Genomic DNA, 60948 nt, shown 5'->3' on the forward strand with positions numbered 1-60948 from the left:
AAACTGGACCTTGAAAGACAAATGGGGTTAACTAGATGGGGAGGAGAGGGGCTAATGTTAGCTGTCACCCCAAAGGGCGAAGCCTTGGGCTGGGCGTTTTCAGCCCTTCTCTTGGGGAATAGAGGTTCCCCAACAGGCTTATGGTGACTGTGAGCACTGTTCCCATTTTACAAAGAGGAACTGAGGCTCAGAGAGGTTGAAAACTTGCCAAAGGCCACACAGTTTAAAGGGGTAGAGCCAGCGTTTGAACCAGAGCTGTCCCAACACCAAACCTTTCTCCATGGCCTGCAGAGGACTGCCCTGGGGGCAGCTTCTTTGGCAAGGGGATGGTGATTGTGCAAAGTTTCTGCAATCTGGTGACCTGTTACACTTTTCCTTTAGTTCTCTTTCCTTTTTAAAAAATTTGATCGTGTACAAGAAAGACAAGCAATTCTTGTTCTAGGGTGGTCCAGCTCCCTCCATCCCTGGGCTTCAAGGGGCCTCAGTTTCAAGCTGGAAGCAAAATAGCTGACTTAGAAAAGCCCGCCTCCCACCTGCTCCCTGTGCCTCTCCTGCCCCTCCTCAGCACGGGGCAGAGACTGAGGGCTGCAGCGCTCTCCAAGGCCCCTTCTTCTCACCCGAACTCCACGTTCTGCACAGGAGGAAACTGAGGCCCAGATGGGCTCTCCCTTCTCTGAACTTCAGTTTCCTCTTCTGATAGAGATAACAGAAGTGTCTGTGGAAGAAAAACAAGTTTCCTCTACCCTCAAGATTCTCCTGGCTGGTCTAATAATCAAATAGACATGAGAAAGATTAGCAAGAGAAATACCAAAGCTAAGAGGGGCGGAGATAGAACAGGAACTCAAGTGTATGACACCCTGAGCTAGGGGTGAGGTAAGGTGCCCGCAGCTTCAAAGGGCTATTGCAGGGTGGTGAAAAGAGCAGATGCTTAGTAAGTACGAGTTTGTCCTGTCCTATAGATGTGTGAAGGGAGGTTATCAATCATTTATTATGGGCAAGTTCTTCTAGGTAGTCAAGGGGGGAGCAGAAGTTTCTCTTGAATCTGTGGCTAAAGTTGCCTTTAGCTCAGAACAATTTGTACAACGAGGTATAACTTGGGGTGACTTATTCAAACTCCCACAGACTGATGGGAGCTGATGGCAAATCTTCAGCTTCCCAACCCTCTGGGTTGGGACAACCTGAAATAAGTTGAACACAGTCCCCAGAGGTCCCCAGCAGGACTGAACCATACCTGCTCACAGAAGTAACCTGCTCATCCATACACCCCATAATTGGACTCCTACTTTTAAGACATAGGATCTAGTATTACAGTAACAGCTAGCCTTTAACTGAATGCCCACGATGACCCAGGCTCTCACATGAAATGAGAAGTCTTCAGTCCTCATTATTTGTTTTCATCATTGAATCACTCAAGATAATTATTTTATGGTGCAGTAATAACAACATCAAAAACCCCAAACAGCAATGGGTCTCTCTCTGCAGATTTCAGAGACACACACTGAGCGATGCTCTGCTGTCTTATGAAACCACCGTCACAAAGCGAGGCCTTGAGGTGCGCCAGGCAGAGGTGAGAACATGGAGAACCGGAGGTTGGCTCTCCAGGAAGTGGCATCTATCACTTCTGCTCTCATTCCACTGCCCACGAAGTCATGTGGCCACACCGGGCTGCAGGGAGTGGAGGGGTGGGGCGCACACCTCGCGCCCAGGAGGTGAGCTCTGGTGCAGCTGATCACAGCCCCATCCTTCATCACTGCGCTTAGCAGAAGAGGCAGCAAGGCCCAGAGAGGCAGCCCTGCAAAGGGTCCGCAGCCACCCACGCCAGAGCCACCGCTCAGCTCTAGGCCGTGGTGCTTCCCAAGATTCCTGAAGGAGAGCTGCTCCGCACCCGGCACCCGCCACCTCTGCACCACAGCAACGCACCCAAAACGTGACCGCTGAGACAGCCCACTCCACTGCTCCTCACCACTCCTGTGCATCGGGAATTCTGGGAGGGCTCGGGGGCCGTCTTCATGCAGTTGGTCCCGAGCCACTGGGTGCAGCGGCTTCTCTTTCTCTTGGTGTGACCTCCAAGTTCATCCACCTGGACGTAACCGGGCTCTCTCACAGCAGGCAGCTGGGGCAGCCCCGGCCCCTTCTGTCTGGCCTCACGTCGCTTTGCACACATTCTGTTGCTCCACAGTGAGCTATATACATCCATCCAGATTTGAGGGCAGAGGTAAGGGCACGTTGCAGAGAACGCAGGACAGAGAGATTAGTGTGGCCTGCATTCTCTGCAATGTGGCCTTACCTCTCCCCTCAAATCCTGCAAAGGAGGAGGTCATGGGGTGACCCCTTGCTGCATCCTGGGAGACTGCCCCCCACAGGAGACCTGAGAGGCACCGAAGGTCCTCACCAGGACTCACTCAGAAATCACCTCGCCCAGGTGCTGGCCCCACCCCATGCGCCAACACTTGTGTGTTTTCTGGCACCCTAACTGCTCAGCTAATATCTGGACTGGAGGGCATAAAAATGGTGGCACTGGAGACACTGAAGGGGCCCCAAGGATCATCAACCACATATGTCCACCCTGACTGTGAGCCCAGCAGGGTGGCCAGCATCACCCCTGACAGATGTGGAAACAGAAGTCACCGGTTGCCCAATGTCATGCAGCGCGCATGTGAGTTAGAGAGTTGACGACTCCCACCCTACAACCCCCAGCCCACTGCAGGGGGCCTGCCAGGACCTGTCCTCGGGCTGAGCAGTAGGGCTTCTTCAGAGGGACTGGTCAGAGCGGAGGAGGGGGAGGCGAAAGGAGGAAGCTGCCTCCCCGCCATACCCAACCCTGCTGAGGAAAAGCTCTTGAATCACCCAAAGCCAAATGAGAATCTTGTCCAAACGCCTCTTTTCCACATCGTGGAAACAGGTGCAGGTGGGGAAGGGGCTTGGCCAAGTTCACACAGGTGGGAGTGCAAAGCTGGGGCCTGAACTGGGCTTCCTGAAGCCCTGCACGCCTCCCACCCCCCCCACCCCCACCCCCCCGGCTCAGCTCATCGGGAAAGAACACAGAAGTCATCCTGCTTTCCAAACAAAACAGCTGGCACCCAGCTTTCAATTTTTTTTTAAATTTTGTGTCTTTTTAAATGTTTTCTTCAGCCACCCAGGGCTGTAAACATGGAGCTGCGGAGACAGGCTGGGCCAAGCCAGAGCCGGCCTGAGTATGCAGCGGAAGGGTACAGAGCTGGGGAAAGTGGCAGACCTGATGGATTACCCAGTGTCCCCGAGCAGAGTTGGCTGCCTTGTCCCCATGTGGCTCGCTCCCAGGCCCTCCCAGGGAGGAGAGCCCCTGCTGCAAGGGGAATGGGCTGGGTCTCTGGGTTCCAGGAGGAATGGATCAGAAGTCCCCTGTGGGTTGAGACAAGCCAGCTACCTTGGGTTTGCCTCTTCCAGGAAGCCCTTCAAATTTCCAAGAGGGTGTTTCACCTCCCAGGAGGGTGACAGACATCTGCTTTCTCTTCCTTCCTCTCTGGCCTTTTTAATTAATTAATTAATTACTTTTAATATGTTTTTTATTGATTACAGAGAAAGGGAGAGAGAGAGACAGAAACATCAATGAAGAGTCAATGATCTGCAGCCTCCTGCATACCCCTGCTGGGGATTGAGCCTGGAGCCTGGGCATGTGCCCTGCCCGGGATGGAACCAGCGACATTTTGGTGCACAGGACGATGCTTGACCACTGAGCCCCAGCTCTGTACCCTTCTGCTGCATACTCAGGGCTATTTTTATTATTATTTATGTTTTTATTGATTTTTAGAGCGAGGACGGGGGAGAGAGAAATATCGACACAAGAGACATGATCGGCTGCCTCCCACATGCGCCCCGGACAGGATCAAACCCACAACTCAAGGTATGTGGCCTGACCAGGAATCAAACCTGCAACCTCTTTGCTTATGGGACAGCACTCCAACCAACGGGGCCACCAGGCCAGGGCCAGTATGGCCCCTTTAAATACACCTTTTGCCCTCTGGAAGCCCCACCTACCCAGGGGCCTGCCCTACTCCTGATGGGAGTTTAGGGCTAAACGGGGACGCAGGTCCCTAGATGTCACTTAACCCTGGTGTTGTCACTCGGTGAGGTTGGCTGGCTGATCTGCATGTATTTACGCATCCTGCAGACACTCGCCAGGCACCACCCAGTCCCTGTGCCAGGCGCGGATGAGGCTGGCCGTGGCCTTGCCGACACTGGCAGTGCCCCGGGGGAATGGGGTGTGCACAGGTCCCGTGGCAGCAGGCTGGTGGCGGAGGTGTCTCCTCTCCTGCCCTCCAAGACGAGAGCACATTTTTTGTGCACTTTTACTCTCCCCTGTTCCACAAGCTCCTGAACTCCTTTGTTGATAATATATGAGATTTTAGTTCCAGATTTAATGTTGAGATTTACTTGGAATGTTTCATTAGTCCTTTGCTCACCACTGTTTCTTGTATTCTATTTCTTGAATTAAATTTTCTTCTTCTGGAGCGCATCAGTTAATATTTTCAAAATGAAACATTTTTCATGCTAAACATTTGGAGACGTCGCGCGTCCTCCGGATGCTGGACCCGCGCAGGCTGGGCGTGGGCTCCTGCGCTGGGGCTGCTCTTTCGCACGCAGCCTGCGGTCTGGTTCTCGTCTGTGACATTTGGAGCCTTTATCCCTGGCGTTCTGCCCGCAGTGGATGTCTTTTCAGCCGTCCTGCCTGGCACTGGCCGTCTCCCTCACTCAGAGCCCTGGACGTTTCAGTCTCAGTTCTAGGAACCCGCCCTGCGTGCTGCCCTTTTGGGTCAGTGAGCATTTAAAACGCCCTCGGCATCTTCTTTGTCCTTTCGTCCTTTTGTGCTGCATCTGATGGGCCACCAGCCTCGTCCGGCACCTCCTTTGTCTGCTCTTCAGCCACGTCCGTTTCTGCTCTTCAGCCCGTTCAGTGCTTTCCCCCAATGACCAGGTTTTAATTTTCCAAATTCTCTAGTCACTCTTTCTGAGGATACAGTATTCTAGCACATTTGTTCTAAATTCTTTCCTGACCACATTAACTCCTTTCCTCGGCTGTCAGTTCTCTTGTTTAGGAGTTAGGTGCCCATTGTTCACGGGGCTCATCTTGGTATCTGAGGTTCATTTAGCTGCAAATATCAAATCTGTTTCCCACAACCTGCCCCACTCGTTACGAGGGAGTCAACAAGCCCAAATGTTCTGTGCTGGGGCTCTCCGTTCTCCCCGAGGGTCACCAGCCTTCTAGGACACTGCCTCACCCTAGCACCCACACTTACCCCTCCCCAGCCCCCCAAAATGCAGGTGCCTGCGTTCTCTGCTTGGTCCAGGGGTGTGTGTGTTCGCGCATGCACATGCACATACGCTTCAGAAAAGGGTTCAACTTGCCCAGTGACTCCTACTGAAGTTCCCTAAACAATTATTCTTCCAGGGACTCAGGGCACTCTCTTCAGTCCCCAGACCCACCCCTCCAGGGTCTCTGTTCCCTGTCACATTTTGCAAGAGTCACCCCCTCCCATAGCTCTCCATCCATCAGTCCCAGCTGCCTTCCACCTTTAAGGCATTAGGCACTGTCCTTGTCAATGTGGTTGGGACTGGGGACAATGGTGAGGCTTCAGTGAAAGTCAGCCTCCTCCCCGACCCGATTTTGGGGTGCCTCTAGGCTTCTTTGCTTCTGCAGCCTTAGGCAGCTTTGAATGACAAAAGGGTGCTAGAGTCAAACAGAACCTGGGCTCCACACTCAGCTTCAACTTTCACAAAATTAAAATGAGCTTATCTTTACCTCGCCTCATGGTAATGCAGGAAGATTGGTGACGTGATCGTGTCTGGCGCGTGTTCCATAAACGTGGGATCCTTGCCCCCTTTTCCCCTTCTCTCTCCATTCACTGAGCCGGAAACGCCTGTCCTGGAGTCTGCGTGGGGACGTGGTGGCTCTGGCGGCCAGTGCTTGGGGAGGGGGAGAGGGAGGGTCCTGGCGCCGGGGAAATCTGGGCAGCAGGGTGAGCTATGTGGAGTGGAAAGGAGGAGTTGTGGCTGAGGGTGAGGTGGGGGGAGAACAGAGTTTGAGTGTAAGGAATGCTGGAGCAGATGACAGTATGCCTCGCTTAGGGTCGGAGGTCAGGGGCGGAAATGCCACCAGGCCAGGAGATAATAGGAATGTGAGCACTGCCTGGGTCACAGAGGGGTGGGGCCAGTGTTCCAGCAGCTGGGACAGGACATTGATTCAAAGCTCTGCTTAGTACTGCTGAGCCCAACAACCACCAGCTGTCCCCAGCAAACTCCTGTGCTTGCAGTGGGAGGGTTATAAAAGTTCCCTGAACAAGCTCTGTCAGCCAGTAGAGTAGGTCCCAGGGCTGCAGTTTGCCCCTCTGGTTTGCACGGGGTGCCTTGTGGAGGGAGACAAGAAGCATGACTGGGCCCCCCAACAATGAGGTCTCCAGGGGAACAGGGACCACGAGGCCTTCAGTCCTGCATTCTCCCCTACCCAGGTCCAGCCGGACCGCGCCTGCAGGTCTGCCCCTGGAGGCCCCGCCCGTTGTGCTCTTCCAGGTGGGAGTTAAGGCTGATGTGACTCATCCATTAACCCAAACATCATTAACTCTGGTGCCCTCTGCACACAGCCCAGGCCCTGCCCACAGAAGTTTCCAGAACGCACAGGGGGTCACAGAGATGCTGGTGTTGGGAACACCAGCATGGGACCAGAACACAGGCGGGTCTGGTCCAGGAGCCCCAGGGTGGCGGTGATCAGCCAGAACTGGCCACCTGGCGCCATCCTGTGGCCATACTTGTGGACTGCAGCCCCCACAGGGCAGCCGGCATCACCTGAGGCCGTCTTTTCACAAAAGACGACTGTTGTGGCCAGGGCGGGAGCTGCAGAATGGGGAAACACTGCCGGTGTCGCAGGCTGCATCCCTGCAGCCCACTTCTCTCCCTGCTTCTAAATTGTAAAAGCATGGTTATTTCTGGCTTCCTTTTGGCTCCAGCCTGTGGATCCTAGCCAGTTTTGCTGAATCTAATCAAGGATTAAAAAAAAAATTCATCCAAATTGCTAAAAGACCGAGATGTTTGTGGGACAGGTGATTTGGTTTCTAATTCCTATGCATTTCTGTCCTTCAGAGTTATTAAATAACAGCCCCAGCCTAGTCGTTTGAGGGCTGCAGCTTTGTAACTCAGGTGGGCCTCTCCCTCTGCGAGGCCCAGCTCCCTCGCCTGGGCAGCTCTGGATAAAACCCACAAGTGCAGCTGCAGACACAAACCCACCCTTACTGCAGCAATGGTGCTTGGGGGGACAGCAGCCTGCTCCCCACCAGGAAGTCAGAGGTCGGGGTTGGTACAGAAAGCCTTCCAGAAATGGAAGCAAATGGCATGTGCCAAGACAAGACACGTTCAGAAACTGCAAGTTCAGGGAGGGGAGGCGGGGGCAGCTGTGGAGCATCTGCCTCCGGTGCCGAGCAGCCTTCCTTTTATCTTCCAGGTGACAGGAAACGGTGGTGGTTTGGGCACAGGCCAAGGCCAGCCTGGGACCTGCACCAACTCCCAGTGCAGAAGCAGGATGACTTTTGTCTTTAGGCCGCCTTAAGGTCTTGAGGGTGGTGGGTGTTTAAGGTTTGTGCTGGAGACAAGGTCTTCTGCTGACCAGGCGGGCTGGACACTGGTCCTAGCCTGGCTGACACCCACTCCCAGGGCCCAACCTGCCACAGCAGTCTGGGAGGAGGGGCAGGAGAAGCTGGTCCAGGAGGGCCAGAGAGTCTGGTCTTCCCTTTTTTCCTGCCATTGCCTGTGCACTCGCTCATCACACACACACACTGGTCGCAGTGCGTTTCCAGTGAGCTGTGCTGCCACTTGGTGTCCAAACCTGGACAGGCGCCCTGGTTCCATCAGAGCCCACCCCTCCAGCCCCATGTGGTGATCACTGAGCCTACCACCTTGTTTCACAGAGCAAGTCAGTTTCCTCCCCACAGCAGCAAGGTTCTGGAATAAATAAATGTCCCTGTTTCCTGCAACCCTTTCTCATGGAAGCTGGCCAACTCTGGACAAGGGCTCAGAGAGAAGTGGCTTTGCTGAGGTCAAGGAGCAAGGGGGTGGCAAAGAGGCCCCTCTCCAGGCTCCCTGCTCAGAGTCCGTCTCACTGTCCAGCTGCCTTCTGGATCTTCCCTGCTGGCTCTGAGAGCTGAGTTCCAATCCCAGCTCTGCTCGCTGGGTGGCCTGGGGCTTGTCCATGAGTCTCTGTGAGCCCTGGCTTTCTGGGCAGGTTGTAGGAAGGAAGAAACTTATATGTTAAAACTCAGATGTGCAGATATGAGTTTGTTATTAACTACAACTGGTCACTCATAACTTATCACTACAGTATTTTTTTAAATTGCCAATTAGAACTAACTCAGTCTCACCCTAGCTGGTTTGGCTCGGTGGTTAGAGCTTCGGCCCATGGATTGAAGGGCTGCAGACGATCCCCGGCCCTGGTCGGGAGCCTGGGGGAGGCAACCAATCACTGTGTCTTTCACATCAATGTTTCTCTCTCTCTCCTCCCTCCCACACTCTCTAAAAAAAAAATCAATGGAGAAAATATCCTTGGATGAGGGTTAGCAAAAAAAAACAACCCAAAACAAAAAAAACACAAAAAACACAAAACCTAACTCAGTATCTTTCCACCTGAAATGGTCCTCTCTGGTCTGTAACGCAGACTCTTCCCAGAAGCACTTAGTTCAAATCCCTCATTCCTGGGGGCGCTGATATCCCCTCATTCTTTGGAGGGCCTCTCATTTTGTCCCTGCCAGGGGGCATGTGGGCCCAGGAGCTGCCTTCTGCTTGTGTGCTGGTCGAAAGGCCCAGGCTTGGGCGGGGGCCCTGCCTCCCTGCTTTCACGGGGCCCCGCAGCAGAGGTAACAGTCTACTCCGGGCCCAGGCAGTGCCCTGCGCCCTCAGCCCCGCTCACTTTGCCTCCACTGCTCCTGGCCAGTGTCCTTGTCCATCTCCACAAGCTGCAGGGACTCTGAATCCCTTCCTTTGGGTGCCAAGCGGGGAGGGGTCTTGGGACATGCCCCATCCTCTGCTCATGGCCCCTGCTGTGTGGGATGGCCTCAGCCAGCTGGGGTTTCTGCTGTAATTTCTATCCCTTCTCACACCCTGCTGCACGCACTGTGGTGAGGGGCGGACGGTGGGGGGTGAGGCACCTCCCTCGGACCTGGCTCATTCCTACTCCAGCTGAGGCTTCTCGTCCCAACACCAGAAGGCCACAAAGCCCCTTCTCTCCAGGGAGGACTTCCCCAGGCGACTCCGCCCTCCTTCCTCAGCCCACAGGCTTTCTGCTCTAGACAATACCTGTGCTCAGGGCTTTGCAGGGCTTTGGCAGGAGTGCAGGGAAGGACACTGGCAACAGGGGGCAACAGGGTGTTTACAAACCATCGTTGTCTCCATCACATTTGTCCTTCCCTCACCTGACCCACAGGGAATCAGCGAGCTCCCCTCCTTCCCCTCCCCCTACCTTGGGCTTGTCACTGAGGGCCACGCCAGCCAGACCTGTGGCCTCTAGGAATCACCCAACTCTGGTCTGACCCTTTCCCACCTGTCTCCCAGTTTTTGCTGCAGGCTGGGTCCCAATATCCACCTTCAGATGGACACCCAGCCCACATGAGACTGCTTCACCCACAGATGTGACCCTCAGAGAATCCCGGATCAGAGGTCAGGGTTGTGTAGAGGTCACAGGCATAAGCCCCAGAGTGTGGCTGGCTGCCTGAAACCCTGGCACCAGGGCCTGGCTGCCGGTGTCAGGGCCCCTGACCCTGCCAAGCCCACAGCCCCATCAGTCAGGAGGCCACGTGAAGTGCTTATCAGAGTCCAGAACACAGGAGGTGGTAAGAAAATGGTGGTTGTGATATTGGAATGAGTCCCGAGTGGGATACTGTGACCCAGAAAAGTGAAGAAATTATACTAAGCCTTTGTGCCTAAAACCCCAGCTACCCTGGAGACCATCTCCCCTTCCAGGGATTCGGTCCTGCAACCCCAATAGTTCCAGTATTTCCACAGGGAGTGCTCCACTTTGGACAAGAGTGGAGGCATCGGAGGCCAGCTGGCAAAGAGGTAGGAGCATGGCCCGTCCCAAGCGGGACAGTGACCTCCTTTTCTGCATTAGAGGGTCCTGAAGCAAACGTTTGCTCTTCAAGCTTTGAAGAAACTCACCTTCATTACAATGGGTGTCCTGTGTGACAAAAAGAAAATCGTAACATTTGTGGCCTCAGCTACGTCATCGGCGACTTGGTGGGCCCTCCCTGCCCTGCACAGTGGGGAGCCCATGGCAGAGGGCTCTGCGGGCCTGTCTCCAACCTTCCTGCCCTGCCCTGGGGGCCAGTCCTGCTGCTGGCTTCCCTGCTGGCTCCTCGGCAGCCCCCCTGCCGGGGCCTCTGCGTGGCCTTCCCTTGGCCATCCACCCAGGTCTCAGTCGGTGTCACCTGCTGGGAGAGCTCTCGGAGGACATGGGCTGCCGGGGTCCCACTCCACCTGCTGCCACTGGCCCTGGACTTGGGTGCTCATCACAGTCACAGTGAGTTGTTCACGACTGCGGTCTGGGGGCCGTGTTCGGAAACATCATTGCCCCTGCAATTGTTTTTTCTCTGTTAAACTTCAGGCAGCCGAAGAGGCTGCTTCCTCAGGCTGAGCTGCTAGCCCGGCGGACCAATGTGGCAATTCATAGTGTGAGTTTCCAGCCTGGCCTTTCAAAGCCACGGCAGCCGTCCTTGGGAAAAAGAGTTTCTGAGGGGCCAGTGTCTGGGGGGTCTGAGGCAGAGCCCGGCCATCGCCCCCAGGAGCGGACCGAGTTGGGGCTGGGCAGCCAGAGTTGGCGGGTGTGAGGCGGCCTGACCCCGAGGGGCTCTGTGCCCTGGCCTCCTGCCCCACCCCTGCTCTTTCCCAAGGCCCTAGGGCCCCGCATTTCAGTGTGGGGAGGAAATGGCCGCAGGGTTGAGTAGGCAGAGGGTCTCACCGCCCCCTTTGGAGGTCCTCCACCAGAGGTGAGGCCTCAGAACTGCCCTTGGGAGAACCGGCTCTCCCACCCTTTGCCAGCACCCACTGGTCTGGAGGACAGTGGGAGACCAGATGTCCTCAGCACTGACATCCCAGCTTGAGACACCCCATCTGGGAGGAGGAAAAGACTGAGACTGACCAGGGGGATGACAGTGTCATCGGCAGAACAAGGCCCAGGATTTAAACGAGCTAAATTGTTTTTCTGCTCCCCTAGGTTATGGTCGGCAAGGTCAGTGATGCTTTGAGGGTCGGGCCCCTGCATATGGCAGGTCCTGGCAGCTCGGCTCCCCACCGGGAAGGCCAAGTCCAGGGAAGTGCTGCTCACATTAGGCCAGAGTCCACAATGCTCTGGACAGTCCAGAGCTGGGGGAGGGTCCCGGTAAGTCCAGACCTGTCAACCCTAAGCAGGGCGGCCCTTTGAAAAGAGGGCACAGGAGACCAGATGGGCAGGAACTGCTGCCGATGGAGGGGAAGAGGGCAGAGTGGACAAGCTGGGAAGGAAGGGCTGTACTGCCCTGCTCACGGGACTCATCTCCTGGCCCTTAGCAGAGCAGCCAAGGAGCCAGCACTCCCAGCTCTAGCTTCCTTCCGGACCTCAGGCCAGGATGGCCAGGGCTCTGGACACTGCGCTGCTTGGTTCAGGTGGCCTCTGGGTCACATGGGGCAATTCCAAATACACTCCACATCAGGACCAACCTGCAAAGCCCTATGTCTGGGATAAAGCCAGCCAAGGAGGGGGGAACTTCTTTTGGCCAAGCCAAGGTTGCTTCCTTCCTAATTTGGGGTGACCAAGCCCTGGTTCCTGAGGCCCTGAGAGCCAGAAAGGAAATATGTTATGCATCCCTGAGCCCCGGGCACCTGTCCTTCATCTTTTCTCTTACCTGACCTACCTGCGGGCAGCTCAAGAGGGCCTGCCACAGAGGGCTGAAAGGCCTGCCAGGACCCCAGAGATGGAACAAATTAGGGGTCCCCTGCAAGGGAAATGATGAAGAGGGTAGCAGGGGAGCAGGAAGTGGAAGAGTGAGGCCCTGAAACCTCTCAAGAAAGTGTGGGGAGGTTTTTCAAGCCGCCGCTTTACAGTAGTGAACAGGGACAGCACTGTGCTGGCCGGTGCAGCGCAGTGGCTGAGCATCTTCCCAGGCACCAAAAGGGTGCTGGTGTGATTCCTGCTCAGGGCCGTGCCCGAGTTTCAGGCTCGATCCTCAGTGGGGGGCGTGAGGGAGGCGGCGGATGGATGTTTCACTCATGTCAATGTTTCTCTCTCGCTTCCTCTGTCTCTGAAGGAAAAAAGGAAGGAAAAAAAAGGAACAAAAACTGAGGCTCTAACATCAACCTGCTCCCTCCACTCATGGCTCTTGGGGCCCTACAGGAACTTAGCCATGGAGCAGAGCAGAGGGTGAGGGACCCCGCTCTGAACTGTGGGGCCAGGAGGGGCTGGAGAACCTGGAGGCAGGTCTGGGAAGGAGGCACTTGAAACCTGACCTCAGTGTGGGGTGTGGAGTTGGGGTGGGCCCAGCCCTCTAGCCCTCCTTGGCCCCCAGGCAGCACCCAATGCTTGGGGCAGGGGAAGCTGCACCTTCCTCTGCTGCTCATCAGTGCAGGAGGGTGACCCAGGTGCTGACCGACAAGACGTGCAGCTGGTGCCAGGCAGACGCCGAAGGATCTTGGGGTGAGGGCTAGAGGAAGCCATAGTCTCAGGTGACACTCAAAAAGCATTTATTTTTCATGCTTTCAACAAACATTCAAGCCTGATGACTGCTGGGCCCTGAGCGGGACCCAGGGGGTGAGCTGCAAGGGCCCCGAGCTGACGGAAGGCAGGCTGCTGTGGTGGCCCAGCACAGAGCCTGGGCACCCCGGAACTCAGGGAGTATTTGCAAAGGCACCGTGGGCACCTGACTAGGCAGCAAGGGTGCAGGGCCGTGTGAGAATGGAGGGGCGCATCCCCCCCTGCACATCACTCTCTCAGACCTTGCTGCTGGCATCTGGGGAGGAGGGGGCCCCTGGAGAGAGACGAGGACTCTGGTCTTCTGCACAATGCCCTCGCTCCCTTGCCCCCTTGTATGGAGCCCCTGGCTCCTGGAAGCCTGGCCACACCCGAGGCCAGCCCGCACTGCCAGGCTGCTGCATGAGTCTTGACTGGCGCCCATGGGCCAGTCCTGCCCTGAGATCAGTTTAAGGCCTGCAGGGTTGGGGAGAGGGAGGAGACATGCAGTGGGCAGGGGCATCTGAGAGGGAGCCCCCCAAGCCAGAGCACTAGCCCCCCAGCCCTGAGCCAGAAGCCCTGAGGTCAGGGGTGCTGCAGAGGGGCCGGGCACAGGCCAGCTCAGCAGGGCCGCCTGCTGTACAGAATGGCCTTCCAGTCATCCAACCATGAGTGCAGCCAGCGGCGGGGGCTGCGGCTGCAGGTGCCGGTTGTGGCAGGCTGTGAAGAGGGCGTGCTCCCAGCTGCGGTCAGGCTCAACCCCTGGGGAAGCAGCACTCAGTGTACTGTCAGGAGCCAGAGAGACTGCCTGGAACCAGTTCCCAGGGTCTTCAGTCCAGCAACTCACCTGTGAGACTCGGTTTCTCATCAGTAAAGTAGTGACCGCACTAGAACCTGTCTCATGGGGCACAGGAGTAAATAAGATGTCCCCACCCAGCAATGACACAACCCACAGTGGGGCTCAGCAAACAGGGACTGTGGCCAACACCCTGCCTTTCCTCTCTCCCATGCCCAGCCATCCCTCACTGGCACTGCCCCTTGGGTTATGGCCTGGCCCCCCAGCTCCCATGGTTGGAGATGGAAGTCAAGTGGGCCTTTGGGACCCTCAAGATCACAGGCCCCGCTGGCACTGTGCACTGGCTCTCCTTAAGAAACTGCGTGGTTTGGGAGATCAGGGATGGGCAAGCTGTGATTCTGTCCTCAGGAAACAGTAGCTAGTACAGAGATGGGCATGTTTCCCAAACCAGCTCACAAAGCCATTAGGGAAGAAATGTTCTGTATTTTCCCACTGAGGGGTCTAAAAGAGAAAGATTTAACCCTGAAACTACGAATGCTTGCCAAGAGAAAAGAGCCTGCCTAAGTAGGAAGGCAAATCAGAGCAGAATCAGGAGATAAAGAAACTGAATTTTGACTGCTGTTGCTGAAATTCCTGGATTGGGCCGTGCCTGAAGGCCTCCTGCCCCACTTTTTTAGTTAGGTGTACCAGTAAATTTCCCCTCTGCTTTTAAAGCCAGTTTAAGGTTTGTTTGTTTTTTGGGAAGGGAATCCATAAGCAAAAGGGACAGATACAGATCCCAACCCGCCTTCAGCTGGAGAAATTATGCTTCACTTTTCTGTTTTATATCAGGTTCGGTTCAAACTGCTTTTAGAAAAAGGGGGTTCTGCCACTGAAAACAAACATTTAGAAGCCAGGGTTGGGCCCTCATTTAACATGAGGAGGCAAAGCTTCCAGGCCACCCAATGAGTTCTGCTGAGAGCTGGGACCCGGCCAGACGGCGAGAAGAACTTATCTTCCCAACAAGAAAGAGGCTCAGTGCTGGGCTCAAGGCTGAACGCTTGATGCATATCTGATGATTAAATCGGAGCCACTCAGGATGGGCCATGAGGCCAGCCCTGCGCTGTTTGTCTGAGGAGCCCTCTGCCATCGGTACTCACCCCTTACCTGCTGCAGGCCATTTGCCTGTGATGTCTGGCCGGTCATCTATAAGAAGATCAGCAGAGACCACAGTCTTATCTCTGGTCAGCACAATCTGCTCCAGAAAGGCGGAGCCGAAGTGCTTCTCTACCCAGGCATACTGCAACATGCACAGCAGAGGGGCGAGGAAGTGCCATCAGGCCTGGGCACAGACCGGGAGCTGGGGCACAGCCAGGCTTTCTCCAGAACCAAGGGCCGAGCATTGGTGGCAGAGGAAATGACACTCAGTAAGACCGTGTGACTGGTCCACATCACAGCAGCTAGAAAGCATCAGAGTCCTCACTCAAGCCCAGATGCCCACCCCAACTCTGATCCTGCACCCCTTGGACACACGGCAGACGGCCTCCTTCTCCAACCAGCACGATGCCATGCACCCTGAACACCTGCACGTGTGCGTGCACAGGCTCTGGAAGCACAGGACACAGGACAGGGGTCAAAGGGACACCAAACAATCCGCTACAGGACACCTGGGAAAGTGCTACAAGGCAAGGTCCGCAGGGCCCCTGACCTGCCTGGGTGAGCCGAGCGCTCTGCAGGAAGCCGCTGTAAACGGGCTGGAGAGGGAGCAGGCCGGCATCTCAGGCAAAGGGCCTGCGGTGCTGAGGCGGAAGGGCAGGTGTGGGAGCTGACAGAAAGCACTGACTGGGGGATAGCGACTGAGCCGGGTGACACTGGGGGGAGGAGGGGCCGCTGCCATCAGGCTGTGCCGCACCCTCCCCTCCCCGCGGGTGTGGTTTTGGGGGTGCGCTCCCACAACGAGGCTGAAATGGGTCCTGGCTGCTCCTTCTAGACGCGCCTGCCTCAGCACCCCTGCAGCCAGGCTGCGGGCATGCCACCCGAGCCCACCACCGGGCTCTGTGGGGCAGCTGGCATTGTGAAAGGGCCTCAGGGACGGAGGCAAGAGGCCCCGCCCTGCCAGCTCCCCTCAGCCCCGCGTGCCCCCGTGTCCTTCCGACGTCTTTCTTAATTTCTGCCTCCTGCCATTTGCAAACAAGCACCTTAAGCAATAGGCCCTGTTAGGTTAATGAATTTTACCCAGCAAAGTTTTAAGTAGTGGGGAGACCGGATGTACTTTTTTCTGGCCTGGAGAATTCAGAAGCTGCAGCCCAGCTGGGGCCACGTGGCACAGACCAGGCCTCCCCAAGACCCCATCTCCCCGTGTGAAATGAGGGTAAGGCCACAACTGTGGGGGATTGCGTCTTTCTGGTTGAAAGGGCACCGGCTAAGCCCACGACAGCCCTATTAACTCCCCTCAGCCTGAGAGTGGAGGGCTCACTAGTGAGGCAGAGCGGAGATGCAGGAGAGCCCCTGCCGCCAGCCGCAGCGGGAGCCCAGAGCGGCCCTGCCTGCGACTCCAGCTCCGAGCTTCTCCGTCCCCTTTCTGTGTCCCCTTCTTTTGATTTCTTGTCTGTGTTATGCTTTTCCCTCCTTCAGCAGCTTCACACAGGACATACCCTCCGATGGGCACACTTCCTGCCCCTGGTTCTTTCCCCACGTGCACGTGCACACACCTTTCTTCCAGCCCAGCAAGCTCCTATCCTTCCGCTGTCACCACACTAACTGTCCTTCCCAGCGGTGCTTACAGTAGTAGCTCTGCATCTGCATAACTACTTGTTTCCCATCTTTCTGCCCCACCTGACTGTAAATTCCTTGGGGCCAGGGGCCAAGTCTCAGTGAATACTTGTTGAGTGACAAAACAAGCCAAAAGCAAACATATGATAAGAAGGAATGGTTCGGTTTGGCCAGGCCTGCCCAAGGAGAGGATGCTCTGATTCTGAAGACCCCATGGCCAAGGTCACGGGTGGCCCCACAATGATCTGTTGGCCATCAGTCACACCCTTTGCCCCTCTGTGGCAAAGTTCTGGGTTCCCCAAACATCTCTGAGTCCACGAGTCTGTGAGAGCAGGTTTCACACACTATCTATGGAGAAGGACCAGCTGTTTTCTTGTCCTAGTTTCCCGCGGAGCCTGGACCGATACTTCTGTGGGATCTGAAGTCCAGTCATGTTTAGATGCTGCATCCATGCCGGGCTCCAAAGCTCCAATCGCACATACCCAGTTTCCGCATTTCTCTGCTCTGGGCAGCACCTGTCTGTAGACCAGTGGAGTAGCTCTAAACAACGGGCTTTTTTTAGGAAAATGGCACAACTAGATTTATATCTTTCAAGGGCCACAGTGGTAAACAGATTCTGTACAGATGATGATGTTCAGAGAGGTTCCGTGAGGGGCAGAGCCCCAGTGAGCACTGGGTCTGCACCCCCAGCCCCCCCACGCCCTGCTGTGCAGCCCCTATGCCCTGGAGCCCCAACCTGTGCCCCCCCGGCCACGTGTCCTCCCCTGTCCCCCAGGTGCAGGCCACACCTAGTGTGGCCACTTCTAAATGGGCACTGCTGGCTTTTCATCATTGAGTCTCTTCAGCAAGTGGCTCAGGCCAGGGCATGGTACAATGGGTGGTAAGAGGGCTCCTCCGAGGGACTCCTTTGGGGATTAAATGGGAAAGTGTCCACGTAGTCTTGGCATGGCACCTGGCAGAGAAAGTGCTCAGTACAAGGCAGATAGACAGCAGGTCCAGCTTTTGGTTCTACCCCCTTTCCTGTGGTTGTGAAGCATCTGAGCTGCAGGACTGTAGGCAAGTCGTTTACCTCTCAGACTCGGAGTCCCCACAGATCGCCAGTGAGAGTAACTAAAATGAAGTCTATGTCGGGTGCTCAGAGTGACGCCTGGCACACAGTCAGTGCTCGGTAAGTGTCATTATTCTGGCTAAACTTTAATAGCCCCCAATGATACACAGAAGCTACCAGAACTAACAGGCTCAGCTAAGGACAAGAACATAAGGGCAGAGTGCAAGCCCACGTGTTGCTCTGCGCAGCTGGGCACTGAAGGGAGCAGCCCCATTGCAGTGCTGCCGGAAACATGGAACAGGCTGGCAGCACTTACAAACGGCTGCAATGGCGAGTTTCACATTATATATACTTTACCAAAATCTTCAAACATCTAAAAATAATTTTTAAAAATAAGCTCTATGCAAAAAAAATAAAATAAGAATACATTTAACAAAATACATGCAAGACTTGTATACTAAAAACTGCAAATCATTGCTGAGAGAAATTTTATAAGATCTAAATAAATGAAAATGTATAATGCTTGTGATCAGAAGAGTCCGTGGTTATGACGCATCCCAAACAAATCCCAACTAGGCTTTTTGTAGAAACTGACAAGCTGATTCTAAAGTTTATACAGAAACACAAAGGACCTAGATTAGCCAAAACAACTTTTCAATGAAGAATAAAGCTGCAGAGCTCAAACGAATTACTACAAAAACTGTATCAGGAAAGACTTACTATAAAATTACAGGAACCATGACAGCGTGGTATTCACATAAGGATAGATATTTAGATCACAGGAGCTGAATATAGCCTGGCCAGCGTGGTTCAGTGGTTGAGCGTCGACCCATGAACCTGGAGATTGCAGTTCAATTCCCAGTCAGGGCACATGCCTAAGTTTCTGGCTCAGTCCCCAGTAGGGGGCGTGCAGGAGGCAGCCAATCGATGTTTCTCTCTCTATATCCCTCTCCCTTTTTCTCTCTCTAAAATAAGTAAAATAAAATAATAAAATAAAACATAAAAAAACTATAAAGGGAAATATGAAAATTTAACTGCATTCATATTTAAAACTACCATATGATAAAGAGAAATGACCATACATAAAAATTAAAAGACAAGTGACACTGAGAGAAAATACCTGCACTGTATGACAGGTGTCAGGTTAATATCTAGAGCAGGAGTCAGTAAACTATGGCTCACAGGCCAAATCCTGAAAACTGCCTGGCTTTGTAAATAAAGTTTATTTTGCCCCAAACTGGCCAGGGGAATTTGCTGATAGCTTTTTATCATGGTAAGTATTGGATTTTATCAAATGCTTTTCTACATATATTGATATGAACATGTGACTTTCCATCTTTAGTCTGTTGATATAGTAGATTACATTAATTAATTTTCAAATGTTCAACCAGCCTTATACCTGGGATAAATCCCACTTGGTCATGGTGTATAATTATTTTTTATACACTGTTGGATTCAACATGCTAATATTTTGTTGAGGATTTTTTACATCTATGTTCATGACAGATAAATTGGAAAACATTCCCTATATGTCTATCTTCTGAAACATTGTAAAGAATTGGTATAATTGGAGATTAAAGATGGCAGCGGATTGAGTGGAAGGTACACTGACACTCTCCCAGGACCAAACTGGAATTACAACTAAACTATAGAAAAACCATCCTGAATAATCAACTGCAACTGAAGATGAGCTGGAGAGCAGCCTCATAACCAAAGAGGAAAAGTGGAGACCACACAGAGACTGGTAGGAAGTGCAAATGCAAGAGAGCTGGCTGGGCTCCTATAGGCAGCAGCTGAAGGTCCAGAGGGAGATCTCAGCTGTGGGGGCTTCCCACTAAGGACTCTGAGGTCTAAACCCCAAGCTGGGTTTCCCAGCCCAGAGCACTAGAACTGAGAAAGGTGCCCACCTAACAACATCTAGCTGTGAAAAACAGCTGGGTTTCTGTCTGCCAGGGAGAGACGGCTGGAAATGCAGACACCCTCTTAAAGGGCCAATGCACAGAGTTTCAGGTATAGCCACTCACCTTGGGCTCCCACAGAAGGAGGGCAGAGTGGACTGGAGCTGTATGAGGGGAATTTCAGGCTCTGGAGATAGAGCTCAGAGGGTGGCCATCTAGATTCCTGTGCTAAGTCATTCACCCATACTGCAGAGGAAATTTTTTACAGGCAGACATTTACCTTCCAAGAGCTTTTGCCTGAGGAGGAAGTAATTGCCCCACCCTGTTGGAAAAACCTCTTGCCCTACACTGTGGAGTTTCTACAGCCGAAGCTCATTAAGAGACTGAATAACAATCAGCCTCTGGGTGCTTTGAGTCTTTGCCTGATTTGCTTCTGGACCCAGGGCTTGGAAAAACAGACCTTGGTGCACATCTTGGTCCTGTCCAAACACACCCAGCCCCCAGAAGAGGAAACCATAAGCTGTGGAGTGAAAAGTTCAATCAGGGTACTCAAGGCCAGTCACAAACAGCATCTGACATTGGCCTGCACCAGAGACCATCCAAAAGACTTGAAGTCCTGTCAGATCTATCTAATACATAGAAACAAATCCAAACAGGTAGTCAAAACTGGGAGACAAAAAAAAGCCCTAAATGAAAGAACAAAAGAATTCTCCAGAAGAAGAGCTAAATGAAATGGAGATAAGCAATCTATCAGATATAGAGTTCAGAATACTGACTGTAAGGATGCTCAACAGCATGAGAAAAGAATGGAAACTATGAAGGAAATTAAGAATGACATAGTAGAAATAAAAATAAAAAAATGGAAGGAATGAACAGTAGATTATGGGAAGCTGAGGGAAGGATTAGCAAATTAGAAGACAGGGTATAAGAAAATCACTCCATCAGAGAACCAAAAAGAAAAAAACAATTAAAACTAGGAGAACAGTCTAAGGGAGCTGTGGGACAACATGCAATGTAACAATATTTGCATCATAGGAGTACCAGAAGATCTAGAAAGCAAGGGTTAGAGAACCTGTTTGAAGAAAACTTCCCTAACCCGGTCAAGGAAAAAGTCACACATGTTCAGAAGGCACAAGCAAGAAGAATCCAAAGAGGCCCACTCCCAGGCACATCATAATTAAAACGCCAAAAAGTCAAGACAAAGAGAATCTTAAAGGCAGCAAGAAAAAAGCAATCTGTTACCTACAAAGGAGCTCCCATAAGACTGTCAGCTAACTTCTCATCAGAAACTCTACAGGGAATGGCATGAAGTATTCAAGGTAATGCAAAACAAGGATCTAAAACCAAGACTACTCTATCCAGCAAGGCTATCATTCCAGATAGATGGTGAAATAAAAAGCTTTCCAGACCAAAAAAAAAAAGGCTAAAGGAGTTTATCACCACCAAATGAGCATTGAAAGAAATGTTAAGGGGACTGCTGTAATTAGAAGTTGAACTAGAAAGAATGCAGTGCGGCTCAGTGGTTAGGAAATTGTCCTGATATACCAAGGTTGCAGTTCGATCCCTGGTCAGGGCACATACAAGAATCAACCAATGAATGACCAAATAAGTGGGACCGCAAATCAATGTTTCTCTCTCTCTCTGTTCCCCTCCCTCCCCCTCTCCCTTCCTCCCTCAAATCAATAGAAATTAAAAATAAAAAAACCCAGCAAGGGCTTTAGAGAAATAGAGATAAATAAAACATTACTCATTTCACTGTTTATTAATTATATTATTTTGGACAATCTATTTATTACCTAAGATGTTTTATTTAACCACCTATTATGTATATTTTTAAAATTCAGGTATACTTGACATAGAACATTATATTAGTTTCAGTTGTACAATATAGTGTTCAAAATTTATATATATTGAGAAATGATCACAATAAGTCTAGTTAATACCTATCACAATATATAGTTACAATTTTTTCCTTGTGATAAACACTTTTACGATCTACTCTCTTAGCAACTTTCAAATATACGGTATAGTATTATTAACTATAGTCACGATGCTGTACATTATATCCACAGGACATATTTATTTTATAATTGGAAGTTAGTACCTTTTGAACCCCTTCATCCATTTCACACACACATACACTCACCTCTGGTAACCACCAATCTCTTCTCTATATGCAGGAGCTCTGGTTTTCTTGTATGTCTCTCTGTCTGTTGGCACATATAAGTGAGATCATATAGTATTTGTCTCTCTATCTGACTTATTTCACTAAAAATAATGCCCTCAGAGTCCATCCCGGCTGTTGCAAATGGCAAGATTTCCTTCATTTTTTAAAACAAAATTATTTTTATGTTGAGAGTATTACAGACATCCCCCATTTTCCCCCTTTTGCCCCCCCCCCCAGGCTCCTGCCCCACCCCAGGCCTTCACCACACTATTGTCTATTTTCATAGGCTATGCATATATGCATATAAGTTCTTTGGTTAATCTCTTCCCAAAGATTTTCTTCATTTTTTATGGCTGAATTATACTCCTTTATTAACTATAGTTAATAATACAGTATCGTGTATATATGTATATATATATATCTCACATTTTCTTTAATCCTGCACCTGTCAATAAACACAGGTTTCTTCCATATCTTGACTATTGTAAATAATGCTACAGTGAATTTGAGGTGCACATATCTTTTTTTTAATACCTTAAAGTTTTATTTGTCAGTGATAGCTCAACAAAGCTGAAAATAAATAATGTTTCCACTTTAAAAATGATTCAAATTCAGATTATAGTTTATGTACGAAATAATAGTTACACTTGCCAATGGGAAATACTGCATCTCATGGTTTGCAATGCTTCAGATTTTTAAAAACAATTTTTATTTTTCTATTACAGTTGAAATACAATATTATATTAGTTTCAGGTGCGCAACATAGTAATTAGACATTTATATAACTTATGAAGTGGTCACCCTGGTAAATCTAGTACCCACCTGACACATAAATAGTTACTACAACATTACTGACTAGATTCCTTATGCTGTACTGTACATATCCCTGTGACTAATTTTATAATTGGCAATTTACACATCTTAATCCCATTCCCTTCTTGACCCATCCCTGCAACACCCCTCCCCTCTGGCAACCATCAGTCTGTTCTCTGTATCTATTAGTTTGTTTCTATTTTGTTTGTTCCTTTATTTTGTTTTGTTTTTTTAGATCCCACATATAAGTAAAATCATATGGCTTTTGTCTGACTTCGTTCACTTAGCATAATACCCTCATGTCAATACATGTTGTTGCAAATGGCAAGATTTCATTCTTTTTCACGGCTGAGTGATATTCCATTGTATACATGCACCACCTCTTTTTTGTCCATTCATTCATCGATAAACACTGAGGTTGCTTCCATATCTCGGCTATTGTAAATGCTGCTGCAATGAACATGGGGATGCATATGTCTTTTCAAATTAGTGTTTTGGGTTTCTTTGGATGAATACCCAGAAGTGGAATTGCTGGGTCCTTCTGTGTCTCTTGTTTTAAAGTCTCATTTGTCTGATATAAGCATTGCTACTTCAGCTTATTTCCCCCCATTTGCACTAAATATCTTTTTCCATTTCTTTACTTTCCGCCTTTTGATCTTTATGTAAGGGTCTTGTTTTGTTATCCATTCAGACACCATATGTCTTGATTGGAGCCTTTAATCCATTTACATTTAAAGTAATTATTGATAGATATTGGCAATTTATTATTCATATTTTTAATCTTTTTCTTCTTCTTTTCTTTCTTTCTTTTTCTTTCTTTCTTTCTCTTAATTTCTCTTTCTTTTCCTTCCTTCCTTCCTTCCTTCCTTCCTTCCTTCCTTCCTTCCTTCCTTCCTTCCTTCCTTCCTTCCTTCCTCTTTCTTCCTCCCTCCCTCCCTCCCCCCCTCCCTCCCTCCCTCCCTCCCTCCCTCCCTCCCTCCCTCCTTCTTTCTTTCTCCTCTCTCTCTCTCTTTCTTTCTTGGTAAATCCTCACCCAAGGATATTTTTTTCATTAATTTTTTAGAGAGAGTGGAAGGGAGGGGGAGAGACAGAGAGCGAGAAACATCGATGTGAGAGAGACATTGATTGGTTACCTCCCACACGCCCCCTGACCAGGCCGGGGATGGAGCCTGCAACTGAGGTATGTGCTCTTGATCAGAATCGGACCAGCGACCCTTCAGTCTGCAGGCCAACGCTCAACCACTGAGTCACATTGGCAGGGCTCTTCTTCTTAAAGGAGACCCTTCGACATTTCATGTGATACTGGCCTCGTGGTGATGAACTCCTTTAGCTTTTTCTTGTCTGGGAAGCTCTTTATCTGTCCTTTGATTCTAAATGATGGCTTTGCTGGGTAGAGCAATCTTGGTTGTAGGTCCTTGCATTTCATCACTTTGAATATTTCATGCCACTCCCTTCCGGCCTGAAAAGTTTCTGTTGAGAAATCAGCTGACTGTTTTATGGGAGCTCCCTTGTAGGTAATTAACTGCTTTCCTCTTGCTGCTTTTAGGATTCTGTCTCTGTCTTTAACCTTTGGCATTTTAATTATGATGTGTCTTGCTGTGGGCCTCTTTGGGTTCTTCTTGTTTGGGACTCTCTGTGCTTCCTGGACTTGTAGGTCTATTTCCTTCACCAGGTCAGGGAAGTTTTCAGTCATTATTTCTTCAAATAGGTCCTCAATCCTCCTCTCTCTCTTCTCCTTCTAGACTCCTATGATGCGAATGTTGGTATGCTTGTTGTTGTCCCAGAGGCCTCTTAAACTATCTGTGGATTTTGGATTCTTTTTTCTTTTTGCTATTCTGATTGGGTGTTTTCTGCTACCTTGTCTTTCAAATCACTGTTTGATCCTCTGCATCATCTACTCTATTCCCTCTAAGTTATTATGCATTTCAGTTATTGTATTCTTCTTTTCTGACTGGTTCTTTTTTATGTTTTCTATTTTCATTTTTGTTTCCTCTTTGTTGAAGTTCTCACTGAGATCGCCTATTCTTCCCCTAAGTTCACTGAGCATCCTTAGAACTATTATGGAGGGGAGAGGACCTTTTCTCCACTGGTTGCTTGTGGAGGTGGATTTCCTGTGATATCCCAAGGGAGCACAAGAGCAACAAGAGCAGCAAGAGACCAAATACCTTTCTTTAGGGGATTATGTATTCCAAATTTTCATGTACTTGCAGTGACCATGCCCATTCTGGACAATGATTTATGTTTCTAGGTGTGACTGACAGGCAAAAACCTTCCGTATGTCACCCCACCTTTACTGGGTATGGGTCTATCTTTCCTTCATTGGATTCCTTCCCCCAGTGTTTTGCAGGGAACAGGCTAGTGGTTCCCTGGGGAGTGCAAAGTTTCAGCTTCCTGGTGAAGCTGTCCAAATGACATGCCTATAATGTCTGGCTTTCTCTTTGCTCCTTTCCTATTATTAATCACTAGCTAGTTACAATGGTATCATAACTAGTGTTCTGAACTCTGCATCTGGTATATTGCTAGTCTCCATTTTGTTTAGTTCTTTTTCTGGAGTTCTGTCCTGTTCTTTCCTTTGGGACATATGTCTGTGCTCCTCATTTTAAGAGTCTCCTTGTATTTCTTTCTATGTATTAGGCAGAGCTGCTATATTTCCCAGTCTTGGTAGAGTGGCTTTATGTAGTAGGTGTCCTGTTGGGCCCAGCAGTGCAGTCTCCTAAGCCAGTGCTCCAGGTATGTCCCTTGTGTGTGCCCTCCTCTTGTAGTTGTCTTGATTGCTGTTGGCATGTCAATGGGTGAGACTGACCCTCAAGCTGATTGGTTGTGAGGACTGGCTGTGACTACAGTGGAAGAGCTGTTGTGTAGGGGCTGAGCCTATGGAGCAAGATTTGCTTTAGTGGGGCACTGGTGCCTCCTGAGTCCTCCCTTTGGGTGTGTCATTTGTGGAGGTGGTCGGGTGGTGCTCTGGAGTGCCTACAGTCTCTTGTGAACCTTTCTGGTGTGGTCTGAAACTGGCCACCAGGTGTGCTGGTTATGGGGTCTCTTGAGAGAGGCTCTGGTGCAGGCCAAGGTCACTTGCTGCCTGTGCCCTGCCTGGAGCCTCTTGGTATGAGCTACAAAGTGATGTGCAGATGGCTGCCACTTGTGCTAAGCTTGGAGGCACCTAGGAGAGGCTAAGCTGCAAACTGAGGTCAGCTGCCACTATTGCTGGCCTTGGGGTTGCTTAGCAAGAGGTACAGGGCATACTGAAGCCAGATGTTGCTTATTTGGGGTTTGTGAACTGTTGAAAGATTTTAGAAGAATCTACAGCATGAACCAAGAGAGACCATTTGTATGGAAAAGCCACTGGAAGCATCTTGAGTGGGCCTCCAAGTTGTGTGGGGAGGAGTCTCCTGGAATCACCAGGGCCTGGCAAACAGTGATAGCTTGATGGAGACCCAGATATGGCACTGCCTGATCCTGCAGGCTGAGTCGAGGGGAGGGCTCAACAAAAGAACAATGACCTCTGCCAGCACTTCTGTTTGATAGAAAGTCACCCTTACAGCTCTTGCCCTGAAGCCATATGATTCATTTCCTCCCCTTACATACCTGGTGCTTTTCAAGCTGCTTCCACAGCCAGAGCAAGTGAGTCTGTCAGTGAGCAAGTCCACGAATGGGCCCTTTAAGAGAAATTCCTGGGACTCTAGCAGCCCTCCATCTCACCTGGATGGAATCCCCTCAGCCACAATCACACTGATTTTCACAGCCAGAAGTTATGGGGACTTCTCTTTCTGGCACTGGAACCCTGAGATGGTGAGCCTGTTGTGGTGCTGGGACCCCTCACTCCACAGCCAACAAACCCCTCTTGGTGGTTAATTGCCACATGTGGGTGTGGGACCTGCCAGTTCTGCATCTCAGCCCCTCCTACCAATCTCAACGTGGCTTCTTCTGTATATCCTTAGTTATGGGACTTCTGTTCAGCTACACTTCAGGTGGTTCTTAATGACGGTTGTTCTGTAGTTTAGTTGTAATTTTGATGTCCTCATGGGAGGAGGTAAGCATAGCATTTATGTACTCTGTCATCTTGACTGAAAGCCCCATATATGTCCTTTCAAGTTAGTGCCTTTGTTTTCATTAGATAAATACCCAGAAGTGGAACTGCTGCATCACAAGGCAGTTCCATTTTTAATCTTTTTTTTTTAATCCTCACTTGAGGATATTTTTTCCATCGCTTTTCAGAGAGAGAGTGGGGGGGGGGAGAGAGAGAGAGAAACATCAATGTGAGACAGAGAGAGAGAGAGAGAGAAACATCAATGTGAGACAGAGAGAGAGAGAGAGAGAGAGAAACATCAATGTGAGAGAGACACATTGATAGGCTGCCTCCTGCAGGTACCTGAGGGCCAGGGATTGAGCCTGCAACTGAGGTATGTGCCCTTGGCTGGAATCGAACTCTTCAGTCCAAGGGCCGATGTTTTAACCACTGAGCCAAACTGGTTAGGGCCCATTTTTAATTTTTTGAGGGAACTCCATACTGTTTTCCACAGTGGCTGCACCAATCTGCATTCCCAACAATGCGTGATGGCTCCCTTTTCTCCATATCCTCATCAGCATTTGTTGTTGATTGACTGATTATAGCCAGACAATTATATTCGGACAGGTGTGAGGTGATATCTCCTTGTGGTTTTGATTTGCATTTCCCTGATTATTAGCGGTGTTGAGCATCTTTTCATGTATCTATTGGCCATCTGTCTGTCCTCTTTGGAGAAGTGTCTATTCAGAACCTCTGCCCATTTTTAAAATTGGATTTTTTTTGTTATTGAGATGTATGGATTCTTTATATATTTTGGATATTAACCCCTTATCAAATATATGATTTGCAAATATTTTCTCCCATTCCATAGGTTGCCTTTTTATTTTGTTGATGGATTCCTTTGCTGTAGGTCTCAGTCTTTCATTGAGCCTATGCTGCTTGTCTGTGGACTTTACCAGTGCTTCTCAGGGTTTTTTCCCTGGTGGGACAGGATGACTAGAGGGGCTGGAGTTGAGTATTTCCCTTCCCCCGGGGTCACTTAGGCTCTGATAAACCCCAGCAAGTCAGGCTCTGATAAAACAGTTTCTCCTGAGGGCAGGCCTTAAGAAGAACAGAATACTCTAGCGTATTTCAAAATAGTTACTTTTTTCCTGCCCCTGCTACAAGTACAACTTGATTTTTTCTGAGCTTCACTGTGAGAACTGGGTAAAGCTCCTGAAGGTAAAACTCACAGAAGTGTGGGGCTCCCAGGACTGGGAGTGCTTGGGAAAAGTTCTGTCTTGTTTGTGGTGATTATCCTTCTAGGAGCTCAGCTTCATTGGGTTTACATTGTATCTTAACAAATCTGGTGCAAAAAAATAGTAATAAGGGCAATTTTTAAAGGCCTTTGAGTATTCTGCCAAATTGCCAACCAGAAAGGTTTTATCAGTTTATTTCCACCAGCCATATCTGAAAATGCTGGTTTTCACAAACCTTTACCAATACTAGTTATTATAATTTTTAAATGGTTATCATTCTGATAGGAAAAATCATTTCAAGTTTCATTTCTTTACTAATAAAGTTAAGTAATCTGTGCATGTATGTTCACTGCATTGTTTTGCCTTCAGGAGACTTTCTGTTCACATCCCTAGCCCATTTTTCTATTAGGTGCTCACTGTTTCTCATGGGTGTAAAAATGACGCCCACGGTGACTGTCATGTGGGCCTCTGTCACTGTCTTGCTCTAGGTCCTCATCACAGTCCATCTGGATCACTGTAGCAGGCTCCATGTGGCCTCCAGGCTGGAGGTGAAATCCATCAAGTGACCCCCATACTGCTGCAGGGAGCCTTTGGAAACACCAAAGGGATTTACGACAGCTCTGTTTAAAACCCTTCCAAGACCTCTCAGTGCACGCAGCCTGGATGCGAACTCCTGACTGCTAAAGGCCTGGCCTGCCTGTTCAGCTCACCCCTAGCTCTCACCCCTCATGCCACCCCCACCCTCCAAGTTCCCCCTTCTGTTTCCCTGCGTCCACGCATGCTATTTCCAACACTCAGGACTCACTCTCCCCTGCTCAAGTAACTCATCTGTTACTTTCCCCAGGAGGTGAGCCATGGTTCCCTCCTCCTGTGTGACGCAGACACTGTGACAGAGTGACAACCGACTATCTGCCTGCCACACACAGTCAGTAGGTCCTGAAAGAGGAGACGGGGTGTTTTTACGCATTTTGGCAGGTGCTCGGTAAGTGTTTGCTGAATGAATGAACTCATCATCTCCTTGAATTCAAAAAATGGCCTACATTTTATATTTAAGGTTAAATGAAGAGGCTCAATTCTGGGGTAGAGAGAAACACATCAAAATGTTAAGTGTTTCTACAACTAGGTGGTAGGATTGAAGAGGTGGGGCTTTGTTGCTTTTTCCTTTATTTTAGTCGAGCCCCCCCCCCTTCGATGTTTTCTGTGAAGCCACCTCATCCTTAGCAGGCCCCCGGGGCGCCCACTCCCCTGCCCTGCAGGCACCGCGGGAGCTCAGCTCGCAGCCTGTCTCCCGGGACCACGAACTCGCCCGCTGGGTGGGGGCGTCCGCTGGCTCCTAGCTGCCGGGCAAAGCCTGCCTCTTCCGTTTCCTTGATTCTCTGAGCAAACCAACATCCTTCTAGTAAGTTGTAGTTTTGTTTTAGATTAGCGGGATGCCGTTGATGTTGCTTGTGACTAAAGAGTCCTAACTGATACCCTCCTCCTACAGTCACTATATTCCAAATCCTCAACAGTGGCGGGCACCGCTGAAGGGAGTGGCCAAGGACACAGGCCGCAGGACACAGACCTGGGCCAGCGCCACTACCAGTGTGACCATTAGGTCCAGTAAACGGGGCACTCCACCTCCCTCAGCCGCCTCCTTCACCTGACAGACCAGGAGAGTACAGCTGAGCCTGAACATGGGTTTGAACTGCGTGGGTCCACTTACACGCAGATTTTTTTCAGTAAGTACCTGTATTGTTTTAGATCAGCAGTTGTGAGTCTGCAGATGAGGAGGGCTGACTGTGTGTATTGATCTGTGCCATTCTGTATAGGGAACTTGAGCATCTGTGGATTTTGGTATCTGTAGGAAGGCAGGGAGGTGGCCCCGGGACCAATCCCCTTCAGGTGTGAAGGGACAACTTAAGTTTTAGGGGAGTCAAAAGTTACACACAGATTTTCAACAGTGGGAGTGGGGCGATGGTGCCCCTAAAACCTGTGTTTCTGAAGGGTCGCCTGTACCCTGTTTCTCAGGGAGCAGCTGCGAGCCTCAAGAATGATACTAAAGTATGGCACCTGATGTTCAAAGCATCAAGTAAATAGCAGACATGATTACTGAAAGATGTCTGCTAACTGTGGAACAAATGAATCTGTTCACCAGCAACAAATACTGCAGCTCACAATGTGCCGGGCCCTGTGCTGGGCACTGAATCACAGGGAGCCAGCCAGTCCCAGCCCGTCTTCACGGGCCTGGCAGTCCAGTGGAGGAAACAAACAGATAACAACACAGAGACAGAGAAGTAAACCCACTGCCAGTGGTGCTAAGTGTTACACAGGACAGGAGAGGAGGGGTTGAGAGATGGAACAGCAAGGTGGGGCCAGATCCTCCGGGGAGGCAGCTAAGCTGCGGCCTGCTGGACGCGGGGGAACCGGGCAGGCCAGCGTGTGAGGCACAAAGAACGCCTGGCGTGCTCAGGAAACAGAGGGATACGAAGCATCCCGATGGGAGAGGACAGGAACTTGAGATGGGTGGGAGGGGTAGGCAGGGCCTTGTATATACGGGCAGAGTTTGTATGTACATGTATTTCTTTAATTCTGTTAAGTGTAGTGGAAACCACTAAAATGCTCTAAAGTAGGAGGCTGAGTGTCCTGCTTACAAGGACCCCTTGGCTCTGTGTGGGATGGAAACGAGACGGTGCAGGAGCTATCTTAGTTCTGGAAAGAAGTGCTGAGGTGATGGCAATGCAGACAGAGAGAAGCAGACAGATGCCACATATATGTCAGAAACAGAGCAGTAGGAACTGTGACTCGGTGGTGTGCTGCATGTGAGGGCTACGAAGGTCACCAGCATGGCCCCTGCGTCCAGCCTGAGCGGGGGGTGGATGTGGGCAGGGGACAGCAGTCCCAGGGACGGCCCAGGAACCTGGAGTCTAGAGGGCAGCCCTGGGCTGAGGCTGCACCGGGGGGCGCGGGGGGGGCGGCAGGCATGCAGCTGACACTCACACCCACAGGGGGAGGAATGAGAGCATCTTATCAACCTGACTCCAATAAACAACAGACAAGCATTTTGACCACCCAGTGCCACCTCAGTTGAAACAGTTTCCCTAGCCCAGCAGTTCTGAAAATTAAGGGTGCATCCAGTGGGCTTGTGTAATACACTTGGCCACTCCCAGAGATTCTAGTTCAGGTCTGTGGAGACGTCAGAAAACATCTGCCTCTAATCTTCGTGTCCTGGGGACGCAGACGTGCCGGCCTGGGCCCTGACTTCGGATCACTGCTCTACTAGAGACAGGGGACCTGGGCCTCCATCCTAGCTCCATGTTTACTGGTCTTGGGTAGGCTATTAACTCCCCAAGTTTAACTAATGTCACATCTCTCACATGTTGTAAGAGTGTAAGGATACCATGAAACGGGTACAGTGAGCGTGCGATGAAGCGGGGGTGCGGGGTGCTTCTCAGTACACCACAGTAACCACTCAGTGCGTGAGCTCCGGCTCCACAGGCACACAGGGCAGCCGTGGCGGCTGGCGGCACATGTTTGCTTCTAATACGGAGCTGGGGAGCTGACACTGGAGAGAACGCATGCTGAGGTCTGAGCCGAACCCCTGAACAGGGAGGTTCTGGCTTGGGAAGGGCTGCTCGAACCTCCTCAAGGGAGGGGCCGGGCCCTGAGCCCACCCACCTCCTGGGCAACAGAACTTTCCTCTGATTTGGTCAACCCCAGATTCTCAATTTCCAGAAACATCTGTTTCATGTAATGCTAATGTTTTCAATAAAGAAGATCAAGTATGTAGCAAAACTCAACTATTTTACTTTTATAAGACGTTTGTGTAAATAAATTCACGTGCCCTAATATGTGAATTTGGGTTGCCTCCAGCCCCTCCACAGACAGGTTTTCTCTCCTTGTCCCATCCTTCACAAATGACACTTCACTGAAATGTGGGTGGTCACCCTCTCCAGAGAGCCTGCTGCCTTCGCTGGGCTCCACGTAGACAACGTGCCAGAGAATCAGGCTGGCGCTAGAAAAGGTCTTCAGGAGACCCTGGCACCGAAACAGGAGGGGTGGTGGGAGAAGAGGCCTGTGTGGCAGCCCTCAGCCCAGCACCCTGCCGCCGGGTGTGCTGAGAGCCTGCACCCCGCACTTTACGCGTGGGGTAGAGATGAGAAGAGGCCAGGCACCAGGCCCTCTCCAAGCAGGCTGTGCATCTTACCTTCTCGTATGCACAGCACAGTACTTGTCCATCCTGATGGGGCTGTGCCGATGACGACATCAGCGCCGGGAGGAGAGGAAGAAGTGTCTGAGAGCCGCATCCCTCTCATCACCCCAGCTCCCCTCTGCAGCTCTGGGCCCTCCCAGAGTCCAAGCCCATCACTCGGAATAGGTAAACCCACTGTCCTGTGTTGTCCATACCAGAGGTGTCTGCCCTGTGCCACTGCCCTGGAGAGCCACAGGTGGCCCCAACCCCAGGCAACCAGCTGAGGGGTGGCCACTTGACTTACGGCAATCCTGCAGGGCCAGTCCCAAAAGGTTAGCTGGGACAATCAGATGCCCAGGGTGGGAACTAAACAGGGAAATATGGAGACAGAAGCACTTACAAGAGAGGCCCTAAAAGAATGCAGAGCAAGTTACTGAGGGAGAACTAGGGCCCTGAGCAATGCAGGGCAAAGAAATCCCGAGGACGCGTGTGTGCCACGCTCCCGTAATGCACCCAGCAAGCCCCTGGCAGGGGAGCGGCGAGGAGCCCTGAGCCACCCAGCGAAGCTCCCTGACGCGGGGAGTCCCCTTAGGGCGGGGGTGGTCTGTGGAGGAGCACCTGTTCCCAGTGTTTCTGTGCTGAGTCAGTGGGAGCTGACCTAGGCAGGCCTCCCAAGGAGCCTGCTTCTCCCCACAGCCCCAAGGGCCCCCAGTCACTCAACAACCGAGCCGTTTGGGCCCAAACATCCTCCTAAAGCCGGCATCTGCCCCTGGAACTACTGGCTTGCCGCGAACCAGCCGCGGCGAACAGGACTGTGCTCCGGAGGTGAAGAAGAAAAGAAAGAGAAGAGACAATGGGGCTGGGAGGGCTCTCTCCCTCAGGGATGCTGAGTGAGAGTCAAGCAAGCTTTATTCAGAGTTACAGTATTTTATACAGTGTTTTAGGGCATCCGGCCAACCTTCTGAACTTCTAAGACATTCCCAGATACAACACTTTAGAGGAGGCTGCAGCCACACTGGCATCTCAGAGGAATGTTTCCCAGATAAGGTAGGGGAGTATCTGGTCTAATTGGATCTGGGAACCATGCGGGGCTGAGCACACAGGGCAGCAGGCAATTAGGCGCTCCCTGATTTACAGGGGGCCTCAGCACTGACGCGCCTGGCTGATCTCTTTCAAGAACACCAGGACGCCGCGGTCTGCTGCCCCGGGGCCCAGGACCCCACACTGGCTCATCAAATCAGCTGTGAAAACTGCACTCCCCTGGCTCCTTTTCTCTGGCAAATTAGTCCCCTGAGAGTCATCCGAAAGCAAGTGACTCCTAGTGACCCCCTGGCGGCGCCCTCCCCACGTACAGCCTCTCCCTCCTGCTCTCACCTCCTGCCTGCTGACGCCTGCCTCACAGGAGCATCGCCCCCCGCCTGCCTGGGGGCGGAGGCTGTTCTGTCCTCACGCCCCGCGCATCAGCGCTGTGATGCGGGAAGCCTGCCTTGGTCTCCTGGCCACCCCGGACTGTTTCTCCTTCCAGGTCCCTGCAGCCACACCCCTGCGGCCCTTCCCTGCCGCTGTCACCTACCGCCCGCCAGGGCACTGCCCCGTTGCCTCCTCCACCTCGCGGGCTCACCCTCACCCCTCGGCCCCACCCCAGCACCCTCGGGGGCCGCGGTGTGGACACGCACGCCATGCACGGGTGGACCAGCCCCTGGGCCTCTCAGGCCCTAACCCCGCGCACCTTCCGAACTTCCTTCGCCCCATCTCCAGCCCCCCCCGCTGTGCCTCAGAGCTCATCACCGCTTCTGCCGGGGACTCGGTTTCACATTTGCCTCTGTCCTCCGCCTTTCATCCTCCCAGGAAACGCATTCTCACACCTTCCGCTCAGTCCTTCAGCCTCGTCAGGACAGACAGCCTGCTGCGGCCTCGGCCGCCGCCCAGCCGTCCCCCCCTGCGGAGTCCGACCCTCTGAGGCTCCCCTTCCGCGCGTTGGCTGGTGATGCCGCCCCGGCCTCGGGTGACGCTGTCTAAACGCTGCTGCCTCCCAAACTTACCTCACAGCCAGACCTCTCCTGTGTGAGGAACACCACCCCGTTTGCCTTCCTGCCCTGCCGTCCCGGTGCCCTTCGCTCTCACACCGCCCGCCCCCCACACCCGGCGGCGCCCACACAGCAGCGGCTGCCGCGCAGCCTGCCTCAGCTCCGACAGTCCCGGGGCAGGCAGCCCCCGGCGGCGCCCTCACAGCAGCGGCTGCCGCGCAGCCTGCCTCAGCTCCGACAGTCCCGGGGCAGGCAGCCCCCGGCGGCGCCCTCACAGCAGCGGCTGCCGCGCAGCCTGCCTCAGCTCCGACAGTCCCGGGGCAGGCAGCCCCCGGCGGCGCCCTCGCCGCCTGGGCCTCCGACCGACGGACGCAGAGCGGGGCTCCCACGGCCTCCTCACACTCAGTGAACTGGCCAGAGCGGCTCACGGAACTCGGGGAAACACTCCCGTTCACCAGTTTATGAAAGGACATGATAAAGGGTTCAGGAGAACAGCCAGGTGAAGATGCCCAGGGTGAGGCCCGGGAGGGTCCCGAGCTCAGGAGCTTCTGTCCCCGTGGAGCTGGGGTGCGTCACCTCCCAGGGACGGTGTGTTCACGGACCGGGAAGCTCTCTGAGCCCCTTGCCATTGGGGTTTAGTGGAGCTTCCTCACATCAGCACGGCTGCTTGATTAATCCACTTCCAGCCCCTCTCCCCTCTGGAGAAAGGGGGGGCTGAAAATTCCAAGCTTCTGCTCGCGGCTGTCTCTCTGGTGACCAGTCCCCACCCAGGAGCCATCCAGGGGCCCACCCAGAGTCAGCTCATCAGAACAACAGAGGGTTTTAGGAGCTGTGTGCCCGGAACCGGGGGCAGAGACCCATCTCACATTTCCCCTGAATGCCAGGCTTATATCCTTAGCGGCTTGTTAAATATCTCCACTTGGACCTCACACCAGCATCTTAGACTCAGCCTTTCCAAAAAAAATACGTGATTCTCTCTACCCCCCAAAACCTGTCCTCCCCAGTTAATGACAAAAAACAGCACTAACAAATCACCCTATTTCCTAACTTTCCTGTGCCCCAATATGTGGACTGTCCTTCCAAAGTACGTTTCAGCCCATCCACTGCTGTCCATTCACCCAACCCAGGACACAGCCACCCACTGCAAACACCTTGGACTTGTTCCCCAACCTCCAATTCCACCCCCACCAAGCCATTCTCCACCCAACATCTGCACTGGTTATTTTCAGCTTCCTTGAGGTATAACTGACATGCAATAAACTACACATATTAAAAGGGCACAATATGGTAAGTGTTGACATTTGTGAAACACAGACCACCACAATCAAGATAATAAAGACATCCATCAACCCCAAAGTTCCCAGCACCCCTTGGTGATCCTTCCCTGTCCCTACCCCACCTCCTGGGTCCCAGACAACCACTGATCTGCTTTCTGTCACCATAGATCAGAATGTATTTTCTAGAATTCTATATAAATGAAACCATGGAGTACGTACTCTTCTCTGACTGAATTCTTTCACCCAGTAACGTTATTTGGGGGGTTCGTTCATGTTCTTTTTTTTTTAAAATATATCTTTATTGATTTCAGAGAGAGGAAAGGAGAGGGAGACAGAGAGCTAGAAACATCAATGATGAGAGCGTCATTGATTGGCTGCAGCCCACAACCCGGGCATGTGCCCTGACAGGGAATCGAACCCTGATCGCCTGGATCCTAGGTCAACGCTTAACGGCTGAGCCACGCCCAGCTGGGCGGTTCATGTTCTTAAGTGTATGAATAGTTTGTTTCTTTTTTTTTTTAGTAGACTGATTTTTTGAAACAGTTTCATTGAGATATAATTCCCATACCATGAGAGCAGCCTATTTTAAGTGTATAATTCAATTAATTTTAGTATATTTACTGAATTCTACGACAATCACCAATCTGAGAACACTGTCATCTCCCCAAAAAGAAACCCTGTATTCATCAACAGTTACTCCCCATTCTGCCCTTAGCCTTAGGAAACACCAGTCTGTTCTCTGGGGATTGTCCATCTGCATAGTCCACATAAACGGAACCCTACACTACATGGTGTGAGGTGACCAGGTTCTATCCTTCAGCATAATGTTTTCAAGGGCCATCCACGTTGTGGAACATGTCACTACCTCATGCCTTTTTATTGCTCGATAATATCCCACTGTCTGGATGTGCCACATTTTCTTTATGCATTTCCACTGACAGGCACTTGGGTTGTTTTCGCCCGTGAACAGCGCTGCTAGGAACGGGTTTCTGCGTGGACGTGTGTATTCAGTTCTCTTGGGTGCGTTCCTATGATAACTCCACATTTAACTTTTTCAGGAAACACTTTCCACAGTGTTTTCCATAGAAGCGGCACCACTCTCCACCCCACCAGCAATGATGCAGGTTCCAGCATTCTCTCATCCTCTCCAGCACTTATACTCGCCTGTCTTTTTTATTCTATCATTCCATTGAGTGTGAAAGTTTCTCGTGGTTTTGACTTGCATTTTCCTAATGGCTAATGATGTCAAGGCAAACTTTTATGCACTGATTGGCCATTTGCATATCCTCTTTGGAGAAATATTTATCCAAATTCATCACCCCAGGCCAATGTGTTTAAAACCTAAGTTAGGTCGTGGATGGAGTCCAGTGACAATGGAACAAGCACGGCCCTGCGCAGGGGGCGAGGGGAGAGAAAGAGGGAGGAGAGGGAGTGGCAGAAGCAAAAGAGGGATTGCAGGAAGGTGCTGATGCTAGAGTGGAACGACAAACTTACTTTTCTAGGTTGGCCATCTGCTTCACAGCTTTCACAGCCCCTGGTACAGGCTTGAGGTCAAAAAAGAAATTCTCCAACTCCCATACGCTGACGGCCTTCTCCTGAGGAGAGAAGGAGGTGACCTCGGGGGTCCTCAGCACCCTGCCTCCTGCCAGGGAGGGTATCACAGCCAGAAAGGGCTGCTGATTAAGAAGAGGGTGGGGCTTCCACATTCCCCACACAGCCAAGGACCTGTCTCAGGGCAGGAGGGGGATCACATGGAAGCTGTCTGTGCTCCAGCCCTCCCAGAGAAGGACCTCACTTCTGCAAGGGCCCCGCAGAGACCAGCTAAGGTGTCAGGGACTGCGAATTCCAAAGCTTGCTCTGCTGGAGGTACACATGGACCTGTCTGGGACCAAACATTATGAACCACATGTTTGCTTGACTCTTATGGCCAGAGGCATGCTGGAGGCCCTAGGGATGGCCCAGGTTTTGCCATGACATTTGCAGACCCCGAGAAAGAAGATACCTACCAATAAGGGCTCCTGGTGGCCAACTGGGCTCAAATTTTAAAAACAGAGCCTAACAGCCATCTCCACCCAGGGGCCGCTCATGCACACCACACCCGGGAGGATCCTGCACCTAGCGGCCTTCCTCCCACACTGACCTGCGCAGCCGCCCCGCGTTCACCCGGGAGCCAGCCCTTCCCCAGGGCCGCCGGGCCCTACCTCCCCCGGCCGAGGCCTCCCCCACCCGCGGCTGCCAGTCCCGCAGCACCCGCCAGTCACTCGGAGCAGCTCCATTCTGACCAACCAGGGCAGTGATTTTTTGGACCAATCAAACTGTGAGGATTTGAAGTCCTCATTTGCGTGAGGACGGGCCAATCAGGGAGCAGGGGCGGGGCCTTCTGTCCGTATTAGCCAGCGGGGGGCGGGGATCCGAAAGAGCAGGCGAGTCTCGCCCCACGGCGGCAGGGCCCTGTTTCCCCACCGGCGCTGGGACCCGCGGGGACCTCTGGGCGGGGCCGGCGCCTGGGCGGGGCGGTTGCTGGGACCCGGGGGGACCTCTGGGCGGGGCCGTCCCGCTGGACCAGCGCAGGAAGCGCCCCCCCAGCAAGACGGTGAGCCGAGGGGCCTCTCCCGCAGCAGCCTGACGCGGCCTCGCTGTGTGACGTCCAGAGAGCCATTCCACCCTCGGGGCTTCAGGCCCCTCTGGGGGCGGAGCGGGAGGGTAAGGACAGACTCGGGTGAGGAAATGGAAACGTGGGCGGGCAGCTCACGGCGTGGGTAGGGACAGCGCCCTGTATGTTCCGAGCTCCGGGAAGCCCCGAGGACAGCCCGCAGGGAGCACACGGCTGCCTGTCCCTGCGCCTCGCTCCTTCCCAGGGTCCCGTCACCCACTTACTGGAAGGCCGCCCGAGGCTCGGGGCGGTCACCCCCAAGGTCCGCGGGTCGGGGGGCGGCCCGGGCGCCCGGCCCCAGGGGCGCGCGGGCCCGGCGGGGGCTCACGCTCGGCCGCCCGCCCACGGCCGCCCGCGCCGACGACCGGAAGCCGCGCCGTCATGCAGCGCGGTGCGGGGCTGGTCGGGGAAGCGAGCGCGGGGCCTCCCGGGGAAGCCGCCTCGAAGTCGCCAGCACGCGGTCCAGGGCCACCAGCCCCGAGGGCGCGGGCTCCCGCCCGCCCGCCGCCCTTCCGCTGCGGCCGCGGGGGACGGAGCGGCGGCCGGGACGGAGGGGGGGGGGGACGGAGCGGCCGCGGGGGGACAGCGCGGCCGGGACGGGGGGGGGGGACGGAGCGGCCGCGGGGGACGGAGGGCGGGGCCCGCCGCTGGAGCGGGAGCGAGCCGTGCCACCGAGACTGCGCCTGCGCACTTTTCCGCGTGAACAAAACAGGGCGCCTGACATGCTGGAACTTACGTTTTAGAAAGACAGACAGAAAGCAAATGCACCTACAAAATCGGCGGGTTACTTTCAGGGAGTGACAGGAGTGCGAAGGAGCCAAAAGGGTGAAAGCCTCCCTGTTTCACAGTCACTGCCTGGGAGGAGGCTGCCATCAGTAGGACACACACGCACCTTGCAAACATCACAAAGCCGTAGTAAACCCGGTGATTTTCAAACAGATGGGTAAGTATATTGTTATGTACCCTGGTTTAGGTTGACGGAGACGGGAGGGACTGGCGGTGGCTAGGAAAGGCTGTTCAGGAGGGGACGCGGGAGCAGAGACAGACCTGCCAGGAAGGAGCAGCAGGAGCCAGCGGGACCAGCGCCCGGACAGCAAGACCAGCAGCCTGGTGAGTCAGGAAATGCCTCACGGAGGGGTGGTAAGACCAGCGAGACCAGTTTTCATGCTGGTATTTATTTGGCACATGCTTGCTGAGGGCGCTGGTGTGCTTGGTGGTGGATGGTAAGTGGTAACCAAGGTCCTCACGCTCATGGAACTAACATTTTTGGATCTTTCTGAAAGTATGGTAAACCGATCCAACCTTAGGTCAGAGAGATGGCCGGGGGCCAGCAAGGAAGCAGTGTGGCACAGTTAGAAAGGTATGTGGGCTGTGGGGTCCCCCGACTCATGCCACATAGTAGGTCTTCAGCACCTAGCACAACAGATTGCTCCGATGGCATCTCCTGAAATTCAAGGCTGGACACCAGGTCTGACTCAAACCCACATCTTGAATGAATGAGTGATGAGTGAATGTGATCCCTGCATTAACCTTTACTAGTTATTCTTTGACCCCCAACTGAGATTACCACCTGCTGCTTAGCCTTGAGAGTCATCCTTTAATTATATCACCATGTTTTTTATAATTTTATTATGAAAAAATTTTTAATTTATCTTTATTGTTGAAACTATTACAGATGTCCCCTCCCTGCCATTGATCCCCTCTACCCACATCCACTCCCCGACCCAGGCCTTCACCACACTATTGCCTGTGTCCATGGGTTATACGTATGTGCATATACGTTCTTTCATTAATCTCTCCCCAGCTACACCTTCCCTCTGAGATCCCTCAGTCTGTTTCAGGCTTCTATGTCTCTGGATCTATTTTGTTTATCAGTTTATTTTGTTCATTAGAGTCTACATATGAGTGTAAAACTGAACCAGGAAGAATCAGAAAACCTGAACAGGCCAGCAACTGATGAAACTGAAGCAGTAATAAACTCCCAGCAAACAAAAACCCTGGTTTCACAGGGTAAAGCTTCACTGGGGAGCTTTAACAAGCATTTTACTTCTAATTACAGCAGTCCCTTTAAGATTCCCTGCAGTGCTGGTTTGGTGGGGGTAAACTCCTTTAGCTTTTTTTTTGGTCTGGGAAGCTCTTTATTTCACCATCTATTTTGAATGACAGCCTTGCTGGATAGAGTAGTGTTGGTTTCAGATACTGGTTTTGCGTTACCTTGAATACTTCATGTCATTCCCTTCTGGTCTGTAGACTTTCTGATGAGAAGTCAGCTGACAGCCTCGTGGGAGCTTCTTTGTAGGTAACATTGCTTTCCACTTGCTACTTTTAAGATTCTTTCTTTGTCACGAATTTTGGCATTTTAATTACATATGTCTGGGCATGGGCCTCTTTGGATTCTTCTTGCTTGGGACTCTCTCTGCCTCCTGAACTTGTGTGACTTTTTCCTTCACCAGATTAGGGGAGTTTTCTGCCATTATTTCTTCAAACAGGTTCTCTAACCTTGTGCACTTTCTTCACCTTTAGGTATTCCTATGGTGCGAATATTGTTACATATTGTCCCACAGCTCCCTTAGACGGTCCTCCTGTTTTTCAGTAGTTCTTTTTTTTGGATCTCTGATTTTTTTCTACCCTGTCCTCTAATTTGCTGATCCAACCCTCAGCTTCCACAAAGTTTCATGTGCAGCCACTCACCTTGGGCTCTAGCAGAGGGAGAGCAGAGTGGACTGGAGCTGTGTGAGGAGAATTTAGGGTTGTGGGTTCTGGAGATAGAGCTCAGAGAGCACCGCTCTGGATTCCTGTGCTGACTCATTTTGCCATACTGAAGAGGCAGACATTTACCCTCCAAGAAGCCTTTCCTAGGAGGGAAGCAATTGTCCCACCATGATGGCAAACCTCTCATCCTACTTGTGGAGTTTCTACAGCCTGAGGCTCATTAAGAGACAGATAACAATCAGCCACCCCACCCTGTGGAGTTTCTACAGCCTGAGGCTCATTAAGAGAATCAGATTAATCAGCCTGCGGGCAGAGGCAGAGCTCAGAGTGTTTTGAGTCTTTGCCTGATCTGCTTCTGGACCAGGGCCTTGGAAAAGCACACTCTGATGTGCATCTTGGTACAGTCCAAATGCAGCCAGCCCCAACAGAGGGGAACTCAAGCTGTGAATTGTTGATAGCTCCAAACAGGTACTCAAGGCCAGTCACAAGCAGCGCCTGACATCGGCCTGCACCAGAGACCTTCCAAAAAGACAGAGTCCTAGCAGGCCTACCTAATACATAGGACAAACCCAAACAGGCAACCAAAATGGGAAGACAAAAAAATCAAGCCCCAAATGAAAGAACAACAGAAGTCTCCAGGAAAAGAGCTAAATGAAATGGAGATAAGCAATCTATCAGATATAGAGTTTAGAATATTGATTGTAAAGATGTTCAACAGCATGAAAAAGATATGGAAACTATGAAAAATGACCAGTCAGAAATGAAGAATGACATAGTAGAAATAAAGAATACATTGGAAGGAATAAACAGCAGATGAGAGGAAGCTGAGGATTGGATCAGTTAATTAGAAGATGGTAGAAAATAAATCATTCAATCAGAGATCCAAAAAGTAAAAACAATTAAAAAGCAGGAAGACAGTCTAAGGGAGCTGTGAGACAATATTTGCATCATAGGAGTACCAGAGGAGGTTGAAAGTAATCAAGTGTTAGAGAACCTGTTTGAAGAAATCAAACTTCCCTAACCTGGTGAAGGAAAAAGTCACACAAGTTCAGGAGGCAGAGAGGCCCAAGCAAGAAGAATCCAAAGAGGCCCATGCCCAGACATAACATAATTAAAATGCCAAAAATTCAAGACAAAGAATATTAAAGGCAGCAAGAGAAAAGCAATCTGTTATCTACAAAGAGCTCCCATAGGCTGTTAGCTTTCTCATCAGAAACTCTATGGGCAGAAGAGAATGGCATGAAGTATTCAAGGTAATGCAAAACAAAGATCTGAAACCAAGACTACTCTATCCAACAAGACTATCATTCAAAATAGATGGTGAAATAAAGAGCTTCCCAGACAAAAAAAGTCTAAATGAGTTTATTACCACCAAACTAGCATTGCAGGAAATGTTAAAGGGACTGCTGTAATTAGAAGTAGAAATAGAGAAACATAGGCATAAAGAATTAAAATGGCAATAAATAAGGACCTATCAATAATAACCTTAAGGACTTTAAGGGAGAGATCGACAGCACTACAGTCATTGTCATGGACTTTCACACCCTACTGACTTCACTGGATAGATCTTCCAGGCAAAAAGTCAACACAGAAACAGTGACTAAATGGCACACTAGAGCAGATGGCTTCAATTGATATTTACAGAACATTTCACCCCAAAGCTGCAGAATATACATTCCTCTCAAGGGCACCTGGGTCATGCTCAAAGATAGACCACATGTTAGGACACAAAACCAGTCTCTACAAGTTCAAGAAGATTGAAATCATATCAAGCATCTCAGATCACAATGGCATGAAATTAGAAATCAACTACAGTAAAAACACTCAAAACATTCAAACACATGCGGGCTAAATAGCATGTTATTAAACAATGAATGGGTTACCAATAAGTTCAAGAAAGAAATCAAAAGCTTCCTGGAAACAAATGAAAGTGAACACACAACAACCCAAAATCTATGGTACACAGGGAAAGCTGGCCTAAGAGGGAAGTTCATAGCACTGCAGGCCTACCTCAAAAAGCAAGAAAAATTTTCAGTAATCTAACCCTACAACTTAAAGAATTAGAAAGCTCCCCTGTGAAACTGCCCAGACCAGGGCTTTTGTTTGCTGGGAGTTTTTTATTGCTGCTTCGATTTCATCAGTTGTTATTGGCCTATTCAGGTTTCCTGATTCTTCCTGGTTCAGTTTTATATGATCTCACTCATATGTGGAATCTAATAAACAAAATAAACTGAGTAACAAAATAGATCCAGAGACATAGAAGCATGGCACAGACTGAGGGGTCTCAGAGGGAAGGCGGGGATGGGGGAGGGGTGAGGAGATTAATCAAAAAACTTATATGCATATATGCATAACCCATGGGCGCAGACAGTAGTGAAGTGAAGGCCTGGGGGGTGGGGGTGGATGTGGGGTGGAGGGGATCAATAGGGAAAAAAGAGGAATATCTATAATATTTTCAACAATAAAGATAAATTTGAATAAATAAGTAAATAACCCACATAGCTGGTGGCTGACACAGAACAGCTCCACCTTCTTGGAAAGTTCCTTCCTGCTCCCTCTTCCTCAGTCCTTTAGCTCACTGTTCTAATTTTCTTTCACCACGGATGAGTTTTGCCTCTTCTAGAACTATAAATGGAATCATACACTATATACTCTTTTTGTGACTGATGACTTTCACTCAGCATGTTTTTGAGTCATTCATGTTGATCTATGTATTAGAAGTTTGTTTCTTTTATTGCTGAATTCTATTTCATTGCATGACTATGCCTCAGTTTATTCATTCTCCTATTGATGGACATTTGGCTGTTTCTAGTTTTGGGCAATTATGAATAAAGCTGCTATGAACATTCATATGAGTCTGATTGTGAATGTATTTTTTTCCTCTTAGGCAAACATCTAGTAGTGAGACTGTTGAGTCACAGAACAGGTATATGTTTCATTTTATAAGAAACTGCCAGGCATTTTTCAGTGATCGTGCCATATAACATTCCCCAAACACTGTGAGAGTTCTGTTAGCTCCATATCCTCACCAACATTTGCTGTCAATCTTCTAATTTTAGCCATTCTTGCGGGTGCATAGTGGTACCTCATTGGGTTCTATTTTGCATAAATCACCATTATTTTCTTTACTGTTTACATGTGGGTTGTTAATTTTGGTCTTCCCCCTTTGGAATGTATGTGCCAGGAGGGTAAAAACCTTGTTTGGTATTTTTGCTAATATTTTCCTAGTGACTAGAACAGGGCCTGGCATATAGTATGTGTTCAATAAATTCATTCATACATGTATCGAACAAATAGCCTTTGAGTGCCATGAGCAGAGCAGATATTATGATTCCTATTGGTAAGTGAGAAAATTGACATTAAGAGATAAGAGATTTCACCATGTTCAACATAGCTGACAATAAATGTCAATTATAACTATCATATATGGATGCCTACTATGTGTCAGGGACCATCTAGGCTCTTTATGTAAATTGTCTTACTTAATCCCTACAAAATTTTCATGAAGAATACTAGTATTAACCCATTTTAAAAGATGAAAACACTGAGGCACATAGAAATTAATAACATGCCCCTTGGTGTGGTAATTTAAAAAGATAATTTTGACACTCCTCTCTTCAAGTGGTGGAGTTGAAGTTCTGTTACCTTGGTTGTGGGCTGGATTTAGTTATCTAATTCTAATGAATAATATGGTGGAAGTGATGGTTTATGATTTCCAAGAATAGTTCATAAAAGGCATTGTAGCTTCCTCCTTGTGCTTGTGTCCTCTCTCTCTCTCTCTCTCTCTCTCATTCACCCTGCCATGTCTGAGGACACTCCAGCAGCGGTATGGAGACCTCCCTATGAGGAGGAACTCAGTGTCTCAACAACCAGGGAAAAACTGAGACCTTCCAACAACAGCCATGTGAGTGCACTATCTTGGACACAGGTCCTTCATTCTGTCAAGCTTTCAGATGATGCAGCCTTGACTGGCACCTTGACTACAACCTTATGAGGCCCCTGGCTCAGAATCACCCAACTCAGCTGCTCTCAGATTTGTAGTTCAGGAACTGAAGGAGATAATAAATGTTTGCTGTTTCAAACTTCTAAGTTTTGGGTTAATTTTTACACATCAATAGGTCACTGACACACTAGGTCACTAGTAAGTGTTAGGACTGGGGTTCAAATCCAGACAGTCTGACTCCAATTGCCATAATGTCCATCATGATATCTGTCCTTCATTGAGTGTCTCCCATGTGCCAAGCCCTGTGAAATGGTCTCCTTGTATTAGTGACTTCGGTTGGTCCCCTGATATTTGCACTGTACGCAGCAACTAGGGCTCGGGTTCTGGAGCTCAACTGCCTGGGTTTCCATCCTGACTTTTACCAGTTCTGACATTCTGACATATCTTTAAAGATCACTTGGATTAAATTTCCTCATTTGTAAAATGGAACAATAGTAGCATCTACTTCATAGGATCATTATGAAATTACATGAGTTTTTACATTTAAAACATTTAGAACCAAATCATGCACACAATAAGCACTCAATACATACCAGTTGAATTACCTTGCATGTTGTATTCTATCAATCATGGTGACTTACAGCATGCAAAGCACTTTATTGTTATACCTTTACAATGACCCTGTGAGGTAGACACCATTATTTCACAGGGTGGAGATAGCCTCACAGGAGGAAGGGAGTTTTCCCCAGCCACAAAGCTGGTAACTAACACAGTGAGCCTGTAAATCAAACCCGTATACCTTCAAACCAATCCTTCCCATCATATTATCTTCCAGTTCCTGCATTAACCTAGATTTTCTGCTAACTGGGTGGGTTGGGCAGAGAACTCACATTTATTGAAGGCCTACTTCTGCCTGGCACTGTGCTAAGGGCTTTCCATAGGCTCTTTCATTCACCCACAAACCCAAGCACTGATTCTCTCACTAAAATGTTTCCCAGGTTCCTTCCCATGCACACGAAAGAGATACAAAATGTTCTTGTTGAATTGAAAACAGCCCAAAGAGTACAGAGTTGATTTTTTATAATAAAAAGGGTTATTTTGCCATACTGGTCAAAAGCCCAGCTTGCCAAAAATATTGTCTTGGATAAAATAGACAGGGAGCGCCTGACCAGCAACCAACCACTTTGGCCTGTGTCCCTTTCCATCACCCAGGCTAGTGTTTACTGGTGGTCTCTCCTAGCCAAGAGTGTGCCTGTGGGGGAAGAAAGCTTAGCTTAGCAACTTCAGATCCACTCAATGTTCTTGCTTTCACCATAGGGCACAGCTGCTTATACCTGTCCCTGCCCCTGCGCTCGTCTACTGTGGTCAAGCAACCAAAGAAAAAATAAAGGACTTCATCAAAATAAAGAACTTTTGTGACTCAAAGGACTCTACAAAAAAAGTAAAAAGCTAAGTCACAGAATGGGGGAAAATATTTGCAAATCATATATCTGGAAAAGGACTTGTATCCAGAATATATAAAGAACTCTTTTTTTAATTAGTTTTTTTTTTAATTGACTTCAGAGAGAGAGGAAGGGACAGGGACAGGGAGAGGGAGAGAACATCAGTGTAAGAGAGAAACATTGATTGGTTGCCTCCTGCATGCACCCCAATAGGGAATTGAACCTGCAACCTGATTATGTGCCCTGACCAGGAAACAAACCTGTGACCTTTTGGTGCACAGGACAACAAGCAACCAATTGAGCCACACTGGCCAGACCTATATAAAGAACTCTTACAACTCAACCATTAAAAGACTTCCAGTCAAGATGGCAGAGTACGTAAATGCTGTGCTTGCCTCTTCCCATGACTACATCTAATATACAAATAAATTATACAACAACCACCCTTGAGAATCACCTTAAGACTAGCTGAACAGAACTCCTATAACTAAGGATATAAAGAAGCAGCCACATCAAGACTAGTAAGAAGGGTTGAGAAGCGAAACAGGCTGACCCACACTTACGTGTGATGGTTAAGAATCAGGAGGGATATCTTGGCTGTGGAGGTCCACCTGAAGAGCAAGGGGTCTTAGCCTGATACAGGGTTCCCAGTATGGGACACCAGTATGGAAACAGTAGTCCCCAAAAACATCTGGCTATGAAAATCAGTACAGATTCCATGTGGGTGAGACAAAGAGCTGCTGTATACCCACACGTCCTCTCTCTCTCTTTCACCAGCATTATTATTATTTTATTGTTTTGTTTTTTAAAAAATATCTTTGATTTCAGAGAGAGGAAGGGAGAGGGGGGGAGAGAGAGAAAGAGAAACATCAGTGATGAGTCATTGCTAGGCTGCCTCCCGCCCACCCCCCACTGAGGATCCAGCCCACAACCCGGGCATGTGCCCTGACCAGGAACTGAACCATGACCTCCTGGATCATAGGTCGATGCTCAACCACTAAGCCATTCCTGGCAGGGCAATCAGCATTATTTTATTTATTTATTATTATTATTATTATTATTTTAAATCCTCACCCAAAGACATGTTTTTATTAATATTTTTTAGAGAGAGAGAGGGAGAGGGAGAAGCATTGATGTGAGAGAGAAACATCAATCAGTTACCTCCCGTACATACCCCGACTGGGGATCAAACCCTCAACCCTTTGGTGCACAGAACGATGCTCCTGCCAGGGCCCTAGGCATCCTCTTAAAGGGCCCATGCACAGAATCAGTCACTCACAAGCACTCACCCTAAGCTCCAGCAAAGGGACAGAAGCTTGAAAAGTGCCAGAGACATATGGGGAGGAAATGAATTGTCTGGCTTCAAGGCAAGAGCTAGAGAGGCAGCCCTCTGCAAGACAGAAGTGCTGGCAGGTGCCATTGTTTCTTTGTTGAGCCCTCTCACCGTATAGCTGGCAGGCACAGGCGGGTACCAAATCTGAGTCTCCATAAACCTAGCTACCACTGTTTGCTGCCTTCCCCAGTGATTCACAGAGATCACGCCCCACCTAACTTGTGCACTGGCCCCAACCTCTTTCAGTGGCTGTTCCTCACAAGCAGCTGGCCTCTGTCCATGCTGTGGACTTTCCCTAAACCCACAGACCCCAAGTAAGCAGTATCTGGCCACAGCAGGCCCTGTACATCCTGGTAAGTGGCCTCAAGCCTGGCACTAGTGGTAGCTGGCCTCAGTTGACAGCATAACCACTCATAGGTACCTCCAACACCAGCACAGGCAGCTACTAACCACAGATCACGTTGTAGCTCCTACCAGGAGGTCCCAAGCCAGGTACAGGCAGCAGCCGACCTTAGCCTGATGCAAAGCCCCTCCCAAGAAGCCCAACACACCTGGTGGCTAGCTTCAGACCACACCAGAGAACCACCAAAATAGTGCCACAAACAACACACCTGATGAGTAGATTCAGCAGGCAGTAGAGGCTTGCTAAAGTGAACCTGGCTCTGCTAGGTCAGCTGCCACACAACAGCTCATGTTCTGTAGTCATGGCCAGTCCTCACAGCCAGTCAGCCTAAGGGTCAATCCCACCCACTGATGTGACAACAGAAATCAAAACTCAACTACAACAGGAGGGCGCACACAGCCCACAAAATGGGCACTCCTTGAGCCCAGCTCAGGTGATCAGGGCAACTGTGCCACTAGGCCCCACAGGCCACCTAGTACATAAGGCCACCTGCGAAGATTGAGAGACGTAGCAGATCTACCTAAAACATGGAAGCAAACACAGAGAGGCAGCCAAAATGAAGAGACTAAAAACACACACATACACCAAACAAACAAACAAACAAACAAACATCATGTCCCAAATGAAAGAACTGAGGAATTCTCCAGAAAAATAACTAAACCAAATGAAATTCAAAACACTGGTTATCAAGATGCTCAACGGACATAGTAAGAACTTTAACAAAGAGACAGTAAGGATAAAAAAGACATAAAAATCATAAAAAAGAACCAGTCAGAAATAAGTAATACAATAACTAAAATAAAAAATACACTAGAAGAAATCAATAGCATAATTGATGAAGTAGAGGCTTTAATAAGTGATTTGAAAGACAAGGTAGCAAAAAATTCCCAATCACAACAGCAAACAGAAAAAAAAATTTTTTTTTTTAATGAGGATAGTTTAAGGGACCTATGGGACAACATTGGGTGTAAAAACGGTTGCATCATAGGTGTTTAAGAAGAAGAAGAAGAGAGAGCAAGGGGTTGAGAACCTGTTTGAAGAAATAATGACTGAAGACGACCCTAACCAGGTGAAGGAAATAGATATACAAGTACAGGAAGTGCAGAGAGTCCCAAACTAGATGAACCCAAAAAGGCCCACAAGACAAATCACAATTAAAGTGGCAAAGGTTAAACACAAAGAGAAAACCTTAAAAGCAGCAAGAGAAAGGCAGTTATCTGTAAAAGAGCTCCCATATGACTGTCAGGTGATTTCTCAACAGAAATTTTGCAGGCCAGAAAAGACTGACACAAAATATTCAACGTGATGATAAACAAGGACCTACAACCAAGATTTCTCTACCCAGCAAAGCTATCATTTAAAATTGAAGGACAGATAAAGAGCTTCCCAGATAAGAAAAAACTAAAGGAGTTCATCACCACTAACCCAGTATTACAACAACAACAAAAATTTTTTTTGGACCATTTGGAGATTTATTAGCAGGCGACTGTGAGTGGGCTCCTGCCCAAAACAAAACTTGCAGCCTACAAGAAATTTTAAAGGGACTTCTTAAAGAAGAAGACAAACACCCATAAATATGAATAATAAAATATCAGTAACTTCATACCTATCAATCACTTTAAATGTAAATGGATTAAATGCTCCAATCAAAAGACATAAGGTAGCTGAATGGATAAGAAAACACAACACATACAGATGCTGTCTATAAAAGACCCTCTTCATATTGAGAGACACTCAGAGTGACAGTAAAGGGATGGAAAAAAATATTTCCCGTAAATGGAAAGCAGAAAAAAGCTGGGGTAGTAGCACTTATATCTTACAAAATAGACTTTAAGACAAAGGCTATTATAAGAGACAGAGAAAACACTTTATAATGATAAAGGGATCAATCCAACAAGAGGATATAGCCCTTGTAAACATTTATGCACCCAACATAGAAGCACCTAAATATAGAAAGCTAATATTGATGGACATAAAGGGAGAGATTGACAGTAATACAGTCATAGTAGGGGACTTTAACACCCCACTAACATCAATGAATACATTTTCCAGACAGAAAATCAAGGAAACATTGGCCTTAAGTGACACATTGGACCAGATGGATTTAAGGGACACTTTTAGTGCATGCCATTTCCAGGATAGACCACATGTTAGGACACATAAAAAGTCTCAATTAATTTATGAAAATTGAAATCATATCAAGCATCTTCTCTGTCCATAATGGTATGAAACTATAACGGTGAAAAACTGAAACCCACCTAGCCATTCTTTTGACATTGTTTCTGTAAATGCTATCTCTAATGTCTAGCTTGTGTGCAAACAGCATGTTTGCATAAGAATCCTAGGAACTAACTTCAGAAGATGCAGACTCTGACTTTCAGTCATCCCAGTCATCCCAGTTCTGGGAGGTTTTCTGACCTTCAACCATAGAACCAGGATGACGAAGACCAGAGTGAAGCACACCAGTTTCAAGGTCCTTATCAGAATTGACTTCGCTGCCCTGCATGTACAGAACTTTCAACCCCTTCTCCTTCATTTCTTTGTTCTTCTTTCCCTCTCCCTCCTTATAAAAACTTCTGCCTGCACTGAGATGTTGAGATGGGCTTTATGACAAGAGTCACCCATATCCTCAGGTTACTGGCATTTGAATAAACCACTTTCCTTTTTCACCAACATCTGTCTCATGAGTTTGGTTTTTGTGGCAGCAGGGAGTCAAATCTTGGTTCTGGTTATAAAACTAGAAATTAATTAGAGGGAAAAAACTGAAAAACACACAAACACATGGAGACTAAATAACATACTATTAAATAATGAATGGGCTAGCAATGAAATCAAGAAAGAAATAAAAATATACATTGATACAAGTGAAAATGAAAACACAATGACCCAAAAATCTATGGGACATAGCCAAAGGAGTTCTAAGACAGAAATTCATAGCAATGCAGACCTACCTCAAGAAAAAGAATAATCACAAAAAAGAAAAAAAGAAAATCAATCTAAACTTGCACCTAAAGGAATTAGAAAAAGAACAACAAACAAAGCTCAAAATAAGTAGAAGGAAAAATATAAAGATCAGAGAAAAAAATAGAGTCTAAAAACATAATACAAAAGGTCAATAAAACCAAGAGCTGGTTCCTTGAAAAGGTAAACAAAATTGATAAACCTTTTCCCAGACTTATTAAGAAAAAAAGAGAGGGGATCAAAATAAATAAAATAAGAAATGAAAGAGGAGAAGTGACAACTGGCATCACAGAAATACAATGGATTGTAAGAATATATTTCAATTATAGGCCAACAAATTGGACAATCTGAAAAAAATGGTAATTCCTAGAAACATACAATCTTCCATTACTGAGTCAAAAAGAGACAGAGTATCTGAACAGACCAATAACTACTAAAAAAAATTGAATCAATAAACAAAAAACTTCCAATAAAAAAATCCTAGACCAGATGACTTCACAGGTGGATTTCACCAAACATTCAAAGAAGAATACCTGGTTTTTTTTGTTTTTTTTTTCAAATTATTCCAAAAAATTCAAGAGAAGGGAAGGCTCCCAAGCTCATTTTACGAGGCCAGAATTACTCTGATTCCAAAACCAAATATATTACAAAAAAATAAAATTATATGAATTATATGCCAATATCCCTCGTGAACATAAAAAATTTTCAGCAAAATACTAGCAAAACAAATTCAGCAATACATTAAAGAAATCATACACCATGATTAAGTGGGATTTATTCCTGGGATGCAAGGTTGGTACAAAATCCTCAAATCAATGGGATACACCACATAAACAAAATGAAGGACAAAAATCAAATAATCATATTAATAGATACAGAAAAAGCATTTGACAAAATCCAGCACCCATTTATAATAAATACAGCAATCTGACAAGAAAAAAATAAATAAAATGCATCCAAATTGGAAAGGAATTAGTAAAACTCATTATTTGTATATGACATGATACTATATATTGGGAAACTTAAAGATTCCACCCAAAATATATTAGATATTTTATTTTATTTTCTCATTAAACTTTGTTTTAATGGGTCTCAAAATTCTGTGACAGATTTTGGGTCAAGTTGTTTCCATTAAAAAGTACTGATTTAAAAAACTAATAACTTAAAAACTGCCACACACAAAAAAACCCAAATGGTCCACAAAACATTCTTCTTTCCTTCTGAAGGTTTTACGATGCATTGTAATCATTAACCAGTCTTTTACTGTTAAACCTAAATGGCCAATTGAGACAAACAGTTCTGAGGCCGTTCTCCCACCACTGATTAAGGCTGGGGAGGCAGGTATTGGGGGTAATATTCCTTTAGCCTTCTGAGCTTTCTGGGCAGACTTGGTGACTGCCAGCTCCAGCTGTCTTCTTGTCCCCTGCTTTGATGACACCAACAGCAACTGTCTGTCTCATGTCACGAACAGCAAAACGGCCCAGAGGAGGGTAGTCAGAGAAGCTCTCAACACACATGGGCTTGCCAGGCACCATATTAACGATGGCAGCATCACCAGATTTCAAAAACTTAGGGCCACCTTCCAGCTTTTCCCCAGAACAACAATCAATCTTCTCCTTTAGCTCAGCAAATTTGCAAGCAGTATGAGCTGCGTGACAACCCAGCACAGGTGCATACCCAGCACTGATGTGGCCTGGATGGCTCAGGATAATCCTGAGCTGTGAAGCCAGCTGCTTCCATTGGTGGGTCATTTTTGCTGTCACCAGCCACATTGCCACAACGAACATCTTTGACAGACACATTCTTGACATTGAAGCCCACATTGTCCCCAGGAAGAGCTTCACTCAAAGCTTCATGGTGCATTTCAACAGACTTTACTTCAGTTGTAACATTGACTGGAGCAAAGGTGACCACCATGCTGGGCTTGAGAACACCAGTCCCCACTTGGCCCACAGGGACAGTACCAATACCACCAATTTTGTAGACATCCTGGAGGGGTAGACGCAGGGGCTTGTCAATTGGACGAGTTGGTGGTAAGATGCAATCCAGAGCTTCAAGCACTGTGGTTCCACTGGCATTGCCATCTTTACGGGTGACCTTCCATCCCTTGACCCAAGGCATATTAGCACTTGGCTCAAGCATGTTGTCACCATTCCAACCAGAAACTGGCACAAATGCTGCTGTGTCAGGGTTGTAGCCAATTTTCTTAATGTAGGTGCTGACTTCGTTAACAATTTCCTCCTATCTCTTCTGGCTGTAGGGTGGCTCAGTGGAATCCATTTTGTTAACACCAACAATCAGTTGTTTCACACCCAGTGTGTAAGCCAGAAGGGCATGTTCACGGGGCTGCCCATCCTTGGAGATACCTGCTTCAAATTCACCAACACCAGCAGCAACAATCAGGACAGTACAGTCAGCCTGAGATATGCCTGTAATCATGTTTTTGATGAAGTGTCTGTCCCGGGGCATCAACGATCGTCACATAATACTTGCTGGTCTCGAATTTCCACAGGGAGATATCAATGGTGATGCCATGCTCACGTTCAGCTTTCAGTTTATCCAAGACCCAGGCATTCTTGAAGGAGCCCTTCCCCATCTCAGCTGCCTCCTTCTCAAATTTTTCGATGGTTCTTTTGTCGATCCCACCACATTTTTAGATCAGATGGCCAGTAGTGGTAGAACTTGCCAGAATCTACGTGTCCAATGACGACAATGCTGATATGAGTCTTTTCCTTTCCCATTTTGGGTTTGTTAGTGGTGGTTTTCAAGACAACTGTGTTCTGGAGGCAAACCCTTTGTGAAAAAGATCTATTAGATATTTTAAAAGATACAAATACGTGGAAGGATATATCATGCTCATGAATGGGAAGAGTTAAAATTGTTAAAATGTCCATACTACCCAAAGCTATGTACAAATTTAATGTAATCTACCAAAATGCCACTGGCATTTCTCAAAGAACTAGAATAAATAATCCTAAAATTTATATGGCACCACAAGAGACCTCAAATACCCAAAGCAATATTGAGAAAGAAGATCAAAGTTGGTAGTGTGATGCTACCTGATATCAAACCATACTACTAGGCTGTAGTAATCAAAACAGACACATAGAAAATAAAATAAAAAAATAAAAAACAGACACATAGATCAATGGAACAGAATAGAGAGCCCAGAAATAAGCCCATACGTATATGGTCAACTAATCTATGACAAAGGAGACAAGAATATACAATAAAGACAGCCTCCTCAATAGATGGTGTTGGGAAAGCTGAACAGATACATGTAAAAATGATACTAGACCACTTTAATACACCATATAAAAAAAGTAAACTCAAAATGGATTAGAGACTTAAATGTCAGAACTGAAATCATAAAACTCCTGGGAGAAAACATAGGCAAAGAAAATCTTTGACATCGGTCTTAGTAATATTTATTTTAGATGTGTCTCCTGGGGCAAAGACAACAAAAGCAAAAGTAAACAAATGAGACTACATCAAACTAAAAAGCTTTTGCACGATGAAGGAAACCACCAACAAAATGAAAGGCAACCTACTGAATGGGAGATTTGCAAATAATATATTCAATAAGGTGTTAATATCCAAAACATATAAAGGACTCATACAACTCAATATCCAAAAAAGAACCCAATTCTAAAAAATGGGCAGAGGATGTGAATAGATATATCACCAAAGAGGACAGACAGATGGCCAACAGACACATGAAAAGATGCTCAACATTACTAATCATCAGGGAAATGCAAATCAAACCACAATGAGATATCACCTCATACCTGTCAGAATGGCTACAATCAACCAATCAATCAATCAGTCACAACAAGTGCTGATGAGGACCTGGAGAAAAGGGAACCCGCATGCCCTGTTTGTGGGAATGTAAACTGGTGCAGCCACTGTGGGAAACAGTATGGAGATTCCTCAAAACATTGAAAGTAGCACAGGACTCCCAGGAGCATGCCCTCGCCTTCCCCTTCCTCCTCTTTTCTCTCAGGCGTGCATCTCTTCAACTCTAAGGGGCCCCACAAGACTTGCAACCAGGGAGCAATGTACAGTGGCAGTTCATCCCGGGCTCACCCCCTGAACTTGTCCCCAAGACTCCCTTTTCTCTGACTTCTCAGTGAATCAAAGCAGCCTGGCCTGGGCTCTTTCCTGTTAAGCCCTTTCTTTTTCCACTGTCCCCAACTTTAATAAATGTATTCTCAAAATTAAAAAAAAAAAAGAGAGAGAGAGAAAGTAGAACTATCATATGACCCAGAAATTCCACTTCTGGGTATTTATCCAAAGAAATCCAAAACCCTAATTCAAAATACTATTATTTACGATAGCAAAGATATGGAAGCAACCTACGTGCCCATCAATAGCCAATTGGATAAAGAAGAGGTGGTACAATGAAATATTACTTGGCTTAAAAATATAATAAAACCCTGCCCGGCCGGGCCTGGCTCGGCGGTTGAGCGTCGACCTAGGATCCAGGCGATCAGGGTTCGATTCCTGGTCAGGGCACATGCCTGGGTTGCGGGCTGCAGCTGATCAATGACTCTCTCATCATTGATGTTTCTATCTCTCTCTCCTTCTCCTTTCTTCTCTCTAAAATCAATAAATGCCGTGTCCTCTCCCAACCATGTCGTCTGACAAGATCCGGACGTGGAGAGGAAGCTTCAAGGAAGGCGTCTTCTGGGGAGAGGACGTGGCATGTGGGTGGGAGTAACTGGCTTAACGGGAATATCCCTTCTCCTCCTTGGAGGGGGATTTTGGGCCATAAATCAATAACTAACCTGGGAATGGTAAACAATGTTCTCACTTCTGAAGAAATCCTGATTTCCCCAAGTCCAGTCACTATCACATGTGCCGGATGCTTTAACAGTTATTAGAAGAAGCCAGGAAAACTCCCCCTGGCGCCCCAATAAGGCATTTACGGAGGAACCAGGGAAAGCTGAGCTCACCCAGCCGCCTGTCCTCCAGTGCCCCGCCTATGACTGCAGGATTAGTCGAGGACAAGAGAAAGGCCATCGCCCCTCGCCTGCTGCACAAGGACCACCCTGGGTAGCACATACAATAAATGGCAGATTGTGGCATCCCCCTGAAAGGGCTAACAGTGTGGAAAGGCCACCAGCCCCTCCTCTGCCTTACACAGGTGCTTCCAATGGGAACGGAATCAGAGCAGTTACTGTAAACGGAAGGCACGGTCAGCGTGAGAACCTGCCCTCCATGAAACGCTCGGCAAGGAGGCGGCCACGCCGGTGCTCGCTCCCCAAGAAACAAAAGCAAAGCATTCTTAGCAGTTAATCAATAGCTACGGCAAAAGGAACTCTGTTCTTAGAAGAAAATGGCAAGAAGAATATAATAGCTTATGAATAGGTCCATAGTTAAAATATAACCAGAAGAAGTAGTAACCACAGGCAAACATTATATAAAATTTCTGTCTCACAAACTAATATATTCCTGCTGCAAACAAAGCCGCATCTACCACTCTATAGGTCACTGATTTTTCCTTTCTCCTCTATTCTAAAAAATAAAAGTCAAAATTGTTCCGTTCTGATGAAATCGAAACTTGTATTGTTTAACCTGTGAATAGTATTTCTTGCTTGCTAACCGAAAAAAAGTAATCGTAGCCAAAAAAGAAAGTATAAAAGATTATGTTGATTCTCAATAAAGTGGAACAGTGTCACACCACCTCCGAGTCGTGTAGTCTGCTGTCTCCCAGCGCCGACGCCTTGCCCACCTTCGGCACCCCTGACTCCCGCTGCGGCTGGACCGCGGCAAATAAAGATATATTTTTAAAAATATATAATAAAATTTTACCATTTGCAACAACATGAGTACACTTAGTAGGTATTATGCTACGTAAAATAAGTCAGGTAGAGAAAGATAAATACCAAATGATTTCACTTATATGTGGAATCTAAAAAACAAAATAAATGAACAAACAAAACAGAAACAGACTCATGATACAGAGAACAAACTGATGGTTGCCAAATGGGAGGTGGATTGGGTGAAAAAGATGAAAAGATTAAGATGTACATATTGGTAGTTACAAAATAGTCATGAGTTGTAAAGTACAGCGTAGGGAATATAGTCAATAATATAATAACCACGTAGGTGCCTGGTGGGGACAGATTTATTGAGGGGGTCATGTTGTAAATTATATAAATGTCTAACCACTATGCTGTACACCTGAAACTAATATAAAATAATGCTGTCAACTGTAATTAACAAATTTTAAAAAAGAATATGTATTTTTTTCTGTTATGGGTGCAGACTTCTATATATGTCTATTCGATACAGTTGGCTGATGGTGGTGTTCAATTTTCCCATTTCCTTGTAGCTTTTCCATCTATTTTATTAATTACTGACAGAGGAATGGTAGTCTCCAACTAAAATTTTGAATTTATCCATTTTAGTTTTTTAAATTAATTTTTGCTTCATATATATTTAGTCTGCATTGTTAGGTTTATGCCCATTTAAGATTGTTATATCTTCTTTATCTGTTTTTCTTGTGGGATATGTCACTATAGGATGTAGAGACATTATGAGGATAACACAGGAATAGGAACAGCTCTCTGCACATAATTTTGCAAGCCTGATATTAATATGGCCCCCTCCAACTTTCTTTTGATGTGTTTGCAAGGCATATCTCTTTCCTTTTTCCTGTTCTTACTTGCATCATATTAAAGTGAGTTTCTCTTAGATACTATATACTTGTATCTACTTTTGAATCCATTCCAACAATCTTGCTTCTCTAATTAGTGTTCCTTAAACCATTAACATTTAATGCAGTTGTGTATATGATTGGATTTAGGTTTACCATTATTTGTTTCTGGTTTGTTTTCTGTTTCTGTTTTTTTTTACTCCTGTTTTTCATTTTCTACCTTCTTTGGGATTATTTAAATTCTTCTAGAATTTCATTTTAATGTGTCTATTGAGGTTTTTTTACTACATTGCTGCATAGTTTTTAGTAATTACTTCAAGGGTTACAAATACATAATAACTTTTCACAGACCACTTGGAATAAATATTCTACCACTTCAAGTGGAATACATGAGATTCCCACCAGTAGGTCCCTCTACCTTCTCTCTTTTTGTTTTTGTTGTCACATTTTACATCTAAAAACACTGGAAACCCCATTAGACTATATAATAAATTTGGTTTTCAATCATTACATATATTTAAAATATTTTAAGAGGAAAAAAATAGTCTATTGTATTTACCCAGAAAGTCAACATTTTGTTGTTGTTTAAACAAGAGAAATTGTCTCACAGTTTTGATGCTGGAAGTCTGAGAGCAAGGCTTCAGCAGAGCCGCGTTCCTCCTGAATAGCCAACATTTCTGTTATCTGTAAGGATAGAAAAAGGCCTTTCCTTTTCTTTGCTGTGGACTTCCTGGTAATTAAGAAGCACCTGGTAATTAAACCCCAAGACTGTTGGCTCCTCTGATTCAAACAGCTCCTGTGTTCAAACTGGGGGACAAGCTAAGCTTCTCTCAAGGCTGCTACCCCCCCCCCCTCGCTGCAGGGTACTTTGCTCCTCCCCAGCTTGTTAGGACATTTGCCTGACTGTCTCCTGGAAAACTAACTTTTGAAGACAACAGTCCTGGTATCTGCTCAACTTCAACACAGCCCCTGTCCTTCCTGGGTGCTTAGCAACTGCAGTTGCTTGCTCTCTAAAAGTAGAAGCCACTCCTTTTCCCCACCCTGTATTGACTGGCAATACACCCACCCTTTCCTCCCTTGGAAAGTAAAATAAATTTCCTTTCTGCATCTCTTAGTTGTGAATTCTTTCACAACCCACATCACTGGCCCAACCCTAACATTATCCTTTCTTCATTCCTAAAATTATAAATGTCCCCGCTGGTATCCTTTACCTCCCATCTGAAGAACTTTCTTCAGCATTTCTTTCAGATCAGGTCTGTATATGATAAATTCTTACATTTTTTTCTTCTTTGAATGTCTTTATTTTGCCTTCATTCCTGAGGTATATTTTTGCTGGATATAGAATCATGTATTGGCAGTTCTTTTCTTTCAGCACTTAAAAATGTTTACAGTCTGCTGGTTTACATGTTTTCTGATGAGAAATTTGTGATTATTCTAATCATTTTTCCCCTATATGCAGTGATTTCTCATTCTTTGCCTGCTTACAACATTTATTTTTAGATTATTATGTGTTTGGAGATGGATTTGTTTGAGCTCAGCCTGTTTGTGGTTTGATAAGTTTGTTCTATATGTAAATTTAAGTCTTTTGCCAAATTTGGGAAGTTTTCAACTATTATTTGTTCAAATACTTTTTCTGCACTATACTATTTCTTTTCTTTTTCTGGAATTCTAATGACATGAATGTTAGACCTGTTGGTATTTTCTACAGGTTCTTGCGGCTCTGTTTATTTTATTTTTATTTTTTTCTGTTCAGCTTGAACAGAACTGTCTTTATGTTCACTGACTCTTTCTTCTCTCATCTCCATTCTGCTATTTATTCCATCCAGCATTTTTTCAGGTACTGTGTTTTTCAGTTCTAAAACGTCCATTTGGTTCTTTTTCATATCTTCTTTTTTCTCTGCTGAAACTGTCTATATTTCCATTTATTTCAAGTGTGCTCACCCATATTTCTTGGAACATGGTTATAACTGTCTTAAAGTCTGTCCAATAATTGTTTTCAAGTCTGTTCAAATTGAAATATGATTGTCTTTTCCCTTGTGAGAATTTGACACTTTCCTGGTTATTAATACATTAGGTAATTTTGGAACGTATCCTGAACATTTTTAAAAAATGTATATCTTTATTGATTTCAGAGAGAGTAAAGGAGAGGGGGAGAGAGAGATAGAAACATCAATGATGAGAGTGTCATTGATCAGCTGCCTCCTTCATGCCCCCGACTGGGGATCGAGCCCACAACCCAGGCATGTGCCCTGACTGGGAATCGAACCCTGATCGCCTGGATCCTAGGTTGATGCTTAACCGCTGAGCCACACCTGGCCAGGCTATCCTGAACATTTTGAATATTGTTATAATATGCTGGATCTTGTATAATCCTGCGGAGAATATTGATTTTTTTTTTGCTTTGTTTTAGCAGGCAATTGACCCAGTTAGCTTTAATTAACCATTTCCTACCACAATTCTGATGACTATGGCTTTGTTAGTTCTGTTTTCAAAGCTTTTGTAGTGCTTTTTATTTTTATTTTTAAATTGATTTTAGAAAAAGAGGGAGAGAGAGAGGGAGAAAAAAACATCAATTTGTCGTTTCACTTATTTATGCATTCACTCATTGATTCTTGTATTTGCCCTGACCTGGGATTGAACCTAAAACCTTGGCACATCTGGACGACACTCTACCCAACTGAGCTACCTGGCCAGGGCTGTTGTAGTGTTTTTTAGATCTGTCCTTCATGTACACCACCCAGTAGTCAATCTCAGACCTGAGAAGTGGTCTACCCCATAGTTTCATTCCCAAAGTTTTTAAAAAAAAATGTATCTTTATTGATTTCAGAGAGAGGAAAGGAGAGCGAGAGAGAGAGATAGAAATGTCAATGATGAGAGAGTCATCATTGATCTGCTACCTCCTGCACACCCCCGACTGGGGATCGAGCCTACAACCTGGGCATGTGTCCTGACTGGGAATCAAACCACGATCTCTTGGATCTTAGGTTGATGCTCAACCACTGAGCCATGCCCAGCCGGGGCTCCCAAAGTTTTTGGTGTGCAATTTAGGACCAATTCACACATGCATTACTTAGAGGTGAGATCACAAATTCAGACACAGTTTTATAAGATCACTTCCTTGATGTCTGTCATTTCCTTCATACTTTCCAGTCTCAGGGAAGTATGCTTTAGTGTAGTTTTCTTCATGTTTCCTGGGTTTGGGGGTTGGTGAGCTTTTTGAGCTTTCATCAAATTAAGAAGATTTTCAGCCATTATTTCTTCAAATATTTTTCTGCTTCCTGGCCATGGGGACACAAACCCTATGCTGTAAATTTTATTATTGCTTCTATGTTATTGATAATTGGAGCTCTAATGGTTGTAAAAACTAAGACCCATTGTAATCAAATTGCTCAAAACCAGTGGTAAAGAGAAAATAATAAAGCCTTCAGAAAAATAAAGACTAATTATCTACAGAAGAACAAAGATAAGAATGACAGCAGGCTTCTTGTCAGAAACAATGCATTAATTTTTTAAAAATGAGTAAAGGATTTGAGTAGGGTTTCCAGACCCAATTCCAATGTGTGTGTTGGGGGTGGGGGGTATACTGCACCAACAAACAATTCTCAGACACCAGCTAGGTGTCTATGACCAAATACATATTTCTTATAAATCATGTCATCAGAAATATTCAAATCTGTAGATAACTTTCATGAGTTTATTTGAGCCAAACTGATGAAATGTGCTGGGGAGCAAGATCTCAAATGTTCCAGAGAATAACAGTTTTGCAACTTCTTTTATACATTTGAAATTAAAGAGGGGATTTAAAAAAGATTACATTGAGGTGGGAGAAGCAAGACAGAAATTGAATTACAGGATAGTGAGATTATGTGCTCTCTTGAGGTTGGTTCCAGCTCATTTCAAAGATGTGTTAACCTAGATGCATGGAAACAATGA

The 60948-nt window shown here is 47.8% G+C and overlaps 1 protein-coding gene, 1 long non-coding RNA gene and 1 pseudogene across 6 annotated transcripts; 1 reads left to right on the top strand and 2 right to left on the bottom strand.

The window, feature by feature from the left end:
• Positions 1-13336: 13336 nt before the first annotated feature.
• Positions 13337-36613, bottom strand: NT5M (5',3'-nucleotidase, mitochondrial; the record flags this gene model as incomplete). Its single annotated transcript, XM_081115826.1, is given in 6 exon segments — positions 13337-13400; positions 13402-13477; positions 14676-14790; positions 28997-29074; positions 31908-31914; positions 36402-36613. Coding segments are annotated over 6 exon segments (552 nt in total).
• Positions 36614-37427: 814 nt separating this feature from the next.
• Positions 37428-44325, top strand: LOC308568776. Of its 4 annotated transcripts, none has more exons than XR_014000523.1 (4): positions 37428-37500; positions 38534-38670; positions 43160-43198; positions 44094-44325. It is a non-coding gene; the product is annotated as an uncharacterized lncRNA (long non-coding RNA). The 4 variants fall into 4 exon arrangements; XR_014000524.1 differs by lacking the exon at positions 37428-37500 and adding an exon at positions 37513-37610; XR_014000525.1 differs by lacking the exon at positions 37428-37500 and having other exon boundaries at positions 38220-38670.
• Positions 44326-51501: 7176 nt separating this feature from the next.
• LOC308569000 (elongation factor 1-alpha 1 pseudogene) lies at positions 51502-53142 on the bottom strand (annotated as a pseudogene). Its single transcript has one exon. The product of its transcript is annotated as an elongation factor 1-alpha 1 pseudogene (transcript).
• Between the last annotated feature and the right edge of the window lie 7806 nt (positions 53143-60948).

This window comes from Miniopterus schreibersii (assembly GCF_964146895.1).
Source record: "Miniopterus schreibersii genome assembly, chromosome: 16".
Lineage (NCBI taxonomy): Eukaryota > Metazoa > Chordata > Mammalia > Chiroptera > Miniopteridae > Miniopterus > Miniopterus schreibersii.